The sequence below is a fragment of the Pezoporus occidentalis genome, unplaced genomic scaffold (genome assembly GCF_034315485.1).
Source record: "Pezoporus occidentalis ecotype Australia unplaced genomic scaffold, CSIRO_AGI_Poc_V1 ctg6, whole genome shotgun sequence".
NCBI classification, from domain to species: Eukaryota; Metazoa; Chordata; class Aves; order Psittaciformes; family Psittacidae; genus Pezoporus; species Pezoporus occidentalis.
In genome coordinates, this window is record NW_026915943.1 from 4,301,926 (window position 1) to 4,374,014 (window position 72,089).

A 72,089-nucleotide genomic window follows, 5' to 3' on the forward strand; every position below is an offset into this window, starting at 1 on the left:
TTGTTCTGTTCTAATCTCCACTGGGAGCAGAGTAACGTGATGTGCAAAGAAGATCAAAGCCTCTGCTGTGTCCATTTTTACATTGAAATCCCATTTCAATGCTGCCAAGAATCTAGGAAAATTGTGGAAAGCTGTATACTGAAAGACTGAAAATTCAAGCGCAAGGGAGGCAGATGGATGATCAGTGACGTGGATGAAGGGATAGAGTTCCTCCTCAGGAAGGCTGGGAGGAACGGCTGGTACCCCAAAGTGCTGTGCTGTCCTTCAGGAGGATCTAGACAACCTGGAGAGATCAGCAAAAAGGAAACATTAGGAATTCATCAAAGGCAAGTGCAGTGTTCTGCACTTTGGGAGGTATAACCCCATGAACTACATCAGGTTGAGGGATGACCTGCTGGAAATCAGCTCTTCAGAGAAGGACTTGGTGGTCGTGGTGGACACAAAACTGTCCATGATCCAGCAATGTGCCCTTGTGGACAAGAAGGTCAATGGTATTGTGGGGCGCATTAGCAAGTCAAGGAAGGAAATTGTCCCTCTCTAGTCAACCCTGGTGATGTCTCACCAGGAAACTGTATCCAGTTCTGGGCTCCAAAACAAGAAAGGCAACAGGTATAAACTGAAACACTGGAAGTTCCACCTGAACACAAGGAAGAGCATCTTCACTGTGAGGGTGACTGAACACTGGAGAAGAGAACTTGTGGCTCTTGAATATCCCTGGAGATATACAAGAGCCATCATGACTCAATCCTGAGTAATGTGCTTTAGGTGACACTGCTTGAGCATGGAGGTTGGACTAGATGATCCCCAGTGTTTCCTTCCAGTCTCAACCATCCTTTGATTATGTGAAGGAGAGAAACTGTTTGTTCCCTTGACTTCATTCTTAGCTCTTTTCCTTAATCATACCTAAATTCTGGTATTTGTCTTGTTTTGATTTTGCATATAGATTAACTGCAGTAAATTCAAGACCAAACCTATCAGGGTAAGAACATGTGGATATGCAGTTTATTTAAGCCTAAACTGTGCAATTTGGAACCAGTAAAACCTTCAGGAATCCCTAAAAAATGTTATCATCAAGTGTTCACTAATCTGAAGTAAAGATGCAAAATCTGCATCTCATTTTCTTTTCGCACTAGATACAGAATCATAAACCCAAGGAGCTTATAGTGAGGAGACACCATGTTGGTTTTCTTGGTCATTTCCTCTGGCATCCCATAAAGTACTTCACTAAAAGTTTCTAAAGCCACCATGTTCCATGCAACTGAAAAGTAAACTTATAATCCCCTCAGATAAACTAATCTGCTGGGAAATGTTTTTCTATGGCTAGTAACCCCATCCTGGGTAAAATCTAAGGTACTCTGAGGAACTTTGCATTTTCCCCACTGAATTCTTCCATTTGCCCAAACCTTCCCTGTTATTACCCACATCTAATTATTATAATGAGACTACTTGAAGTGGAAGGATGAAACAACCTCTTAATGTGTTTTCTTAAAGGTATTTGCTGTATTTTCCCCACAGTTTTGCAGGCTTTTTTCATAATGGCCATTAGCATCTCTTAATCAGGCTGCTAAAAATAATTAAAATACATTAAATACATGAAAATGTATTAAACCCCATGCATTTAGGAAACTTGAATGATAATGTGGTGATAAAATTTTCAAGGAAAGCAAGACAGTCTAGCTTCACTGACATCAGTACAACTGTACTGATTTATATCAGCTAAAGGACTGGACCAATATGTTAAATCCAAACACGACATGAATTTTATGTGTATGTGGTCAAAGCATTACTCTGTTGCACTGTAGTGCTTGTATGCGAGTGTATACATATGTAGTTCCTATTTGATTGCACAACAGTGAACCTGCTCACGACGTTTCAGCAGGCTTTATTATTTGGTGACTAGAATGAATTTGAAACTATATGCAGTGTGTTTGAGCTACAAACTGCTGATGATTCAGCTCAGCTTTTCTGTTTCTATTGCTGTTGCAAGAGGTATGTGAGAAAAATCAACAGTTTATCTCAGAAGGAAAAGGAAATATCTTTTCAACTCACTAAACTGTGCTTATATGAACTGTCTGATATGGTTGTGAAAGCTTATAACTGATCACAATAAGCAACCTTTGTCGTTAGAATTCTACATCAAAGTCAAAGAACGAGATTCATGAAGCTAACAATTTTCAGATCACCCCCTCCACTCCTGGATTAATGTTATAAATGACCTTTCAGGAAGACTCCTGTGACTCCGTGACAGTCACACAAGCCAGAGAACTTCTCTCCTGCATTTGAGTTGAGCAATATCAGGTTACTGACTAATCCTGACCTATCATTAATCACTGCAGAGCCAGCCACAGGAAAAATATTAGCAATGAGATAGAAAAGTCTGGAAGGAAAGAGGCTGTGATGCCTGACAGAAGCAGAAGTAAGTGCTCTGGCAGGCTGTTCAGATTTGGAAAGCCTTCTTTGTCTAGCCATGCTCTCACAGCAGAGAGGATCAATAGGGAAAAATCAAATGCATTATCTTTGTTTACATCCTAGGCACAACAGTGTGAAAATCCTCACCAGGCTAAGGAGCCTGATGGCGTGTGATGGATGCCCTGTTTAAATGATGCCTTTGAAAGCTTTCACAACGCTCTGACAGAGGGCTCACTGGAGAATAAATGACTTTCCTTTAAATTACAAGAGCCTCGGTTGAGAAGACAGACAGTGTGAATATTGCACTGTAAATCCAATATATTCAGCTGTTTCTGGTGCTAAAGAGCAATTCCTAATGGTGAAAACACGTTCGAGATTGTCTTTGACCCAAGGAAGTTTTGGTTATCGGTAATGAGAAAGCTACAACATTTTATTTTGAATTATTTTTTCTACTTACAAAATAGGCTTGCAATAAACAATAGAAATGTGCTTCAGGCTTGAATGTGCTATGCTAGCAATCCATATAAAAATAATGCATAAAAATCCAATGAAGCACTCAAGTGTGCATTGTGTATTATTCTTAAGTGCATACTGACAGTGTACCAATACAGCTATTTGGTATATTAAGTGTGTTATGAAGCTTTGGAATAATAGATGAAATATCTGCAGATGGCAATATCACATAAAAATAGCTTTTCTTTAGATAAAATACCAATATTTCATGCAAAGTATGTGGGGTTATTGGTAAAGAATAGTTTAATCTTTTTGTAAAATGTGCACACTCATGTTCTTCACTATATATTACCAAGTTAAGAGTAAAAAAAATCTCTTTATAATAAAGTAGGTGGACTGGCAGAAACACTCTCTCTTGTGGGTCTCTGGTGGTTATGTCAACCCATGCTAAGCAAGAAGAGCTCTTTCACCTCCAGGCTGGACCTATATACGATTACATTGAGATTAGCAGATACCATACCTGGAAAATCACTTTCAAGCGATTTCAGCCACCACTTGTACATCAAAATAAAGAGCTGATTTGGGAAATGAACCCTAAACATACGGGGTTTGGCAAGGTATTTATGTTCCCTGCTGAGGTGACTGCTTCTTAAAGCTACTACACTGAACAACCATGGTGGAAACAATGCTTCATGGTGTAGTGGCTTTCAAAGACCAGATTCACTAAAGGGCTGTGAAAGATCTCGTTATGGAGAAGACAGCAAATCAAATGGAAGTTTTCTACTTTGAGAACTCTTCTCTAAACTCTTTAGGAGCTCTATTTTTTTTTAACAGTAAAACAATCTATATATTCTCTTTCCTATGGTTTTTTGATAATAATAACTTGCTAGTGGCTACCTTAAAGGTTTGGAAGTTCTTTTAGAGCACCCTAATCTGTGCAACATATATCCATGTGCCACATCTATCATGTATCGCCCTGACTGCCATTTTGTATAAGGGAAACTGAGGAAGAAAGACACGGAGAACTCACAAGAATTACATAAAATCAGAAAATATTAGTCAAAAAAGTGAAAAAAAAAATAATTACACCCATGGATAGATTATTCAGCACTCATGTGACCTTATACTGCTGTAATTTGCTGGAAAAAGGAACAAACCACAATGAACTGAAGTTGCTTTAGTACCCAATTACTATGTGCATACCCAGGATTTTGTGTTCACTTCTTGTTGGATTTTCATTGATTGCCAAATGAGCTGCTCAGAGTCACCACAGAAAGATGTCACAATATGAAACTGGAAAATATGGGGGGAGTTTCTTTTTTTTTTTTTTTTATTTTTCCCCATTATTTCTTTCTTTTTTCTATCAGTCTCATGAAGTTTGAGGAAAAACTTGTCCAAAATTTGGCTAAAGAATGTCAAAGTGCTGTATGGAAAAGGAATGCTACTCATGAAAGATGGAGACTGAGATTTTCCTTTGACTGTTACTTCCCTGCTCTTGCTCTCTGGGAGTTTAAACATTCTCCAACCACCAATCAACTTTGTCTTGAAAAAAAAACCCAAGCCCCTTAGTAAATGAATTTTTTCTTTAATCACTTTGTACGTTGCCTGAAACCACACAATCAAGAATAAAATAGTGGATTTTGCAGATGTTATTAATATACCCCAAAATCTCTGAGTCTTTAAAAAGTCAGTATAAGTGGGTAAACCTCAGTTCAGCATAAAACTCACAAGAAATTGTCAGTCATTGACTTTATATTTGTTAACAATCTTAGGGTTTTTTCAGTTATGCATATCAGAGTGCACATTAATTTGTTAAAAATCCACCCTCAGTCAAACACATGCTCTGAAGACCAGAACATTTTCATAGAATCATAGAATCACAGAATCATAGAATAGTTTGCATTGGGAAAGACCTTCAAAGGTCATCTAATTCAAACCCTTGAAATGAGAAGGGTCATCAGGTTGTTTCCTGCTCTTCAATTTTCACTTAGGTCACAGGATGGACCAGAACCCTAATCCTAATTTTTAAATTCTCTGTTGGACCTCACAATCCACTTTAGAGTTGACATCAGCATTCTCAGCCTAAGTATGAGAAAGCCAAACTATGTAATGTGCTGACTCTGGCAACCTTTATGCGTTGCTATCCTAATGGAGTTATTGAAAATGGAATTGGGTGTCCCCATTTTAATCAAAGGTGAAAGCGAGACAAGTTGGGAAGGAGTGGGAATGATCTGTGCAATGTGTTGACTACTGCAAATCCTGATCCATAATTATATTCCTTTCTATGAGAGTTATTTGAATTCACTTCGTAGTCAGAGCATATCATTTCTAAAAAAAAAGAAAATATAAATTTACAATGGAAGGTAATGGGGTGTTAATAAAATATAAATCTGGTGGCTGTTGTGGCTCATGGATAGTAAATCAGACAATTATTGCTCTGAATGTTCCACTGAAAAATAAAAAGCTGTTGTTTTTGGAAGTATTTGCTTAAACTGTGTTATTTGGTTTGCTTAGAATTTGAAGAGCTATTATATTGGAAAAGGAGTTTTTAAAGCCAAGAATTGAAAAGGTTTGAGTCCTGAATTATGGGAGACAAAAAGCAAGACCCCCGCAAAGCAATGCAGTCTAATGATCTTAGATGATGGTCTGCCTAAATAGTATGCGTTTTCTAGCTCTCTGTGATGCTGTGATCATAGCTGTGTTAGCCAGTAAATGCCTTTGCAAAATCGTGAAAGTTTAAGTGTGGGATTAAAGAAAAAGTAAGGAAATGAAGGTTACAAACACAGTGTTAGGTCTTAGTTTGTTTTTCTCATCAATTGGCCAGAGAATTGACAGCAAGACGTGGTGCTTACAGTTGAGAAACTGAGTGATGCTGGGATCTGAGGGTGTTACCCATAGCTTTGTCTCCTAGCTATCAGAGAGCCCTATTATGTTCATAAGAAATTATTCAGTCCTTCACCCTATTTGTACCAATTTGGCAACTTGAATTTTCCTTCATATTTGTTTGAAAATGTATTAAAGTCACCATAAACTGAAAGAGCAGATGTATTTCTTCATATGCAGTTGCAGTCTAGCTTTTTTTGTTTTAATAATATATGAAAGCAATCTTTTCAAACTCAGCATTTCTGAATGAGGAGCCATGCCAAGGGTATTTCCACCCTGAGAATTCTGGTATACTGTTGTTTCTGTGTATATTAATGAATATAACGGAGGATTTATCATAAGAGTGTGTAAAAGTGCTACACTGTCAAATCTTTTATGGAGTATGAAATTGTAAGTGTCAACACAGTAATAGTAAGATGGGGGTTGTAGTATAGTAAGAATGACCAAAATCAATAAATACACACAACTGTCTGGATGCACCATAAAAACAGAGTTCACAATGTTGCCTCTCCACACCAAAATGAAAATAAACCAGAGAACAGGAGATAAACAGCTATGACATTTTAGGGTCCAGCATCAACAACCAAGCAATGTGTTTTGGTATTGGAGCGTTGCCTATAGCAAAACACAGACTGAAAGCCCTTTGAAGACAACATGATGCCTTCTTTTGGACTATGTGTTTAAAAAGAGAAACAAAATGTGAGACATTCTACACCAGTTTTACTCTTAAATCAGTCTTAAAGTTCAAAGTCTCATTCCACTAATGCATTTGCCTGTCTACAGAAACAGTGGAGCTGAAACAAGCCTTTGCTTACTCTCTATTTCAATACCAAGTAGTTTCTGTGGCACTACAGTGCCCTGTCCCGGCACAGAGCATGAATATTGCACAGTGCAGAGGAACTCTTCAAAACCTTTGTTGATTAGCCTTTATTAATTGCATGATGAGGGTCTCTAAGAAAAGTGAATCAGAATCCCATGAAGCTAAACTTGAAAAATGTAAAGTCTAGATATTGCAGTTGGGAAGTAACTGTTAAAAAGTCCTGACAAGCACATGATAGTGCATGTAATATTCTTTTAATGTGTGGAATATATATTTTTTGTGCTACATGTATTTGTAATATATACAATATGTGATAATTTTTGAAACAAAAAAGTGACACCCCATGCTTCCATTTTTACGTATTCCATTTCAGGTGGACAAAATGCAGATCTTCAAGTCTTATGACTTCTTGTGAAAATGCTGCTTGTCAGAACCCCTACCACCAACCTTTTTTAGCACAAATTTAATTCAAATGCAAGAGCAATGACAGTATTTGCTGTCTCAAAGTTGGATATATGCACAAATATTTTGCTGAATGTGTTTCATTTTGCAGTGCCTCACCAGGGATCTAACACACATTCAAAGGACAGAATATCCTAAGGTGTGCAATGGTACAAACTAATTGCATTTTACCAGGGTATATTCACACAATTTAAACAAAACTCACCCTATGAATGAGTTCTTGTAGAAAAATGACTTCAATGGGTTAAATTTGGAATAATGGGAACTAAAGATATTCTCAATGTTTAGGGGCTCATTTCTTAATGTTGGGTGGTTATAATTAAACTTCCATAGGCAATTGTTTCATTCCATTTCCTCCATCTCACTGCTGCCCTTAGATAAATTGAAAATCTCTTTGCTTATGAGTATAGAATTCAAACATGGTGTAAGCTGAGAAACCTTCTTTCCCTTCTAATGCATAAAAATGGAGGAATGACATTCATCCATTGCCTTCAACGGAATTAATCTGAGAATTCAGAACACAGGAACTCAAATCTATTTTTCCATATACTCCATAATCTTAGCTTGGGTTTCTTAAACCTGTGCAAAAAAATTCTTCATAAGCAGAAATGCTGAAAAAAAAAATCACATTCACAGTTATTCCACTTATAATGCCAAAATAAATAACAAATATTTTCCTCACTAAAGAATTCAAAGCAGAATTACAAATATCCTGTACAAGAGAGACTGCTCAGCTCAGTCTACCACTGGTGATTTCTGTCTTTGCATCTGGGCAGGAGCTGGTAAGGTTTGTTTAATTATTACTTACACTATAATATAGTCCACAGAGAAAAATTAATTGCAAAATGTATCCATCTTACAGGGAAAGTAATATCAGCGAGGATAAAAGCTGAAGCTTTTCCAATTAAAGCTGCTGTCAGTAAAGTGCAGAATGTGATTGCAAATGCAAAAAAGCAGTTTAACTTTAGCTCTCCTGCAAATACACCGTGGATTGGGTATGTGAACACCATCTGTCCAAATACTGGCCAAGCTGATCTTTTTAATAATTATATAGACTCAAACACAGCCACCATGACATGCAGTGTAATCTTGCTTCAAGGTTCTTTGAAGACAAGCAAAACCTCTACATATCCATAGAGGACAAAGTCCTGAGTCACTTTCTGAATGTTTATTCAACCCACTTCTATTGAATTTGTTGGTTGCTCGTCTGAATATGGACTCAAAAGAAGTGATGTTAGAGGAGAAGCAGAGTTATCTGCAGTTCTCTTAAACCATAGAATCATAGAATCATAGAATACTTAGGGTTGGAAAGGACCTTAAGATCATCTAGTTCCAACCCCCCTGCCATGGGCAGGGACACCTTACGCTAAATCATATCACCCAAGGCCTTGTCCAACCTGGTCTTGAACACTGCCAGGGATGGAGCATAATCTCATTTAGTCCCAAGAAAGAACAGGCTCCATATTTTTAATATCCATGTTAGAGGCATTAATTCCCCTAACACCCATATTGCCATTTTGACATTATAAATATGGTGTGATTTATTAGTTAGCTGATTTATTAGTTTTTAATCAAATGTGCTCTGAAGAAAGCAAGCTACTGGACCAAATAGAAAGTTATTGGCTCTTTTAAGTCAAAATTTATTCAGAAATGGTCATGAAAAGTAGTGCCTGGCTTCTTTAGAAAAGTAACAAACTGATTGCTGCTATTACTTTAATGTGTTACTGGAGTTGTTGCTAACGTGCCTGCTGCCTTCATATATCCTTTAATGAGTAAACAATAAAGCTGTCGCAGTAAGAAACCTTCTTCTGCAATGTTGTAAAACCAGGAAATTCGTCTGTTAAAAAAAATATCCTTTTGCATAAAATCAAGGGAATGTAAGCAATCTGACATCATCAGTTACCTGGTGAGGCCATTATCCAGTTGCAAAAAGCAGCAATGATATCTCTCCATCATTATACTGTAGAATAAGGGCAGAAAAGCTTTACAAAGGACTTCACTTATTACTTGCTCTTCACCCACTATCTTGATTAAATTATTAAAATGATCTTGATGTAATTCTGGGATTACTTTTTGTTCACCAACAGTTTAAGGCTTCTAACGCATACACTGCTTTTCTGTATTTTCAAGGTATTTCAGTAGTATTGCACATCTTCCTTCCCAATCCCACTATGCAGTACTGTGGAAATAAATTAACAAAAACAGCTGGGGCATAACCTCCAATCTTATACATAATTTATATGGTTCCATAATTAATAGCTGTGTCTTAGACACAAATTAGTCATCCTAAGTAATGAGACTTTTCTTAAGAAAAATGTGTTTAATCTCACAGCAATGCTTCCAACCCTAACTATTCTATGATTCTATATCATTTGAAGGTATTTATTCCTTTTAAATGACCAGTATGTAAAAATATTTCATAAGCACCACCAGTTTTTAATCCTTTTAAGATTATTTTTATATACTTGTTTTCATGTGTGATGGTTCCATCTTTCTTTTGTTGGTTATTCTCTCTTTTATTGCAAATAAAAATATCTTTGGATAAATTGCACATAAAGTTGCTTATTGCTGCTTAAATCTGCTGGAGGTTTAAAAAGAACATACCCTACAGCAATTCTCATTCAAACTGGGTGAAGATCCCACCTCTTGTTAAAATCTGTGCTTTATATCTTCTACACCAGCATCATGCAGCACAGACAATAAACAGAATGACCCCGAAACTCAGGAGAGGTTTTGCTGTGTTATAGCTGCTGTTCATTGACATAGATCCAGCAAGCATGAAACTGCGTTTGTTTACAGGTCATGAAGGCTGAAGACACTGCTGAATTTTTCATTTTCAGCTCCTTTTTTCATTTACAGATATGAAAACACCCCATGGAATGAACTGTACGTGACTGAGACACTGGGTCAATATATAGACTAGTAAATAAAGCAAGCTGCAGACAGTCCTTCGACCTGAGGCCACTCAGTGTGGTACAGCTTATGTAAATGTATTTAAAACCAGGGAGGCCTCTTTCCTTGTTTATGGGAAAAGTTATTGCCCCTGGGTTGTTCTTGAAGAAGTGATGAGAGATTATTATCCATCATCAGCAAAAAGCCATGCCAGAGGCCAGTGCTCACACCCCACTTGTGTTTTATTAATTAGTATAGAGTTAGTGAAAGGATTTTGGGTTAGGAACCTGACTGACATGCTAGGGTAGCACGATCAGTGATTCCTGCCCCAAAGAGCACAAGACTGAATGCGAATGCAGCTGGTTTCCCAGTGGAAGGGGCTGCAGATCCTTCTTTGGTTGCAGGAGCGAGAAAAAGCAGGAATGTATAAGCTCTCTGCTGAGGAAGTTTAAAACACATGTCTCCAAAGGGACATAATAACACATAGTCTTGAACGGAACAGTTTAGTTAGTGCACATTTTGGTTTATGAAAAGCAAACATGTTCTATATATACACTCATTCTATATTCTTTCATCTCCAAAGGCACATCTGAGTAAACTTTTCTGCTTGGAAACCAGCGTAACTGCGGTTATGGTGCATGGATCTCTGACCTCTGTCACCTTGCACAAAGTACTGCTTTAGCTCATATGAAACAGCAAGATTTTCTGATTTATGATTTGGGTTAGTTTCTGAGTGTGCACCACAAATACATGAGCATTTAAACAGCTACAGAAAAGTGAATCATACTCATGGGAAGTGGTTGAGCTGGGTCACTGAAATCAGCAATCGCTTTGGAAAAATGACAGACAATAAGTAGAGCTAACTAACACTAAATACTGTCCATAATCATTTCCTGACCCACCCCATTTTAAATACCTTGTTTTGCAACTGCTGACTGCTAAAATATCAGCAAAGCCAAACAAATAGAATAACTTATTTCAAGAGGTTTTTCCACCGTGCCTGATTTTTTGCCCATTGAAGTCAATAGCAAAATTATCTTGGATTTAAAGGGCACAGGATTAGGTCATTAGTGTCTCCTAATCCATTTGTCCTAAACCTCCTGGAAAGAGACAAGTGCTGTAAGTGTAGAAGAGAAGACATTTGTTTTAATTTTGCTTATTTGAGGTAACAAAATCTGGCACCAAATGCATTTGTGTGTCTGGGTATAATTATTCTCCTTTCAAAGAACTGCTATTTCTCTCTCGCCTCAGGACCATTAAGGTGTTAAGTACAAAGACGCTGCTTGATGGAAGTAGGCTCCAGACAGTCTGAGATGTGAAGAATCAGCCTGGTGAGAGTTACCACATCAGACTGTTGATTAAACAAAGGTAACTCAGTACCCTATCACCAACAGGGAGTGCGAGGAGGGGTGGGAGAAAAAGAACAGATGATACAAGTGGAAAGAGACAGAAAACCCTACCCCTCCTGTTCTTCACAAAATTGTTTCCCATTCATTTTCTTCTCCCTTAACCTCTCCCAAGTCTGAAGTTTAATATTTCTATTGAATTTAATCACAGCTTTGGTTGTCTGCTACAATTTATAAGGTAGAGATACGCAAAGACAGGAGCTGGCTGGAAGGTTTCCATATCAATAGCTGCTCTGAACGTATGAGCATGGGTTTGCAGCACTGCCACCCACACCCTCCACCTACTCTCCCATTAGGTGACAAGGACAATCAGTCACCTCATCACGAAAACAGACTCAAGAAAGATTCCTCTATCTTCACAATAAATTGACCTGGATATTGAAATGCAAATCTGTCATCATAAACCTCTGGAAAACCACTTGGATAATAGCAACAAATGTACAGGTAGCTTAAGGCTTTAAATAATGAATTTGAAAATAATATTTTGAAAGTTTCCCCCCCCCTTTTTACCAGCTTTCCATTAATTTCCTGTATCCTTCAATAACATCTGTAGGCTAACCTGTGGCAAGTGGGAGGAAAGGAAAGAAAAGGAACAGTCAGATGCTCTGGAGCTGTAAATCAGGACATGACCAGATGGCTGCAATTGGAGCAGTCTAACTTGACCTTGCCTGCTAATACTGGACATTTGTACTGTCACCTCCTGTGGTATCTTACCTGGGGTGTTTTTCTGGATTGAACAAGGCAGTATTCACAGCTGGATATGTATGATGCCTGAGGCACCCCAGCTATCCACTCTGGAATGTCTCAGTCAATCTGTGCAGAAGGTCTAAAAGGAAATTTTTTGAACTGAAAAGAAAAATTTAAATTTCCCCATAGGAAAAAAAACCTTCATAATTTGCAAAACCAGGCTTTTAACTTATATACATGAGGGATGGTACTGTTTTTAAGACATAATTTTAAGTCAAATAAAGCTTTCTCTCAGAAACACACTGGGAAGGGATTTAGCCATCTTTCATGATGAGTTGTTTTGCTGTTTTGTGTGTCTGTGGTCACAAAGAGTGACTTTTTGGCTTAAATATAGCTGTGGTTGTGAGAGGCTGGTGGTAAGCAGCTTCTTCTCTTCTTTTACAAGAACTGATAGAAAAGTAAGCACATATCATACGAGTGGAGGTCAAAAGGCTATTGCCAAGATCATGTTAGATCTTCTGTTAAAAAGTTTATAACCCAGATGAAAATCTATTTTTACCATGATAAAACCCAGCTAGACAGATCTCATACCTACAGCTTGTTTCTGATAACCTTTGGAAACAGCTGTCCATCTGGACTAATTTTAGCTCGCATGGAATGCTGCAAGAATCCATATCCATGGAATGACTTTCAGGATCTGACTCTAAATCAATTAAGTTCTGCTATTCCTTCTCTCTTTCACTTTCTATTCCTTCTCTTTTCACTGCAAACTGTATCAAAGACAGCAATGTAATTAGTTCTGAAATCACATCAAGAGATAAGTAACCCTTTCCTGGTTGTTTTTCATGTTAACATTACAGACCCTCTGATTTCTGATTAATTATGGTACTTAGAAGTCCCATCAGTAATGTACAAGATACCATGCCTCCAAAAATATCTGTCTTCCTTGCAATTACAAAGGTTGTTAAAGGAAATGGAGAAAAATATGGACCTGAAGAAACATGAAATCAAGATAGGGAGGAGAAGGGAAGTGAAGGATAAGGTGGGGAGGGAGCTCTGGCATGTGAAAGGTACTTAGGAAATTTGGACCTCAACTGTGATTAGAAAGAATGGATATTATAATTTCTAGCTAGGAGCTCTATGTGCTTTTTACTGGCAAGTTTAGAAAAAGGAAAACAATAAGAGTTCACTTGCAAAATATTATTCTCTTTGATTCATCAGGAAAGCAACTCTACAAACAGTTTTCATTGTTTCCCAGGAGAAAATAGGTCTCTGTAGGTTTTTATCAAGGAAAAGCCATCTTTTCTCCTTAGCACTTTCCATCGTTAAGTCATCAGCCCATCATAACAAGGACAATGTGAGGTGCTGAAATCATGGAATGCAGGCTGGGATCCCACAAACAAGAAGTGTGTTCTCAACATGCTGTGGAGTGAACCAGTCAAGCAAAGACCAGCAGCATACCTGTGCTGCTGAAAGCTGATTGATAACTGGGGTAGATTATTTATAGCAAGCTTTATGCTAGGACTTTTCATAGAACTTCTTGCAGGAGAGTACAAACACTGCTCATTATTTTTTCTCGTCCTGAACCAAGGCCCCACACCTTGGATGCTATTGTTAGTGTGGATAAAGATCCTATTCTCAAGAAACAGCACCCTCTGGCAAACCTGTTTCTCCCTCTGTGGATGAGATCTTATTTCACTTGGCTTGTGAAAAGCCATCAGTTCCCAACCTTGAAGGAAGAAAGAGTGGGCAACTCAGGAAGGCTACAGGGACGTAGTGAGGTTATGAAGGGAGAAAATTAGAAGGTCTAAAGCCACTCCAGAACTGATTCTGGCCATTGCCATAAAAAAAAAAAAAAAAAAAAAAAAAATCCAAATTAAAAACATTTCCAGAAATCTATTAACCACAAAAGGGGGGTTAAGAAGAATCTCCATCCTTCATTGGATATGAGGGGAAACACAGTGACAAAGGATGAGGAAATGTCTGAGGTACTTAATGCAATCTTTGCCTTAGTCTTTAACAGTAAGACCAGTTGCTGCCAGCATAATCCAAGGTGAAATAGTCAGCTACCTGCTATACCACTCAGATACACACAAATCTATGGGGCTGGATGGGATTCATCTGAGGGTACTGAGTGAGCTGGCAGAATTATTCACTGAGCCACTTTCCATCACTGCCTGTCTCCAGGAAAAAAAGAAAAGATTATATTTCAGTGATTAGTAAAATTGAGATAAATAGAAGGAAGGATCTGAAATCAAATCTTATGCTTTGTATTTCCTTTCAAGCAGTGTGAGTTTTATGAACTTTGCAGTCTATGGAGATGGAGTCACTTGCAGTTAGCTCTTCTGCCGTTCAGCCTCCCTGGGTGCTTTGCCACAGAGAATTCCAAATAGTCTCACTCTCCTCATAAACAAAGCAGAGAAATCTTTCCACAGAGGGAGCTACACTTGCTTCATCTACAGATTTAGGGTAACACTATGCACTTTGTTGTTTCTGTTTTTCCTTTTTCCCCCTAAAACTTTCTAGATAAGAGACACTGCAATTCTATAGATCATGAAAAGAGTAAATCTTGTTTATCTTTCTCTTCCCAAATTGTGTATATCTATGCATATAGAATTTATGCAGAATAAGTGTTTCTATTATTCTTTCTGTATGATTTACAGTGGGCTCATTCTACTCCCAAAAAGTGATTGTGCCAGACAGTGTACAGTGTCACAATAGACTCATGTGAAGATATGTAGATAATAGAAAGCTGTAGAAAGAAGATTTCTTAGCAGCATATTTAGGAGTCAGGAACAACCATGAGGAGGGTAAGTAATTTGGCTAAGTTTATCCAGGTAATCTTAGTGAAAAGCTGAGACCTGTAGCTAGATCCTTAGCTTGAGAAACACTCTCATCCTATATTCAATCTCTATTTCTCTCATGTCTGTACCATTGGTTAGTCTCTGTGAAAACAGCTAAGCCTTGAAATGTGTCTTGGCCTACTGTGCTGGCACCATTCCAGTAATTAGGCTGGTGCTAGAGGCCTGCAGTTTGACTTTAGAATGCTGTTATGCTAGGGATGTAAGTATTGTTACATAAAGCACAATTAGTCATCATTTAAAAAAAAAAAGAAAACCAAAAACAAAACAAAACAAAAAGTAAGAAAAAAAAACTTAAAAAAAATAATCTAAAATCACCCCAAACCCAAACACATAACTGGTGGAAATCGAAATAAAATAGTAAAAGAATATTTGCTCAGCAACTCATTTCACAAATCAATGAACAATACCTGAAGGCCATCCACCAACCAGTAAAAATCAATTTTGAAGATGGTCTCCAACTCATATACCTGATCCACCGTTGCCCAAGGCAGTGGTAGCATAACCCTACCTTTGTGGGTACCTGACCATGGAGAACCTCCAGGGACACTTGAGATTAAGCTTGCATGGCCAGAGCTGACAAGGTCAGCATCCTGCTCTTCCTGACCTCCAACAACCACCACTCCAGCAAACAGGGAAACTGGAAATAGAGGTAACCATATTTCTTCAACTGTTCCACACATTAATAATCACTGTCACAGAGACAATGATCAAAACCTCCTTCACATAGGTACTGCTATTGCACAGTATATAATGCATGTGATCAGTCTGTCCTGACTGAACCTGTGACAAATGGATGCAAGTGATCAAAGTTTTGACTGGCGTACTCAGCATTCTTCACCAAAAATATGAACAAATGTCTAATTAAATATTGAAATTAAATTAATGAATTAGAACATGTCACTTGAGGAACACAGCACCACTCATAAATGGATATTTCATTCTGAAATGATGTATCTTATTATTGAAAACCACAGGAAAGTTAAGAAAAGACATTATTTCATGGAGAAAAAACAAACTATTGCCCCATAAAAAGTGTGAGGCATTAATACTGGTTCTGGACAAACAGTTGCTATGCTTTGCCAGATGTTTTAGGTTACATTTTTCTCCAGCTGATGTAGACTTACCTAAGGTATCTATACAATCGCAATTAAAGTTTTAATGGCTCTCTTTTATAGAACCTCCTCTAAATTCAAAGTATTTTTACTAATATTTTTCCAGCATTGCCCAAGATTTTATGTAACAGCCTTTGGCAATGTAGAGTAAACTTGGTGGGTTTTTTATGAGTAGATCTGTCCTAACATTCATAGATGAAACGTTGCATAAGAGAGAACAGCAAGAGGCTATGTCTGCAGTGAAGCCTCGCTTCAAATAAACCTGGATAATGAATCAAGCTTTTTCCTTCAGGAGATTCTTCTCTTCAAACTTCCTGTCCAAACAGTACCTTCTGATTCAACAGAGAGATGTTCTTTATATTCATACGAAGGTCTCAGAGCACATAAATCATCCAAGACTGACATTTCACACAACTTTAACCACTTCGGTTTGGCTCTAAGTCTAAGACAATGACTAAGATCATCCAAAAGTCAGTAGCATGGACAAGGAATTTCTAAAGGATGCTTAACTGCTTGCTAAAATAGGTATGCAGCTCTGTAAATACTTTTATCGACTAAAGACTAGTCTATGGACCTATCTAGGTAGTCAATCTATAGCTGAGGTCAGGTGTAACAATCCCACCTTAAAATGATTTTAAAATCCTACATTCAGACCTCTACTGCTGTGGATGATTAGTGGCATAAAAATGTAATTCTTAGGGTCTCTGGTGGTGTCTGCAAAGCTGCCATTTGGAAAACTAACAAACATCTTTTTACTTGAAAACAGAATGTGTTTGATATGGAAATTATTGACAACAGACTCTCATTGCTATTTTTACAGAGTAACATTTCCAAAGCAGACTATGCTTTAGCAAGTAAATAGATTACAGGCTGAAATTAAAGATGTTGCAGATATATTTGTACATGAAAAAGCTGATAAACCCAAAGATACAGGGTTTGGGTCCTGCAAATATTTTGATAAGCACTCTCTACCCTTCACAAAATAACATCAACTTGCTTTTCTAGGTAATTCCTTGAAATATTGCCTCTCCTATTTAGAAATAGTATTATGTCAGCACCATGGTAGGCTTATTAAAAGGGCTGCAAATAAAAGTATTCTTATTATGCAGAAATCAGCCTAAATTATGCTGAATTCTGATTCATCAGTCAACTGCGTCAGCATCTACAAAGACTAAAGGCACTTCCTAGTGTTTAAAATGTCACCGATCTCATGAATACAACTGCTTCAATATGAACATCTGCCATTCGCAGAACCTCTTCCGAAGGCCACTCTTAGCTCAAGGGTTCCTGGAGAGTCAGGTAAGGGCACTTTTGCTTCCCTAAGAATGAGGGGGTGAGGTAAAGCTGCCTTTGTCAGCAGAAGTGGGGAAGAGCAAACTTGTGTAAGAAAACAGGAAAAAACAGTCCAGGAAAGTCTTGCTTGGAACACCACTTCACTGCCAGGGTGGTCAGTGGAGGGGAAGATGCGGAGATTTAGTCAGATTTCCTTGTTTGTAGCATTTAGACACCTTCTAACTAGCCTTTAAATCTGAATTTTCTCAAAAGCAAAAGAAAGTGGGTAACCTCCTGGAAGTCTTCTCTATGGGCATGGAAGTCTTCTCTATGGGCATGGAGAAACTTTCAGATTCTCTGGAATACTGTTTCTTCTGGTTCCTCCACAATTTTAAACACTGAAGTAACTGTAGATAGAAAAGAGAATACCGTTCGAAAGGCAATTCCATGGAAATACCTATATTTGGGTGGATCAGTCTGGTAGGCTTGTTTTCTAAGTATAGCAAGATCGCTTTTAAATATAAGTCCCTTTGAATACACAGCTATTAAAGACAGCTGATGTTCAGTAATCTTTGCATAAAAATGTCTTTGGATGTATAACAAAATTTAGCTCAGTTGTGTATAGTTATAGACATGATTAAAACTTTGAGTACAAACATCCTTAAAAATTCAAGAGTTTACTCCCAGGCTTAATGTAATTGCAAGTCTTAACCCCAGAACACTTACTGAAATCCCTGCCATAGGTTAGTGCAAAATCAAAGTAACTAAATGTAACTAAGTAGAATTTTAGCATTAAGACTGCACAGGTGCTAAATCTGATGCTAGACCTTCAATTTTAATTAATAGAAATAAAATTCTATAAGACACAAGTGATGAAAATAACTGAAGGAGTTTACATCATTTCACTGGCTGTGTGCATACTTTTTAAGTGCTCTGCCTATAAAGCTGGGTAACACATGGCACTGAATCTAACAGCATCATCTCATTTTTCATAATTTGGATTTAATGTGATAAGTAATATGTATATATGCAAATCAGAGTTCTTATAAATGAAAAAATGCATAATAATCTTTACTTAAATAAGTTAAGAAAAACACACCTGATGCTGTTTTCCTACACATAGCATTTTGCTGCAAGTTAAATTAGACAAACAAGATGTTTCCAGTAGCACTGCATTTTACAGGTAATTTATTTTCCAAGCATTAATGCCAAGCCCCAGCAAGCTCTCTTATCTGATATGTATTATCCATTACCATTTCTACTCAGGCTTTTTTCCTCTCACTGCAAGTATCTTAATCATGAAGATTGTCTTCTTCCCATAAACCCTCCAAGTTGTCATTGAATTTGAATATAAATGTTTTAAAGTATTTAGTTTGAGCTGCCATTTCAATAAGTTTGAACAGTTATATGTCCTTATTGATCTCTCATAATACTGATATTTAAATCCTTTATTTCTTCAGCATTCACAGTAGATAATCATTATCAAGATGCATGACAAACACTGACAAAAAACCTGAAGAAATAAAAATACTAGAAAGTGGCACTGAGATGGAGTAGAACTTTCCAGACATTTTTTAATCAAACAACCTAAAAAATAAAAAAAAAAAAACAAAATCCATTTGCTGATCCTGAATGATTTTGTTTCATTTCACATCTCTAGGTTTTTACAGACTTTCATTAAGTTTAAAACAGAGTGTGGAGGGAGTTCTTCCTGCCTTCCTGGTGTCTCTGTTCCAGCAATTGAAGACTTTGAAGCTCTTTAACATTGATATTCTCGGTAATTGCTCAAGTGGTAAAAATTGTGATGAAACCATAAATATACATGAAGTGTTCCATGATTCAGGGAATTTCTAATTCACCAGAAATTTAAAAGATATTCCAATCCAGAATGAAACTGAACCAAATCCAAGTGTATATTTTTTAACAAACAGGAAAACTAAATCATCCTCTCATTCTCATTTGAGAAGAAAAAGAATTGTACAATAGTGTTCAGCTGAAGAAACTTTGGAAATCTTATTGTAGCTTTTGGAACCATAGTATTTGACATAGTTTGCAGAGAAATAAATAGGAAGAAAGGATTAGCTGAAAGACGAAGAGATGGTTTTACTCATTTTAACTGGAAGTTCTTCTACATACACTTTTAAAAAGAAAAAAAGCAGACATACTACCAAGACATACAGTCTACTGCATTATACAAGAAAGAAAGGCCAAATATGGGTCTGTTATAAGAAAGTAATAGGTGGGGCTGATGCAAAGTCTTCAGAGGTAAAGGGAGAAGTCACAGTAGAGTTTGGAGATGATGACAAGAACATACCCTGTCCTGATGACTTGAGGGAGTGAATGTTGAAAGGAACAAACTGAGGGATATTCGTACAAAAGTAGATCATCCTGCAATAGCAGTTAGATGAGAAAGGTTTATATGAAGAAGGTGAAAAGCAGACATAAAGCGAAGGTTTTGCAATAAATGTATTTGAATTTTGAATTTTGCAATTGAGGTAACCCAATGAAGAACGCTAACACAAAGTTTCAGAAACATGGCCCTGAAGTGCACTTCAGGGTGTGAAAGAATAGACTCAAACCCGTAATACTTTTACATACGATCAAAGTTGAGCATGTGTGAACTAACAGCATCCTTGCAATTAAGTAATAGAGTATCGGAGCTCAGTCAGTCATAATCTTGGCCCAGATTCTGCATTCACATAGACTGGCCCAGCCAAGGAGGGTGCAATCACTCACGCTCTCCAGATCCCTTTTCTTTTCTGCTAAACTATTCCAGAAGTGAATATATGCGAAATGCCGTAAAAGATTCAAGGTACTCCTTCACATCTTTCACATGTGTTCCAGTTATATTATCCACTTTAAATATTAATACTGTCAGTATCTATGAGATATAAAATGCAGGAAAATCATCTTCATTATAAGACTTCGGAAATATTTTATGAGATAATCCCATGAACCAATGCTGAAATATTGGCTTCTCTGTATTTAATAAGGTAAGGTTATTCTTCTGGTGTGAGATAGGAAGTGTTGTCTAAGGAAAGAAGGAAAAATCTCTTGCATATTTTAACTTAAAGACATAAAGATATGGAGAATATGATTGAGAAGTGGTGGTTTATTAAGTTTGCACTTGACTTCTGAGTTTCTGTTACTCACTGCATGTGGTCTCATGGTCTGCTCCACTGTTGAAGTAAACAGATCTAATCTCGTGTATTTTACCTTGCAACTGAATTTCATTAGATGTAAAGATAATTACAATGATTTCTCCAATGGGGGATAATCCTGCACATCACCCTAGTCATATCAGTTTAGACTTCTATATGATTTAACAAACACTCCTGTCATAAAAGCTAAAATAAACAGGTAAAAGACATGATACTCCATTCAGCATAGATGCACGTTGTCCTAGCTCTAGGGAAGGAATTATATTTCGATGCCTTGCATAATAACCCCTTAGCATCTCAACTGATGAACCCCCGAAGTGGCAGATTCATTTACTTTAATGTTCAGTTATCCATTCTTCAGCTTCTGATGGCTCCATGCATAGGCTGCATGTCCCTTTTTGCAAAGTCAGTTTCTCTAATTTAAAATTCTTCTAGTTATTTCCTCCTTCTCTCTTAGTGTTCCCTCTGCATGTTGACATTAATAAAGAAATAAAAGTAGGGTAGCAGAGTAGAGAATTAAAACCTACTGAAGATGAGTTGGAGAACAGTTATATACATGTTTTACTGGGCTGAAAAGTGTGTGAGCCAAAAATGCAAACCCAGTCCATTTCCTTGGAAGACATTTTATTATTCACAGTAGATAAGCAGGTTCTGATTATTATGTTTGGGTAGGATTTTCACGTACACTTTCCATATATTATTACTCAAAGTTTTATCTAACTGTGGCACATAATTGTATTCAACAGGCATCTGGAAAATGTCTGTAGGAGTTAAAGTTTGTCTAAGTGAAAAATTGATTATTCTTCTAGATGAAGGTGTTAACTTTTCTTTTTTTTCCCTGAGTCTTCACAGTAAAATCTCTTGGGACAGCTGATAAAAAGAATTTGAAGTGTCTAATCTATAGACTTACAAAGAACTTCAAATAACCTGAACAAGAAGTCATAACTCACAGAGGATGAAGAAAATTGTCTACATTTAAAATAATGAATCAGACTTTTTTTTAACTTTTATATAAGTTTGACAGGTTTACAGAGATTTTTAAAATTGCACAACTGATTTGGTCTTTTTATTAAATTTTCTTCTCTTTTCTTAGAAACTGTGATTTAGTCTAATATATTGTCATGATCCCCAGCAGAATGATAAATGCCCATAGCTCCTTATCCATAATGTTCAATAGTGGGGGTCATTTATTTTCAAAAGATGACAAGCCATGTTGCAGAAAGGAAGAGTCTCTTCCCTGCCAAGCTGATTTTATTCAACATTTCTTTAGGTTTCTTCTCTTCTGTTCAAGGCACTAGCTTAGAAAACAATCATGCCTTCAGTCATCAGCAAAATTTATTTTCATGCAATCATATTCATTTTCATAGCTCACAGTGTCAGCTTAGGTCCAGATTTTCCAAGAGACTCACTCAGGTACCATTACACTCAGCATTATCTTACTAGCTAGGTTTTAGACACAGCTCTGCAAATGGAATTCATAACCTCAAATGGGCAATTCCTTATATACTGGGGTTGAGTAGAGTTCAGTGCTTATTTTCACAACCCCTTACACACTGAACTGACAACGCTCAACAGTAAACACTAAAAGGAAAACTTTGTCTGGCAGTCAACACCATGTACAAACAGGCAAAGACCATCATTGCATGACTCCACAAAAACACAGGACATTTCCCTTTGCACAGATGACTGACTCAGGTTATCATCATCACCTCACTCCCCCTGAGTTCTAAGCATGGAGCTGGTAGCATAGATTGAGGTTCTATCTTCAGCCTGGCATGGCTTGAACCGTACTTCCCCTCTTCCTACAAGTTCTTTAATCACACCCAGTTAGAGTTCACTGCAGTATCAAAATTTCTATCTTTCTTGACATCCTAAAGCCATAATAATCATCTGGAGCAAGGAAGAATTTTGACAGAATTGACCCAAATTATAAACAGTTAGCAAAACTTTGACCATTTTAACTTCCAGTTAAATGTCCGATACTGAGAAGTAGCTCCATCATTCCTTAATTAATTTGACTTATGCTGGGAAAAAAAGCAACATAACTTAATAAGAATCTTTATGTTCCTATATCTCGTATACATACATTTTAAGTTTGAATACATATATCCTGAATTTGGTCCGGTGTCATATAATTTGATTTTATATTGACAATATTTCAAGATCCCAGCTGTTAACTTTAATAAATTCTGGGGCCATAAAAACCAGATTCAGAATAAGAGACATTTGTTACTTATTCTGACATTTGTCTCCCAACCCAAAGCATTCTTTTTTTAATTGTACATTTTGGGAAGATATGCTGGCTAGAATATCTTTTTGCTTACGTTTGAAATATGACTTTGCCAGCATTCTTCAGGCTCACCTCAAATAGTTAACTCCTAGTCAAATAATACCCTGCTCTGAAAGCCTTTGATATGGTAATAAAGCAATGTTATTTCAGACTTGAGTTCAGATTAACGTACAGTAATTACTCACAAACGCAGGCGAGGTTCTTTCAGTTTTGCTGCCCCTATTTACAGATCAAAGGCACGGCTTAGCCCTGACATCAAAGGTGCAATTTAACCTCTTGAATTTTACCACAAAGAATAAACCTGAGTTACAATTAAAATAATTTTTAATTGTCAGTTAAGAAAAACAAACCAAAACTTCATGGTCAAGTAGTCAAAGGCAGCAACTCTGCAGGTTCAAAGTAGCAACAAGAGTAAATCCTGGCCTACAAGTAGGAAAACACAGGCTAGATTCTTAGTAGGGCTAGCCTACTAGCTAAGCTCCACTATGTGTGGTGGACTAAAATCTGTGTGCATCCATGTGTTCTCTCCTGCCCTAGAGTGTGAGCCAGTTGTGATGAAGAATTGTTGCTCGACCTTTTTTAGCTGGACTTAATGCAGTGAGTTCCTGATCAATGACTAAGACTCTGGCGCACTACCACAGTAATTGTAATGCATTCTAGTAACCAATGATAACTTTTTGAGCTATTAGAGAGCTGTGCTTTAATTTTCAAAGCCAAAGAACCAAATTCGGATTGTACTATATATTCCACTCATACAAAAAAGCTATTTGTTTTATCTGAGTCAGATTCTTTTCCTGCTTTGAAACTATTTCACATGTAATAAGAGCATTTTTTCACAGTCTCATTGTCTTGCAAAAGCTCTTATTTGTTGGCAAGGAAATAGTTTGGAAATCTTTCTTTTCTGAGACAAATGTGGTTTTTTTTTTATTTTGCCCTAGAGACATATAGTAAAAAACATGCCCAAGGAACTAGAAAGCCAGTACATATTTCCATTCAGCTTGTGTTAAAGATATTGGATTGCTATAGAAGATGTCAGACACTATTTGTTGCTTTGCATTCAGAGTAGCAACATTGGTTGTGATGAACTCAGTTTGTATGGCCGTATTATTCTCTGTATACACTCAGAAGCTTTGTACAGTAATATTATGTGTCATATACCTCATTTCTGGCTGGAGCTAATACTGATGAGCAAGAACACTACAACTTAGTAAGTCAGAAAAGATACCAAGATACCAAGGTTTATATTTCCAAGTAAAAGAATACCTCTCACTAATGCAAAACCTGCTAGATGAAATTCCATCTTCTATTTGAAAGAAATCTCTCAGTCCTTCAATGGGATTCAGTCTTCAGGTTTTTAGACACGCATCTTATGTACAGGACCTTTGAAGTGGCACTCTTCTGTCACCTGTGGGAATCTTTGTACACAGTCTTTGTATAGGAAAACTAGTAAGGTCTAGCTTGAAGCTTATCTCTGCATTCTGGGTCAATTTTTAAATAGCAACTGGTAGAAGTCCTCTTCTAACATGAGGGTGTAAACCCTGCACTGCCAACATATGTACCAAAACAATGAAGACTGGTGCAGAACTGAAAACAAAGACATAATTTCAGGTAGTACTGCCCAGAAAATCTCTATTAGGGCAAAAATCTTTACCAGAATGCCAATGGGAATTCACTACTGACAAAATTAGGAGCTGGATCAACCTTTTCTGTATAAGCACCAATTGAACTGGTGGTCACCCAAATCTGTACATGTAAGAAACCCTCTGAAGCAGCCCCATATTGCTTAGTGTGTTTTCCAGAAGGGGATGATCAATACCAGTAATTTCAGCACTCCCCCATGTTAGAATATGCTGACATGACTTAGAAAGCATCAGTCCCTCATTTCATTTTGAATTCCCAGAGCAGAGCAACAATTTGGTAAAAGATGAGCTGAAAGATATTCAGACCTGAAGACATTTTCACCAGATCTATGGGTTCATCAGCTCCCATGCAAGCGCTGCCAGATGCCATCAAGAAAAATGATACACATGTATATTATCTACTATCTATCTACTATCTACCATATACTACATAATGTACACTATCTATGGTATCATATATAATATATAACATAATATATATAATTTATATTATATAATATCTATTATATAAGTAACTTTACATTATATATCATATAATATATAATATAATCAAAGTTGCATTTCATTCATCTCTTCTCTAACCCGCTTCCGTCTAAAGAGAAACACAGTCATATAGGCTAGAAATAACTCTTCAGTTTTACTGCCTTTGTAGGCAAGGGAAGAAAAAAATCATAATTACATGTCAATTGGCATAAAATAGAGGCGAAACCTTTTTCCATAAAGTTGAGAATTTCTGCAAAAGAAATGCCAAATACTCCTTGGGGACAGGCTGTAGGATGATTTCTTACAGGAAGGGGATGAGGCACATGACACATGGATTAATCTGAATAAGAAATTATTCACTGTGCTAAAGGAAACAATGCAGATAAGTATAAAATCAGAGTGACTGGTTTTGCCATATTGCTTTTGTGGTCCAGTTTTCTTTAATGCAAAAACATGTATGTTTCTAATGCTGATTTTCTTCTCAAGTTGGGCTGAAAGAGTTTTTTAACTAGTGCACACTTATGAAATGTGATACAATTTGACAGATTTAGCAATTTAGCAGAAGGTCATAAAAATACCAGAGTTTCTTCATATGCCTCTTAAGCTCTTAAGCACCAATATTTCATACCTTCATGAGACTGAAGAATAATGTTTGTGGTCTGGTCATTTGAGAACAGCATTTATAATAAAATTTAGGTCCAAAATATTTATTTATTTAGTGAAATCTTTTACAATAAAAGATAATAATATCTAGTTAAAAAGAATGAATAAATTAAAGCCTCTAATGGGCTGTCAGGTAAAATATCTTCAGAGACACAAGAACAGAGGAATTATTAAGTCTGTTTTCTAGTTTTAGGTTACAGTGCCTGTGATTTGTATTTGGCACATGGAGTTTGTATAAAATGTAAACCACATCCATATAACAACCACTCCCAGTGGAAATAATAGCATCATCCCAGCAAATATGAAAACTGTCTTCATCATAACATATGATAGCCCCAATGAGCCATCAAGGAGACTGAAATTTTATTCTACAGCACCAGTTGCTCACAAGTGAGTTTGATAGCACAAACTGGACCTTTAGAGCACATTCTTTTTAGACCACATGCCAAATCAAACAGCTCAAATACAGTGGAGACATAGGACTGGGAAGGATCCAAACCTAAATCAATTGCCCAGTGATTAATATCACTTAACCTATGTATATCTTTTCTCCCAAATGAATGTGAACCAGCTTATCTTCCTATTTCTGATTTTAGGTCAGCTTTACCCAGAGCTATAGCACATAGGATAGCAACAATCCTATTCATTCTCTATCTATGTCCAGCAACTTTGCACAGGCTTGAGAAAATTAGCCCAGCCTTTCCCAACCATAGCTACACTATGCCATATATGTCCCATATAAACAGTTTGACCACAGCAAATGAGAGGTCATTTGACTTAACCCAGGAGACTTATGTAAACTAAATGGGTATGATACAAGATGCATCATGCTAATCAGATTTCTATATAGCTTTCAGATATGGATTTAGTACTTATTCCATGTAATGCCAAAGACTGGATTATGTCCAGTGCCTCTTGGTAGAGAAGTGAGAAGGGAGAAGAGAGATTATTTTGCTTATTTCTACATATGATTTCAGGTATAATGTAGTACGTTTAAAAAAAAAAAGAATTATCTTGTAATATAAAGAAAAGGAAAAAGGAAAAGGAAAAAAAAAACAAAATCTTCACTACATTCCCTAGTATGTTTCCAATTTCTTGTGTGATCTTCAGCAGTTTCAGCCTCCCTCAGTTTCTACTCAGTTTCACCTCAGTTTTAATCTGTAAAAATAGCATTAGATATTTTTCTTCACTGGAACACGATAAGACTTTTAAAGCAGATAGAAAGCATTAGATAAAAAGAGACAGAAACATGCAGATTACTGTTAGCGAAGCTGTTTTCATTTCTAGGTACCTTCCCCTTCACTGCTTCTGCCGCTGTTTTCTCTTTTCCTCATCAGAATGAAACTACAGGGCATAAGAAGAAATCTTCCCCCAGCAGTTCTGTCTCATGACTTTGCAGTGTTTCATTTGTTTGTTTATTCACTTTCACAGAGTCTTTCTGATGGAAATCAAGTCCAGGCTTTTTCCTCTTAGACAAGGTAGCTCTGCAGTGCATTTTTTAGTGTCTTTGTTATGCCAGATATGTGGGCTTGAAAAGAGCTGCCATTGGGCTGATTGAATCGTCTGGAAGAGAGTTAAAATGTGCCCTGTGCTGATTAGGCCAGTCAGTGTCAATGACAGAGTAAGAGCAAAAGATTTAGCGTCAGAGAAATTGCAAGGTTTACCTGGGAGAAGTGGAGCGCTCAGCACTATTTGCTTTTAAGCAACAAATATTTTGCTCTAACATTGCTGAGCACATCATACATTTACAGTTGTACTATGCTGGGGCATGCACATGTATATTTCATGCTGCACGCTCTAACTGACTTGCAATGTTTGTAATAACCTGATTTTTCTGGCTAGATTGAAACAAAGCCACAAGATTGAAAACTAGACAGCCCGGCGAGAATAACTCATGGAGCAGTTCTGGAATAGGTTCTGTCCTCACAGAGGTCACCATTCTCAAAGGACACAACCTCAGAGCATCCCTTGGGCAAGTCATAGTAAGAAACGCTATAGCAGTGAGAAAACCATATTTATGCCATAATACAATGGTAGCTCAGACAAATGCCCCTGGGTCTGCTGAGTTCACTCAAAATGTTAATGCTAAGCAGAAAGCAGACACAACAGGGAGTATTCTCACTGTCTAACTTTAGGTTCCTAGAGTCGTCAGGGAAGGTTACACTCCCTATTTACATGTTCTGAATATTTCTCTGGAGGACAGTCCTGTTGTCTTTAGAGGGATCATGGAGTGTCTTCTTGGGCATTTTGCTAGGATGGCAATTTTGATTAGAATCAATATTCATGGCATGGATATCAAAAACGTAACTCAGAAATGTTTGGGGTTTTTGTACACCCAGTTGTTAAGACAAATACAGACATTTTGCCTCCACATCATAGCAGAGGCACTGCAGAAGGCTGCCTGTGAAGGTTCACCACCCAGCATGAGGAACCAGGAGGCCTGTGGCACAATACACTCAATCACATAACGTTCAGCAGTGTGACAATGACACATTGCTGGTCTCTCTTCTGCCAGTCACCTTTTTCCTCAGAGACAATTTGCAGCTTTTTACACATGGAGGCAAAAGCAAGTTTTGGGATCTTGGGATTTCTCAAGAAGGCAGCTGGGTACAACGCTCATCAGCCGAGGGGCAAGACTCCTGAGATTGCTAGATGTGCAGTCCGCTTCCCCGGTCTAATGCCATTAAACAGCAGAGGGATGATTACTTACAGTCTTTATGAGCATTCACTAGAAGTCTGTGTGCAGTCAGTGACCAGAATCTCTTATGAAACTGTGGGCACACAAGAGGGCAGTCATAAGGACATGGTGGATATGTCGGGGAAAACAGCGTTTCCAGATGCAGGAACAGTATTAACTCAGATTCCTTCCTCCCATCGCCTCTTTCAGCTTTTCCATGGCACATGTGGTGAAATTATTCCACTAGCATTGATGGCAGAAGATGGTTTGGTCAAGAAACATGTACTTCTTTTCAGTTTCTTCCCTATGATGGACTGTACTCTTTGTTGTTATTACAAAAATCAGCTGAAAGGCACCACACTTCTCTTCCTTTAATGATATACCACTTCTGGTTCCTTGTTTCAGGACTCAAATTTCATAATAGCAGAGGCAGAAAACTGATATTTTCAGGGCAATGTTGGCAGAGACCCCAAGTCCCTTAGCAACATTTGCTACTGCAGGGATTGAAAACAGTGGCATTGTTCTCAATCCCTGTTCTTATCTTGTGTTCTTATCTTGGTTCAGGTTTTTGGTGCTGTATTATCAGCTTTAAGTTTGCTATAGGGTAATGGAAAGTATTTTGCATTCTATGGTGCCAGACACCCTAGACTACTGTCCATTTCCACCTAACCTGCTATTTACTTCTTGTTTTCATACAGTTTTGTGGATTGCTACCTCCTACTCCCATGAGACAGTGTCTCCTTCTGCTTTGATGCAACATTGTGAGATAGGCTTAAATATCATCAAAATTCACCTCACAAGTATGTATAGATTTGATGGAAACCTAAAAAAATGACATATGTGTGTTCAAAACCGTTTGCATTAAGATAACTTATCCTATCACAGCATTCCTGAGTTTTACTATAGACAGACCATAGAATTTCTAATTACAGCTTTCACAGCTACTGTAATGTGCACCTGTGACTGCTGTTTTCAATGTTATTGCATTAATACATGGCAAGGAGACTGTATAGTTCACTTCTCCAAGCTTTAAATGAAAAGACTACAGCTGAGAGTCAGGCTGAAGATGGAATTTCATTGGTTATGGTATGAATTCATAATATCCTGGACAGTTAACAATCTAAAGGGACAGGGCAGACCAAGGATAGGAGAACAACTACCACAGAGAGGTGAAATGTGTCGTTCAAAGTGATGTATAAGGTTATTGGTTGAGCCAGAAATAGAACTCGGGTGCTGACCTATTTGGAGAAGGTCATGGGATGACAAAGCCTATAACCCCTTCTTCTCCCTGCCACATCAGAACTCTTCAGTTTAACATACCATAGCAGCTTTCCAGCTTCTCTTCATCCCAAATTCAGATTGAAACCAAGTTCTTAAACACCCCAGATCAGCCTTCCATTATACATTATCCCCAATGTCTCAGCCCACATCAGTATCTTCATGTGGTAAGGACAAGGAGAAAGGAGAGCTGCAAGCCTGTGAAATCAGCTAGATTTACAGTCTAATTGCTGATTATTCCATTTCCAGAATGTTTAGCCTGCATGGGAGCATCATGAATATATTAGAGATGATACTTTGGTCAGGGTGTTGTGTTAAGACATTTTGACTGCTCCCCAGTACCTGAGCTACCTTGGGAAAACCACACAGCACTTCCACTGCGCCGCTCACATATCCTAAATAACAACACTGAGCTGTGCTTGAAATTAAGAGTGACAGAATAATTTAGTAGCAATGTGGGATGCGATTAACTGTAATGAGATGACACCGACCAAAATGAAATTCTGAATTGAATGATTTCCTAATAACAGCAAGGCTATTGGAATGCAGGACTAACCCTCCATATGAAATGCTTCACTTTTTCAGTCATTTATCTCATTGCAATCACCTGAATGAAAGTTAGGGAGGGACAAGAGATTGAAAAAGGATTGCGTGCATGGCTGGTATGCACAGTGGAGAGTCTGAGTGTCTTAAATAATTGTTTTAATAAATAACCAGGATGTGTTTTAAAACATGGTGCCTTCTTCTTACCCAGCCATACAATTCATAACACGCAGTGGCACCAGTCCAGGGAGACACACAGGAGGTAAATGGGAACAAACGAAGAGCAACCAAAACCAGTAACTGCTCACAGAGACAGAACCGAAACATCGCAACCAATGGATCTTTAACAGTAATGGACGCAAAGCAAAGGGAGCAAGTGGGGTGGTACTGCCTGCCAAAATGGCAAGATTCCTACATCAGTGATGAGGTGTGTCCAATGTCTCTTATGGATGACAATATGAGATTTCAGGCATCCTGTGGGTCCTTTTTATTCCAGAACTAAAGGCAAATGAAGGAAATTGTAACTCCAGCATCTACATGCAAATTTGGAAACACTGGAGATGCTCCATTAATTGACAGGGTGGGCTGTGGGATGTCTGACCCTACATGACTGGAGAGACTGCTGAGAGAAAGATTTCACCCTGGAACAAAAAAAGAACCCAACCAACTGTCTGGGAGAAAGCTCTAAACAATGCTAATCATTGGTTCAGAACAAATATGGTCAAACAAAAGGTCAGAGACACAGTTAGTAAGTAGAATCAGACTGACCAGAAAGAATCCAGTTTATAGGTAATGATGTGCTGGTTTTGACTGGAACAAAGTTAATTTTCTTCATAGAAACTGGTATGTGTCTGTGTTTGGATTTGTGCTGAAAATGGTGTTGACCACACAGGGATGTTTTTGTTATTGCTGAGCAGCTCTTACACAGACTCAAGGCCTTTTCTGCTCCTCACACCACCCCATCACCGGGTGGGCTGGGGGTGCACAAGGGAATGGGTGTGGACACAGGCAGGACAGCTGACCCCAACTGACACAAAGGATATCCCACAACACAAGATGTCACAGTATCACAGTATCACAGTATGCTAGAGATTGGAAGGGACCTCGAAAGATCACCTAGTCCAATCCCCCTGCCGGAGCAGGAACACCTAGATAATGTTACACAGGAATGCGTCCAGGTGGGTTTTGAATGTCTCCAGGGAAGGAGACTCCACAACCTCCCTGGGCAGCCTGTTCCAGTGTTCCGTCACCCTCACTGAGAAGAAGTTTCTTCTCAAGTTTAAGTGGAACCTCTTGTGTTCCAGTTTGCACCCATTACCCCTTGTCCTATCATTGTTTGCCGCTGAGTAGAGCCTGGCTCCATCCTTGTGACACTCCCCCTTTATATATTTATAGACACTTATAAGGTCACCCCTCAGTCTCCTCTTCTCCAAACTATAGAGACCCAGCTCCCTCAGTCTTTCCTCATAAGGGAGATGCTCCACTCCCTTAATCATCTTGGTTGCCCTGCGCTGGACTCTCTCCAGCAGCTCCCTGTCCTTCTTGAACTGAGGGGCCCAGAACTGGACACAATATTCCAGATGGGGTCTCACCAGGGCAGAGTTGAGGGGAAGGAGGACCTCTCTCGACCTACTAACCACCGCCCTTCTAATACACCCCAGGATGCCATTGGCCTTCTTGGCCACAAGGGCACAGTGTTGGCTCATGGTCATCCTGTTCCACTAGGACCCCCAGGTCCCTCTCCCCTACACTGCTCTCTAACAGTTCCCCAACCTATACTGGAACCTGGGGTTGTTCCTGCCCAGATGCAGGACTCTACACTTTCTCTTGTTATATTTCATCAAGTTATTCCCTGCCCAACTCTCCAGCCTGTCCAGGTCTCGCTGGATGGCAGCACAGCCTTCTGGCGTGTCAGCCACTCCTCCCAGCTCAGTGTCATCAGCAAACTTGCTGATAGTACACTCAATTCCCTCATCTAAATCGTTGATGAATATATTAAATAATACCGGTCCCAGTACTGATCCCTGAGGCATTCCACTAGTTACAGGCCTCCAACTAGACTCAGCCCGATAGACTACAACTCTCTGGGTTCTCTCCTTCAGCCAGTTCGCAGTCCAGCTCAGCATGTAAAACTGGGGAAGAAGACGGAAGGGGGGAACTTTGTAGTCACGGCATCTGTCTTCCCAAGTCACCATTGAGCATGATGGAGCCCTGCTGTCCTGGAGATGGCTGAACACCTGTGTGCCAATGGGAAGCAGCAAATGAATTCCTTGCTTTGCTTGCATGCAAGAGTTCAAACTTAAACAGGGGAAGTTTAGATCGGATATAAGGAAGAAGTCCTTTACTGTGAGGGTGGTGAGGCACTGGAGTGGGTTGCCCAGAGAAGTGGTAGGTGCTCCAACCCTGGCAGTATTCAAGGCCAGATCAGAGAGAGCCTCGGACGACATGGTCTAGTGTGAGGTTTCCCTGTCCATGGCAGGGATGTTGGAACTGGATAATCTTAAAGTCCTTTCCAACCCAAACCATTCAATGATTCTATGGCTTTTGCTTTACTTGCTAAACTGTCTTTGTCTCAACCCACAAATTTTCTCAAATTTACTCTTCCAGTTCTCTCCCCCATCCCATCAGAGGAGGAGTGAATAAGTAGGTGTGTGTGGCTTGACTCCCAGCTGGGATTAAGCCAGAACAAATGGAAAGCAATATGAAGGAAGAAAGAAAGTGCCCAGACAGAGAACAGCCATGGGAGGTAATGGACTGCAGGAGTGTGGACAAAGCAAGTAGGATATGTCACAGCTCAGGATTAAAACCTTCCTGGAGAAGAGAAGGATGGTGTCAGTGTATGATGGAGTTCTTGCTACTGTGTGATGAGATGGATGGTAAATGACTCACAGAAGGTACTGGAAACGAGAGCAGCATCACAGATGGAAATACAGCAACATTTGTTAGGAGAAATCTGACTAGTTGCTAATGAACTCCTGAAAATCCTTGTGAGAAAAAAAGGTAAATTTGAAAACAAGAAAATTTGAAGCTATGAAAACTAGGATTTTTTTTTTTCCTTTTTCTTTTAAAGAGTAATGGAACAATGAAAGCTGTTTCACAATGTCTGCAGGGCAACAACTGAAATATGCCTATTCAGCTTCTTTTGGCACAAAGAGGCTGATCTGATCTACTTTGAAATCTTAATGACCATTAAGGGTTGCTAAATATTGGAGTAACAATGCTAGACTAAAAGCTTTTTTCTGGAAAACTAGGAAAGAAATGAAAGAGTAAGTTTGAAAAAGTAGGAGAATAAATAGAAAGAGGTACTTCTGTTTTAACATAGTTAAAAGTAAATAAAATAGCTGTTCCCCTTTCCTTACATAAAAAATACTTTCCTTACATAAAAAATAAAGGGGCATCTGAAGCATCACCTGCTGCATTTTCTATTTGCTAAACTGAAAAAGCAAACCATCTCTACTGTGAAGTAGAAAGTGCATTAAGAGGGAAAGAACAAAGAATGATGAAAGTATTTACTGATGAAACAGGTTCAGCTTAAACCTAAAAATGTCATTTCTCTCTGTTAATTAAATCCTTAAAAGTTATTGGTTTTTAAAGAATATTAATTAGAGAATCCTTGAGAGAGAAGACACTGAGTGTTGCACCTCAGATGAGAGAGATTTCCAATGTACAGCTGATTCTCACATCTCAGTGACAAAATGAACCCAAAGCAAAACATTCCCAAAAATATTCTTGCTCCACAGATCTTATTCTAAACAGGGGCACAATTTTCCAAATCACATATATGCAAAATTGGAGAACAGCAAAGGTAAAGAAAACAGGTGCCACATAGTTTCACCATGCCCATTAACCTGGCTTTCCAGGACTCTGCCATTGCAGACATACATCAAGTATTGCCCAGCTGCTGCAGGCAACCTGCTTCTGTAGGCTTCTGCTGTTTATGTGACCTGCAGCTACAACTGTTTATCCTGTTTTCTTTTTTCCCTTCTTCTGTTACATCTAACCTCATGTAAGCAGTTGTAAACTGAAGCTTTTGCAAACATAAGGTCATTCCCACTAAAGGGCAGCGATACCTGCTGCTACCTAATTTTTCCTACACAGGCATTTTTGGTAGGTACATACTGGGATACATAGGTATCCCAGTGGTGATACCTTCAGCTTCTTGCATTAGTAGACACAGCTATGTGATTGGGAGTTTTATGTATTTGCTTCTCCATGGCCTTTATATCTGACATCTTATGCTGGCTAGGTGATGTAGGTGAGAGTTTATGCCTTATCCTTCATGAGTAATATACAAACCTCCTGGGTATTTTGGTTTGTCTACTACTGAGAGGATACATTTACTACAAAACATTCTGGACGTTTCTTTTTGATCAAGCGATCTTATTTGTCCAGAAAATTCCATGTAAGCACAACGATTCCTATCTACTTATGCTGTTCTCTTCCATAGCATTTTCTTGTGGTTTTAAATTTTCACTCCCTCCAATGAAAATTGGTTAAAATGATGTCAGTCAGATTTAATTTTGAAGTAGCTCTTCTGGTGCCCAGGAACACTTCTGTTCATTTAGATTTAGAAGGTCATATTTTTCCCATCAATGATTCAACACGTTTGTAATTCAACATATCTAGCTAGGATGAAATCATTCTTGATTGTCCTTTACATCTGTGGAAAGGCGTTCATTTAAGTAATGTTTGAATTAGCAGTAGAAGACACATTAATGTGAAGAAAATTGTCTGCTCCTACTCCTCCTTGAAAACACATAGCTAGATCTTTAGATCTAGATCTTCCAAGATATTTAGTCTTGTTCCTACCAAGGATAATTTGAATTTCTGTGTTAACCAACTTTTACAACCTTCAGTGTTTCTTTCAGAGGAATGAAAGCACCTAAATGGCTTACGAATACCTAAGAGTCTTCTGAGAATTTGAAGTTTAAACTTTGTTTCTCATTTATCCATCCAAAAATTGGGCAAAGAACAGACCTGAGCTGGAGATAGATCAGACCTCAGATTTTATGTTTAATTATTTTTTTTTTTCACATATATTAGAAATTACGCAATGCTTATTTCAATGTGAAATTAATTTTAATCAAGACATTATAGAACCTTAAAGAAGGGTCTATAATGATTTGACTGTCAGAACTTTAACATGGAAAAGCAGATGGGTGTCACTGAAATACACTGTTTCTTAGGTGGAAAGTAACCTGGTAACATTTGGTTTTGAGCAGCCCCTTTAATTTACATATTTATGTACTGCATTTTAATTTTGCTGGTGTTTCATAGGTCTAATTTCACACTTCCCTCCATCAGCTTTGTTCTCTGTTTGTAATTACAAATTCCAGTAATCTGTTCTCCTACTTCCTTTCTGGGGTACCAATAAAACCTCCATCTGTGTTAAAAAATTAATATTGATGTGCAGATTGAGTATAAAAATGTACCTAGACCAGCTTCAAACAAGTCCTGGTGATTTCATTAAATCTTTTTAACAGCCACTGTCAGTGGGAAATCTGTGTTCTCAGAGAAAATGACTTGCTGTGTTTCTTCAAAATCATTATTTGACTTCTAAAGCAAAACAGCCCCAAGCTAAAATAGTAGACAATTAGTTTTCCCACAATCATATTAAGACTTGTCAGCTACGATCCTTTATGGGACATGCAGTAGATGTAGCCTGTTTTATTTTCAAACAAAAAATTACACTTAGTAGGTTAGTTTTACTGATTGTTCTATTACAAAAAGCTTGTATACACACTGTTTCAGAGATTGCTTTAAGGCTTCTATCTTTGAGTGGGAAAAGGATTATACTGGTCAAAGGACTTTTATGTCCCTTTTTTTTAGATTATTAGGAATACTAACTGAACTGTGATTAAAGCAATCAAACATTACAAACACAGTAGCTGGCACAGGTTGAAATGGAATCTGGAAAACTCCTGTGATTTATTCAGGGTGCTTGGCACAATCTGTGCATTTGATCAGGAGAGAAATTCAGATTGCCTCCTCTCCATTTCAAGTTGGGAAATGTATGTAATAGATCCCTATAGAGGAGTAAGTAATATGTCAGACTACAGGTCAGGTAGCAAATGCATGAAGTCTCTCCAAAAGTTTTCTGGATAACACAAATGCATTGTTTTCCTCAGTAATAATAGGGAAGCTAATACAATACTAATAGAGCTAGGACTGTATATATAAGTTATCATGAAGTAGCAGAGTGTGGATTTAATAGTACATCAGTTCCCAGGAAGCACACTTTTATCCTGAGAGGTAAGAGAGAGAGAGAAAGTGAGAGGTTGCTCAGGGTTATTGCCATGGTGTAAATGCCCTGGCTTTCTTTATGACAGCTTGTTTGGGTTGCTACATGACAGTTTATCAATTAGAAACAATAAGCATCTTGCTTAAACTGGTCACCAAGTATCCTTCTACCATTAGCAGGCAGGTGAGATCCCATAACAAGTCATGAGAAAAGTCTATTTACCTTCCTATCTTAGTTTTACCATTGTTTGCAACAGAGTAGTATGAATAGGGGGAACCTGTAGCAACATTTCCCCAAAATATTCTCCCACTTTCCAGCCCTTTCTGTCCCAGTGGCCTGTACCTTTGTTTGTATCCTGCATGGGGTTTTCTTCCGGGAATATGTCCAGTATGTTCTTGAACTCATGTAAGCTTTTAGTATATTAAATGTCATATGAGGTAGAGTTCCTGTGTGTAACCACCTCTCATGAAGGATCAAACTCTCCATGTCATAGTCAAAGACTCTTTAAGGCATTTCTTTTCCTGGCCTGATATGTTCAATTCTTCCATCAGTGGAAGCCACTCCATACCTTGATTCAGCATCTGCATTGTCCTTCTCGGAATTTTCCTCAGTTGTCTTGTATCTGTTTTGAGACAGGGAAGCATAACTGAAAACAAGATAGAGATAAACAGTGGATTCATACAGTGAATAACGGAACCATCTGTCTGTCAAGACATTATCTCAGTTATTGTGTTTGTAAAACATATGATACAACCAGGCTCTGATCTACCTTCTGACAACACACACTATTGTAATATAAGTAATAATAATTAAATGTAACAGGGGTCTGATGATACATAACCCATAAAGGGTGCTCTAGTACTGAAATTAGATTTGTGAACATCTAGAAAAATATGAGATAGATACATTTTGAAAAGCACAACCATTTATTTAACACATCTTGCAAGTATTTGGGCTGTGTTTAGAAACACTTATCAGTTTTGAAGTATCCATTTAAAGGGATTTCTGCTACTGAAGGGATTATTTTTGTTTTCCAATCTAGGTGCAAAAATGGCAGGTGACTATCTTAGGACTGCAAGATGATACTTTTGTAGTCATCTCACTGGCAAGGACTTGGTTATTCCTGAGGGCCCTCTACGGCATTGTGATACAAACTGCATTTGTCAATACATCATTGATATTACATAGAATCGAAGAGTAAGCCTGAAGGTTTCATGGCTTGGAAAGCACAATAAATCTGCTTTGTGTATATGCATGAGTACACCTGGATTCTCTTAGACTTGTCTCTGCAAGATACGCCTGTAAATTGAGGTGATAATAAGAAGCATAGAACTGACACACAAACCTCACTAGTTCATTCATGAGTGTTCAACAGTCCTCTGAAGTTAAAAGGAAATGCTTAATCTGTTCAGAAATACTGGCATTGTCAAGATGTGAAAATCTGAAATATAAGTATACTAAGAAATATGACAGCTATAATAAAACTGGAAGTGACATATATCAGAAAAGAGAAAGAAGCATTAAAATCTGAATATGTTTCTGGCCAAGAATGTTTGCAACTGTCCTGGGTTCAGCAGTAGCAGTCATGTTTCTCCTTCGTGGTAGCTGGTGCAGTGCTGTGTTTTGACTTCCAGCCTGAGAACAGTGTTGGTGAAGCCGATGTTTTCGGTTGTTGCTAAGTGATGTTTACCCTGACCAAGGACTTTGTGAGGCTCATGCTCTGCCAGGGAGGAGGGGAAGCTGTGAGGAAGCAGAGATGGGGCGCCTGACCCAGGCTAGCCAAAGAGGTATTCCATACCACAGCACGTCATGGCCAGGAGGTAACTGGGAGTTACCCGGAAGGACACAGGCTTCCAGGTGGGACTTGTTTCTTGGCCAGTGGTATCGTGTTCTCTTCCCTTGTTATTTTCTCTTATCATTGTTGTAGTTGGTAGTAGCGGTGGTGATTTGCGTTGTACATTGGTTGCTGGACTGTTCTTGTCTCAACCCGTAGGAGTTGCACCCTTTCGATCCTCCTCCCCGTTCCTCCGGGAGCGGGGAAGGGGAGAGCCCCGGGGCGGGGGGGGCCCTCGATTGCTCTCAGCCTGGCACCACTCACTGGGAGTGAGTGAACAAGCTGTCTGGCTAGGGTTTAAACCATGACAGCAACCTTTTTGAGGGCTGCTCAAGGAGAAGTTTTAAACTGTATTTGCCGCATTTTAGCCAGGAGAAATATATCATGTTTAAAACAGTGAAGAAAATATATTACTGAAACAGCAAAAAATCTCATTTAGGTGTAATTTACAACCACAGAAAAGTTGAAAAGTGTTCTTCTTTCAGTTCTGACAAACAGTCACAACTGTGGGTACACTCCAAGAATATAGTAGACACATTCATACACATATATTGCTCCATAGTAGGCAGATTTTCTTTTACTAAGGTTGATTGCTGAAGTAGCTTGCAAAACACTGTTTGTAGTTTGTGTGCTATTCCTCAGCAGCAATGGGGTTGTTGAAAGTTGCAGGGGTTAATTCCAGTAGAACAAATGCTTGGAGAGGATATTTATAGTGCAGTTGCTGGTGTTTTATTGTCTAGCGATGTCGGAAAAAACTTAGCACTTAGGCAGCCAAGGGAGCTCCTTCAATGCCTCAGGAAGAAAAAAAAAGCTCATATTTTATAAAAAGTATCATAGTAAGTGTTCCACATATTATCACAGCATTATACACCAGAGAGCATCCTGCTTCAAGCTATCACATCTGTCTACCATGTTAGCTGTCCTTACTCAGTTTGTTGAATTCATCTGCAAGAGCATTCTACTCCCACACTGAGCTTTCCAAGTCTTTCTTCAGGAACTCAGTGCAACCTGTTGGGATGTTTTTCTATGTGATAATGTGAGGTGCCTGAGAAAGGAGGCAGAGGGAGCTAAAATGTTCCTCTGGATGGAAGTACACACTGAAGGGTTTGCGTCCAAACAACATCAATTCACAATAAAATCATTTAGTGGATTTCAAAGGCCTAATGTGAAACACCAATTTTTAAAGATGCTTTTGGTCAACTGATTCATGGTAATTCTACAGTCACAGAAGATCATACCCAAGTTTTGTGAGGTTCATGAGTTCTTGTGAAGTTCAGCTTTTCTCCGTAATCAGAAGAAAATGACATATTTTTCCCCAAAGTGGCTCCTCTCTCCTTCCAAGAAAATAATTTCAATCTTGTACAATTCCGTTAAGAATCGAAATTCAAATGTGTAGAATTATTTTATCTATTTAATTGATTTAAGTTAGCTGCAGAAGTTGGTAATATTCATTTTACAGTTAAAGTTGTAAGCTAGTATTGATATCATAGAATCACAGAATAGTTAGGGTTGGAAAGGACCTTAAGATCATTCAGTTCCAACCCCCTGCCATGGGCAGGGTCACCTCACACTAAACCATGTCCCCCAAGGCTCTGCCCAACCTGGCCTTGAAACACCACCAGGGATGGAGCATTCACAGCTCCACTGGGCAACCCATTCCAGTGCCTCACCACCCTCACAGTAAAGAAATTCTTCCTTATATCCAATCTAAACTTCCCCTTTTTAAGTTTTAACCCCTTACCCCTTGTCCTGTCACTACAGTCCCTAATGAAGAGTCCCTCTGCAGCATCCCTATAGCCCCCCATCAGATACTGGAAGCTGCTCTGAGGTCTCCGCGCAGCCTTCTTCTCTCCAGGCTGAACAGACCCAACTTTCTCAGCCTGTCTCCATACAGGAGGTGCTCCAGTCCCCTGATCATCCTCGTGGCCTCCTCTGGACTTGTTTCACAGTTCCATGTCCTTTTTATGTTGAGGACACCAGAACTGCACACAATGCTCCAGGTGAGGTCTCACAGGAGCGGAGCAGAGCGGGGCAGGATCACCTCCTTCGACCTGTTGGTCACGCTCCTTTTGATGCAGCCTAGGATATGGTTGGTTTTCTAGGCTGGAGCTCACACTGCTGGCTCATGTTCATGTTCATCAACCAGCACCCCCAAGTCCTTCTCCACAGTGCTGCTCTGAATCTGTTCTCTGCCTAACCTGTAGCTGTGCCAAATATCCACCGTTAATAATGGATGACTGAAACAAAGCATCTCAGAAATTAGGAATAACCAATTTGCTTGTCTTTTTTAAGAGTGAGCTGAATAAAAATGAAACTGGACAAATACTTCTTTGCCAATATCCATACACTGGGAAATGCAGTATGTGTTTAGGTCTTTATTTCAGAATTGCTGAATAACTTCAAGAACTCATTAACCAATGCACTTTCACTAGCTCCCTGTTAATCAAAAGTATCATTTTTTCATAGGAAATCTCTGAACTTGGGAAACAAGCACAGTATAATCACTTAAAGCTATGTTTACAATGCAATAAACTATTAAAATAAAAAATAATTCTAAGTTGGAGAAAAAGAAGTTGATCTAAGAGTGTAAAAATACTGCGTTTAATGAAAACCAAGTTAAAAAATGGTATTCTTTTGGTCACTTTACAACTAGTAATGTCTCCTACTCTAGACACCTAATTTAGCATACAATGAATCTCAGCAGCTCACAGTGTTCAAGTGGGGCCCAAATGTCACTGAACTGGAATCTGGGAAAATTCACTGCAATAATGAATGTAAAGGAAACATGTCCATGCATTCATGATTCGGCAGTTCATACTTTTAATGGATTTATCACATTATAGCCTTATTTCTTTATCAGCTGTAGGAAAGGAAGAAATTCGAAACTTTGTTGAAGCATTCTGTATTCTGACTGCTCCATAGAGAATGGGCATTGTTACATGTCATATGAACTTGGTATTTCTAAAAGCACATTGAAATTAACAGCAAATTTTATTCCTTTATTGGAGGTAATTTTCTTTTCACAATAGCTTCCATATCAACTACAAATTCAGTGCTGCATCTTCTTTCAGATATGTAGCTTTGTATGATCTAGTGAACGAAGTCAATCAGGAAATAAATGTTTTTGCCTATAAAGGAGGTGCAAATTTATTACTGCTTTCTAGTTCAGCAACACAGACAGTTAAATCCATGTGTCACAGCCACAATACAAATTGTGTGCTGCAAATCCCCAATATTAGTCCAAGGAGACATCTGGTAAACAGTTCTTCCTTAGTATAGAGACATTTTCTTATTTATCTTTTAATCTACCTACACCACCCCTCCTACCTCACCACCCCCCCCACCACCCCCAATCTTCTTTAAGCATCTTTGAGGAAAAAGTATTGTGATATTTTCTGCACTTTTTCCTTAGAACATATTGGGCATTTTTGCTCACAACAAATTCTGGGAGGTATTCATAGATGCTCTTATGAAGTGAGCTATATAGTCAAGGAAATAACTTCCTTACCTAGACTTCCAGCATGGCATGCACACAGCGCGGCAGTCAACAATAGGCTTTAAATCTTATGCATGTGACTGGGAAGAAATCAATATACAATGAAAGCTGATGGAGATTACTCACCTCTCCTAATCCTAAAGAAGGGATGAACAGGAAGGCTGTCTAGCCAAGGTAAAATTGTAATTTTAACAGGTTACATTAAATGGTAAGAAGGTAACTATAACTGGCATCCTTTGTACTTTGCCAGGTCTAATAAAATGGATTTACCATCTCCATCCACATATATACAAAATGTGTTAATTGTAGATATAATAAAATTTGATAATATAATAATTATATTATTATAATATATTCATCTATTATATAAAATATAATAAAAATATTTTATTTAGGATACGTATTGGTAAGTAAATTTAAAGGCTCAAATTCACAGATAATTTTCTCAGAGACATCCCATTCTACAGGATATTGCACAAACTTCTAACAAGAGACTGGCTATGCCACAGGGAGATTAGATTTTAAACAAAAAAAAAAAAAAACAGACTGTGTTAAAGTCACAGTGACATCCCTCTTATCTTTCAGCATAGCAGGAGCAGGCCTAAGAATAGCGCCCAGGACATATGGAAGGATAGATTTCAATAACTCTGAATACATCTATCCCAGGTTTTTCTAAACACAGCTACTCAAGGTTTTTCTTTCCTCATTTGCATCTACTATGGCATTCATTGTTTAATACATTGGAGAAGATTAAGAGCTTTCCTAGAGTTACCAGGGTGGCTTTATGTCTGGATTGATTTAGTTTATTTAAATGATGCTTACAATACAATAAAGAAACCATTTAGCCTGAAAGCAAGAATCTTAGATAATATTTGTACAGGAGATTTAAGGTGACAGACTGAGACAACAAGCTTTGCTACCTAATATCCTTCTATTTATCTAGTCTTTAATATAACATACAAAGGCACTATTGCAACCCAAATGAAAAACTTTTGGAGTCACCATGAACCCCCAAAGTATTATTGCTTTGTTGAAGCTTCCAAACAGGGTCAAAATTTAATATGAAATCTGAAAGTGAAAATCAGTCTTTTTTTTTTTTCTCTCGTATTATTGCTTTGTTGAAGCTTCCAAACAGGGTCAAAATTTAATATGAAATCTGAAAGTGAAAATCAGTCTTTTTTTTTTTTCTCTCTATAAGCAACAGAGGGAAACCATGACAGACAGAGCATTTTTTGTTCTCCGTTCAGTCAAGTCTTCAGCCACACTGAGACCTATGTCCAAATTTGAAATCCAATGCAGCATTCGGGTGAGAATTTTCCATATTTAAGGAGGGTATTAGATAAGTTTGTCAGCATGCAGGAGTAAAACACATTTAGAAGCTGTTCCATAACTACAAAATTACCTAAGTTTTCCTTACACCTTTTTCTTTTACTAGGAAGCACAAAAGCTATTAGAAGCAATCTTCATCTGAGCATCAAGATCTCTTCAATTTCTTATTTTCATACATATCTTTCATGGAACTTAGTCTGATGTTTTATTTTCATTTGAAAAAGCAAGTAATTTTGCCTGCCTTTCATAATTGGATTATTTTAGCTATGCCATCGGAGAGATTTTATTTTCCAGAGAGTAAGTGTTTAATTTACCCGTGGCACGATTTAATTTCTTATAAATCCTAGAGGATCTAGAGCTTTTATGACTCTTTTCCAAAGAAGATACATCAATCAGTGTGGCATCACTAACTAGACTATGATATTTTCAAAAAGATTATTAGTGGTCAGGGAAATCAAATGCTCTCTATCTTGTTGAGGGCATCCCACCTTCTATTAGGAGTATCATTAGGTTTATTAAATGGCTTCTCCAAACTTTTGACGTGAAGAATGTCCTTCATTAAGAAAGGGTTACAGTGTCCTTTATCAGAGGAAGTGTAGTCTTGCAGATTATATGATAAAAATTGCATGTGATTTGACCATGTTGAATGATCAGAATTTTCCTTGGTGTAAAGACGTGACTTTTTTTATAACTAAGAAATATTCCGTTCACAGGCAAAGATTAGGGGTTTGATTCAGTGGTGTTGCAATAGTGTTATGTTGACATACACCAGCAAATTGAAATGATATCTCTACTCCCAGGAAGCGTAGCACATAGCAATGAAAAATATTCTTTTTAAGGAAATTTGTATGAAATTTCAGTAAAGCTGAGATTTGACTGGCAGCATTTCCTATTGAAGAGGCAACTACTGCTTCTAATAAGGGTTATACAAAAGTGGTTTTTCAAACTCTGGAGGGAAACCTAGTAATTTCAAAGTTTTCTTAACATAAAATGTATAAGAGTTTTGGAGACTTACTGGTCAGCATGTGAAAATGCTTTATAGTTTCTCTTCCTAAATTTGCTCTGCATCATACTGGAAGGTCTCACTCAGGCAGCAGGGAATTAAACCGTGTTTCCAAACTCAAGATGAGCATTTGTGTTTTCAAACTAGCAACCTCACCCTCAAAATCAGCTTTCTTCAGGGACATTCATCTCAGTAACTTTAGCAACTGGTAATACAGATGACTTCATTTGATACAGTTACTCTGGGCTTCTTGAGGAGAGGAGGAGACTCAAAATGCTTTTAAAAACGTCATTTGTTTGAGCCATTTTACACATTTCTGTTTGGGTAAGTGAGAATGCATTCTGCAAGCACTCATTTTTCATCCATTGACTGTAAAGTAGTTCTACTGATTGCAGTTCTTCCAAGTTGAATAAACATCTAACAACAGATGCCTACATTTTCCCTTAGGATTTACAGGAGGAGCATCAACCTTTTCTCATTCTCATTCAGTATTTGTTTGGTAGCAGGGCAGGTTTGCAATGCCATTTGCATAAATTCGTATCTCACTTTCTCACTTGCAGGTTTGTAATTTACAGAGTGCGTTAGAAAATTCTCAGCAGACAAATCCAGGCAAAGACTTGAGGATCATCCCTGCTCAAATTGGAAAAGCCAGTCTTGCAACATCAGTCACGCATAGCTCAATCTTTACATTTCCAATAATGTCGCAGGAAGAAGTAAGGGAAAAGCTGGAAGCTGAATCCAAATTCCTTGCATATCTTAATGTAGTTAGGTAATCTGGATATTTAAGTCATTTTCCATGTAAATACAGGTAATAATTGGGTAGGTATAACCCAACGAATGCAGGAAGCAGGTGTAGATATAAGTCTCAATTGTTCGGTTCTGTCAAAAATATGGAATCTTTTTCAAGATGGCATGAAATTAGGAGGTTAATAGTATGTAAGCCCTGGATTTTCTCACAGAGACCAGGTAGTCATAAAGAAAGATGCTTTTCCCCTGAATTGAGCATCTTTTCACTTCACTCAGAATATCCCCCATCAAAGCATATCTTCTAAATGAATTAATTGTTGCCAGCTTTGATTTCTGCATGCTGAAGTGTTTGTTTTAATTTCGCTTCTCTCTAGAGCACAAAATCTCTTATTCTTCACCCAGTTAAGAATAATTGGCTTTGAAACAATTGCACAAAAAAAAAAGCCAGGCTATTGAAAAAGAGCATCTTAAATGCAAAAGTTCTGCAAAGAAGGATCTCTGATAATGGAAACAGGCACTGCAGGCGATTAAAAGCTGAAAGCACCAGGGAAAAAGCAAATTAACCGAGCTTCTGGAGTGAACAGACGTGATCTTTAGAGTTTAGAAATATGATTTCCCCTTTTTTACTCCCTAATGAAACACACAGGCAGGACCCTAACAGCCTACTTTATTTTTCACATATTTTGTTTGGAGGTACAAGTGCTTCTTTCTGTGGTTTATATTGAAGACATCCAAAGACTTGTCCAGAAAATACAGGCTGTTCTGAATACCCTTGACATGGTTAGGACTAACACTCAACAGCTGGCTGATGCCCTGGTAAAGAAGATCTCTGCTGGTGCTGCTAGGAAAAAGCGGCGGATCGTAGTAGTAGGGGACTCTACACTGAAAGGGACAGAAGCACTCGTATGCCAGCCAGACCCCATCTCAAGGGAGGTGTGTTGCCTACAGGGGGCATGCATCAGGGATGTGGCAGAGAGTCTGCCTGCTCTAGTAAGTCCCACGGACTATTACCCACTCCTGGTGATACATGTGGGTGCTAGGGATATAGATAGTAGAAGCCTGGGGAACACAAAGAAGGACCACAGAGCCCTGGGGGAGGTGGTTAGGGGCTCTGGAGCTCAGAAAATATTTTCATCAATTCTCCAGGATACAGGGGAGGACCTAGAAAAAGCTAGGAGGATTAGCCAAGTTAATAACTGGTTAAAAGGGTGGTGTCATAGTCAGCGGTTTGGGTGTCTTGAACACGGGACCCAAGCTTGTAGGCCAGGTCTAGTGGGGGCTGGTGGAGCTGGTCCGATAAAGAAGGGAAAGAGCAGTTTTGGTAGGAGGCTTGCCAGACTGGTCAAGGAGGCTTTAAACTAGATGTGTTGGGGGCGGGGGGCATCATTCCATCCCAACACACCCAGTCAGTTGCCAGCACCTATAATAAATGCTCGGAGCAATGTAGAGATATCCCAGCTGCTCCAGCCAATGAGCCGGCTTCAGTTGGAGCTTGGCTCAGATGCCTCTATACAAATGCCCGTAGCATGGGGAACAAACAAGAGGAATTACAGATGTGTGCACATCTATGGGGGTATGATATAACAGGCATCACAGAAACATGGTGGGATGGCTCCTATGACTGGAGTGTTGGAATGGAAGATTACAGGCTCTTTAGAAAAGACAGGCCTGGCAGGCGGGGAGGAGGAGCTGCCCTTTATGTTAGGGATAGGCTGGAGAGTATGGAACTGTGTCTGGGGACAGGTGAGCAGTCCACAGAGAGTTTGTGGGTCAGGGTTAAAGGCAATATAGCTATGGGAGACGTTGCTGTGGGCATCTGTTACAGACCTCCTGATCAAGGAGAACCTGCAGATGAAGCACTCCATAGACAGATAGGAAAAGCCTCACGCTCACAGGCCCTTGTTCTCAGGGGTGACTTCAACCAGCCTGACACCTGTTGGAAGGATGGTACAGCCCGGCACAAGCAATCCAGGAGGTTCCTCGATTGTGTGGAAGACAAATTCCTTCTGCAAGTAATAGAGGAGCCGACAAGGAGAGGTGCCGTGCTTGACCTCGTGCTCACCAACAGGGAAGGGCTCGTTGGAAATGTGACGCTCCAGGGCAGCCTTGGCTGCAGCGATCATGAGATTTGAGATCCTCAGGAGAGTGAGAAGAGCGTGCAGCAAGCTCACTGCAATGGACTTCAAAAGAGCAGGCTTTGGCCTCTTCGGGAACCTGCTTAGGAAGGTTCCATGGGATACAGCCGTAGGGGGCAGGGGGGCCCAAGACTCTTGGTTGATATTCAAGGATCACCTGCTACAAGCTCAGGAGTGTTGCATCCCAACCAGAAGGAAGTGCAGCAGGAGGGCCAGGAGACCTCCTTGGATGGATAAGGAGCTCCTGAGGAAAGTTCAAATGAAAAAAGAGGCAAGCAAGCACAGCGTGGAAGCAAGCACAGGCGACATGGAAAGAGTACAGGGATGTTGTCCGGGAAGCTAGGGACCAGGTTAGGAAAACTAAGGCCCAGTTAGAATTAAACTTAGCTAGAAGTATTAAAGATAACAGGAAGGGATTCTACAGGTACATAACAAATAAAAAGCAGACTAGGGAGAATGTAGGCCCCCTCAGGAAGCTCTCAGGAGAACTGGCTACACAGGATTTGAAGAAGGCTGAGGTTCTGAATGACTTCTTTGCCTCGGTCTTGACTGACAAAGGCTCTGACCAAACCACCCAAGTCTTGGAAGGCAGATGCAGGGACTGTGAGAATGAAGACCTTGCGCCCACTGTAGGAGAGGAACTGGTTCGAGACCATCTTAAAAATCTGAACGTGCACAAGTCCATGGGTCCTGATGAGATCCATCCGCGGGTCCTGAAGGAGCTGGTGAATGAAGTTGCTAAGACACTGGCCATCATATTTGAGAAATCATGGCAGTCAGGTGAAGTTCCTGATGACTGGAGAAAGGGAAATATAACCCCCATTTTCAAGAAGGGGAAAATGGATGACCCGGGGAATTACAGACCAGTCAGTCTCACCTCTGTGCCTGGCAAAATCTTGGAGCAGATTCTCCTGGAAGGCATGCTAAGGCACATGAAAAACAACAGGGTGCTTGGTGACAGCCAGCATGGCTTCACTAAGGGGAAATCCTGCCCGACCAGTTTGGTGGCCTTCATTGATAGGGCTACAGAAGTGATGGACAGGGGTAGAGCAGTTGATGTCATCTACCTGGACTTGTGCAAAGTGTTCGACACTGTCCCACATGACATCCTTGTCTCTAAATTGGAGAGACATCAATTTGATGGATGGACCACTCGGTGGATAAAGAACTGGCTGGATGGCCGCACACAAAGAGTTGTGGTCAATGGCTCAGTGTCTGGCTGGAGACTAGTAACGAGTGGTGTCCCTCAGGGATCGGTGTTGGGACCGGTCTTGTCCAACATCTTTGTCGCTGACATGGACAGTGGGATTGAGTGCGCCCTCAGCAAGTTTGCAGATGACACCAAGCTGTGTGGTTCAGTTGATATCCTGGAGGGAAGGAATGCCATCCAGAGGGACCTTGACACACCTGTGAGGTGGGCTGATGCCAACCTCATGAGGTTTAACCATGCCAAGTGCAAGGTCCTACACCTGGGTTGGAGCAATCCCAGGCACAGCTACAGGTTGGGCAGAGAAGAGATTCAGAGCAGCCCTGCAGAGAAGGACTTGGGGGTGTTGGTTGATGAGAAAATGAACATGAGCTGGTTTCAGTGTGTGCTCACAGCCCAGAGAGCCAACTGTATCCTGGGCTGCATCAAAAGGAGTGTGACCAGCAGGTCGAACGAGGTGATCCTGCCCCTCTACTCTGCTCTTGTGAGATCTCACCTGGAGTATTGTGTGCAGTTCTGGTGTCCTCAACATAAAAAGGACATGGAACTGTTGGAACAAGTCCAGAGAAGGGCCACGAGGATGATCAGGGGACTGGAGCACTTCCTGTATGAAGACAGGCTGAGAAAGTTGGGGCTGTTCAGCCTGGAGAAGAGAAGGCTGTGTGGAGACCTCATAGCAGCCTTCCAGTATCTGAAGGGGGCCTGTAGGGATGCTGGAGAGGGACTCTTCATTAGAGACTGTAGTGACAGGACAAAGGGTAAGAGGTTAAAACTTAAACAGGGGAAGTTTAGATTGGATATAAGAAGGAAATTCTTTCCTGTAAGGGTGGTGAGGCACTGGAATGGGTTGCCCATGGAGGTTGTGAATGCTCCATCCCTGGCAGTGCTCAAGGCCAAGTTGGACGAGGCCTTGGGTGATATGATTTAGTGTAAGGTGTCCCTGCCCATGGCAGGGGGGTTGGAATTAGATGATCTTAAGGTCCTTTCCAAGCCTAAGTATTCTATGATTCTGATTCTATGATTTTGTACAATCACTTTTATTGATTATAAATAAAATATGATTATTAGAGAGAGAGCAAACAGAAGTGGAGAATTACATTAACTCAGTGAAAATATTTTCACTGTCTCCTCAGTGACTATTATCAAACAGTTTCATCAACAGAAGGGTTTTAGCCAGCTCATCTTCTATAAGCCTTATAGCAAATGCTGATCTGACACCAAGGAAAAAAAAGATGGAACTTTTTAGCCCTGGAGGTAGAGATTGCTTATAATACCGCCTTTATTATTGCCTTCAGTTAAGCTTGAGCAATTCACTATGTAGTACAAGCTTAGACCAAAAGGTCATGTTAACTTCCAGATCTTACTAGCCTATATTTGCAAAGACAGAAGAGTGAACATTCAAGAAGTTAAAAGTTTTTAAAACTAAGCTAAGTCAAGGTTATATCTCCAGTAAAGAATGCTTTGAAATAAACTTATACTTTCCTATTCTAAGCCTACCAATATAAATCACAGCAGTTGTGCTGAAAAGGACCTGGAAGTCCTGGAAGACCGAAGGTTAATTATGAGACAGCCCTGTGCCCTGACAGTGGAGACAGCCAGCATGATCCTGGACTGTAGCAGCAAGAACATGGAGATTGACTCATCGTCTCTTTCTAGCACTTGTTCGACCACAGCGAGATTGCATCCAACTTTGGTACTGCAGTACTAAAAGGAGGGTGATAAACAGAAACAGGACTGTAGGGGACTGGAGCATTTGCAACTCTGAGGATAGAGACCTGGTCTTATAGAGCCAAGGGGCACCTAACAGCAGCCCCTCAATATCTATGGGGAAGACATCAAGCAGACAGATCCAGGTTCTTCACCATGGTGTATAACGACTTCAGAGTATAATGATTTCAGCATAACATTATCTGTGTGTGCCTTTTTTTCAGCTTTTCCACACTAGGAATCTTTTGTTTTATATTCCATTTTTCAGGCATTACACACGGCTACATGGCAATATTGTCAATATGCATAAAACTATATGAAAATTGTTTCTTTTCAATTCCCTTGTTCAAAACTTTCTCGAATATTGTGTGACAGAACAGTTACATCAATATCAGGTTAGATATGCTATGTTGGCATGTGGCATCCATAAAGTCAGCACAAGTTTTCAACTATTTTCTACCAATATTTCATAATAAAGAGTATTCTTTTGGTTCACAGTCTCATGAGGTCCTAAAAAAAAGTAAATAAACAGACTCATGGTCTTTATGAAAAGACAATAAAATGTGACTGGGAAGCTTTAAAATTCACTGTATTTTTGGCAGCTTTTCTTCCATTTACAACCAGTTCAATACATCACTTCTGAAGATGACATTTGTTTTTTCCCCAGCAAACAAAACCAGAAAGCTCCAAGCACCTCGATCATAAATTTGTTTTTCTCTTTATCTCGAGCTCCACTTGAAACTTTATTGTCTGACAGTTGCATCTCCCTCATTACCAATGATTTTGTGGTATCGCTTTACAGCTGACTTTGTTCTGACACATAAGATCAGAAAAGCCTGAGCCTAAATGCCTAAGTCATAAATTCTAACTGTCCTTCAGTTTAAATGCTTCCTGAAGACTGTTCTCCATTCAGTGATTTGCTGATGCCTTCCCCCTCCTTTTCCCCACTGTTATTACATTGCCCTCTAGAAATGCTGACAAAGGTTGGCTGCATGAGTTCACCCTGTGTCAGCCTTTCGTACTGTTCCAAGTTGAAACGTTTCTATTGTCATTACCAAGAAAGATTCAACATATGTAGATGCATATTCTACACATTATTATGCTTCCAGCAACCAAATCATTCCCTTTTGTCATGCTGTCAGGTTTTTCAAGGCCAGTAGAAAGCATCAGTCTGTGTGTAAGACCCAATTCACCACGTGTGACGTAGAGGCTGTAGGAAATGAAATGCACTTACTAGGGTGTCAGTAGGCAGCTATTGACCTCCAGACACTGCATGGAGCAGGAAGAAGGGATCCCCAAACCCAAGAATGTTCTAAGGATCTATTGGCCAAACAAACTGTATGAACAGGGTTATTATGGTGAACCTATGCAGAAGATGGATCTAGGGCAAAAGGCAACTGCTTCTGACTGGGTAGTCTCATGGCAAGAACCTAGTGTATTAAGGATCAATACTTGCTATCATTACCACCCCAGGGAAGTGGTAGAAACCCCAGTGTCAGACACTTTAAAGGTTTGGATGAGCAGGGTGTTACATCCAGTCTAGGTCATGCTTTGCCAGGAAAGGATGGACCAGGTGATCCTTGAAGTACCTTCCAACCTGGTGTTCTATGATTCAGAGATTCTATGATTTTATGATTCTATGCTTCTATCATTCTTGGAGGAGGGCTAATCCAGTGTTAGACCTCTGTGGAGGTTCTTTAACTCACTGATATATGTCACTTGTGGTGTGAAGTGCAGTCTAGTGCATTCTTGATCTTGTCTGCTGAGAGTTTAATTTATACCAGCAAAATAATAACTTAAACACAGGACAAAATAAATGCAACAATCACAAGTTACTTTGTAAAGTAATAAGGTACAGACAGCTAGAGACATGTACAGGAATGATGGGGTAATGGGAATATTTGAGAGAGGGGTTTTTAGACAATGAAAATATTCAGGAAAAAAGATAGGAGCAAGAATAGTAAAGGTCAAGAGTATGGAGAGCAGGGATTAAGTGATGTGTGAGAGAATCAGAGATGGGGTGCAAGGAGATTTGTCCCCATGGCAGCTGGTTGATACTGGATGATCTTAAGGTCATTTCCAACCCAAACAATTCTACAATTCTATGATTCTGTGAGATCAACAAAAAATGAACAGAAAGGGAGGACAAGGAGAGGCAAGTAAAGAGAAATGGTGAGTGAAGCCATAGCTCAGACACAGTAACACTTATTGGCCTTTGTGAAACTTCTTTTTGCAAGATAGAGAAATAGAGTTTGAAATGCAGAAATGGTATCCCACCTGACTGGTAGGAGTAGTGTTAATACGAATATTATGACTATTTGTGATGCAGTAGCAGGCAAGAGCATCACTGAGAATCTGATACTGTGAATAGTGCAGATAAAATAACAAAACAGGCACTACTGACATAGATAGCTCCTGGTTGGCCCAGATACAGCAGACACCAAGATAACATAAATAAAACTGGCAGAATTGAGGAGGAAAGCAGCAATCACAGCTACTGACTGGTCCAGTGACTCAAACAAATTCTGTTCACTGTAGAAAACTTTCACAAGGTGATGTATAACTGGACACGGTGTTTCTTTATCCCTATTACTTTGCAGAGAGTATCATCCTACTGGGCTAACTCCCCATCTCCTACTCCTCATAGACCTACAGGCTCTCTGCAAATTATTTCTATTTGTCCTGTTAATAATTTCTGACCCATAGCTGAAAAAGGCAAAAACTTTTGACAGCTCTGGAACAACACAGACCCAAGCAGGTCCTGCCCTGCAATCTCTGACATGGTTTTCTCCACTCTATGAAGTTCTCATGGTGCTACAAGCTACAGGAAAGTACTTTCTTACAACAGGAAATATAGGAGAAAAAGGGCTCTTATACTCCTGCAGGAATAGAAATGAATGACATTAATGACACTTTCAGCCTCATGCAAAAAATCTTAGATTTACATATATATATATGAAGTTGGAAAATATTTGCATAAGCCCAGTTCATGTAGAAATAGTATAAAATATTAACAAGTTTTACAGCATTTCACTTTTAATTTAAGGAAAAAAACATTTTTTCCCCTAAAATATAACAATTCAAATCATAGAGGAAAAGAAATATCCCCTTTGGACACCTCAAACAAGACTCCTCTACTCACTCACATGTTATTAGCCATTAAAAACAATAAACTAAAATCAAGCGGTACTTTACAAGAGGGAGATACTGCTTCTGTAGTCACCTAATGTACCATTTAAGACAACTGATTCTTACCACTGCTTATCGTATTGCAGCTGAAAAAATGATTTGCGTGCCTGAATTTACTACAGGCACATTATCCATAGACCTCATCTTACCTCAGAGAACCTTCTTCATTTCCTCTAAAAAGCAGAGAAACCTTTCAAGGACAGAGGCTTATAATGTCACTTTCCATTGTAAAGATAGTTGCATGAAAACTGTTTTTTCTAGGGAGAATTAGATGCTTTTTTGACTCTTTGCAATGATTTGGTATCGTGCAAAACTCATGGAGATCAATGGTTTTTCTTTCGAAAAGTGCATTAATACACAATCTCAACTCAAGTAAAGTGAAAGCTTGAATGTCAAAGTTTGCCACTTGCAGAGATGGTCAAGGCTTCATTTTTGTCAAATACACTATTAAATGTCTAAATACAGTACTTCCTACCTAATATTTTCAGGGTGTTTATCACCACGAATCTGCAACAACTAGCTATCTGATTTATGCATTCAGAAGCAAAAGTCTGAAATTTGACCGGAAGCACTGCTTTCAGTGAATTTCTTTGGTATCATACAGTGTGCTACCCTTATTCAAAACTTACAGAGGTCTAACTTCTTTATTTGACAACTAAAGCAATTTAGGAGGTTTTCAGGATATAGAATCATAAACTCATAGAATAGTTAGGGTTGGAAAGGACCTTAAGATCATCCAGCTCCAATCCCTTGCCATAGGCAGGGACACCTCACACTAAACCATGCCACCCAAGGTTCGGTCCAACCTGGCCTTGGGCACCACCAGGGATGGAGCATTGACAACTTCCCCAGGCAACCCACCCCAGTGCCTCACCACCTTAACAGTAAAGAACTTCTTCCTTATATCCACTCTAAACTTCCCCTGTTTAAATTTGAACCCATTACCCCTTGTCTTATCACTACAGTCCCTAACGAAGAGTCCCTCCCCAGCATCCGTACAGGCCCCCTTCAGATACTGGAAGGCTGCTATGAGGTCTCCACGCAGCCTTCTCTTCTCCAGGCTCAACAGCCCCAACTTTCTCAGCCTGTCTTCATACAGGAGGTGCTCCAGTCCCCTGATCATCCTCGTGGCCCTTCTCTGGACTTGTTCCAACAGTTCCATGTCCTTTTTATGTTGAGAACACCAGAACTGCACACAATACTCCAGGTGAGGTCTCACAAGAGCAGAGCAGAGGGGCAGGATCACCTCCTTCGACCTGCTGGTCACGCTCCTTTTGATGCAGCCCAGGATACGCTCTGCTTTCTGGGCTGTGAGCACACACTGAAGCTGGCTCATATTCATTTTCTCATCAACCAACACCCCCAAGTCCTTCTCTGCAGGGCTGCTCTGAATCTCTTCTCTGCCCAACCTGTAGCTGTACCTGGGGTTGCTCCAACCCAGCTGTAGGACCTTGCACTTGGCATGGCTAAACTTTATGAGGTTGGCATCAGCCCACCTCACAAGCGTCACAAGGTCCCTCTGGATGGCATTCCTTCCCTCCAGGGTATCAACCAAACCACACAGCTTGGTGTCATCAGCAAACTTGCTGGGGGTGCACTCAATCCCACTGTCCATGTCAGCGACAAAGATGTTGAACAAGACCGGTCCCAACACCGATCCCTGAGGGACACCACTCGTTACTGGTCTCCAGCCGGACATTGAGCCATTGACCACAACTCTTTGTGTGCGGCCATCCAGCCAGTTCTTTATCCACCGAGTGGTCCATCCATCAAATTGATGTCTCTCCAATTTAGAGACAAGGATGTCGTGTGGGACAGTGTCGAACGCTTTACACAAGTCCAGGTAGATGACATCAACTGCTCTACCCCTATCCATCAGTTCTGTAGCCCCATCATAGAAGGCCACCAAATTGGTCAGGCAGGATTTCCCCTTAGTGAAGCCATGCTGGCTGTCACCAAGCACCTTGTTGATTTTCATGTGCCTTAGCATGCCTTCCAGGAGATTCTGCTCCAAGACTTTGCCAGGCACGGAGGTGAGACTGACTGGTGACTGGTCTGTAAGAAGCACAGAATATCATAGGAGCACAGAACGGTTTGGGCTGGAAATGACCTTAAGATCATCCAGTTCCAATACTTCTTCCATGGGCAGGGACACCTCCTATTAGACCATGTTGCTCAAAGTTCATCCAGGCCTTCAACACTGCCAGGGGTGGAGCATTCACCACTTCCTTAGGCAACCAGTTCCAGTGCCTCACCACCCTCACAGCAAAGAATTTTCTCCTTATATCTGGCCTAAATCTCCCCTTTTAAGTTTGAAGCCATTACCTCTTGTCCTAAATGTGGTGATATAAATAGACATCCCAGTTAGGCATAAAGCCATGTGACAGAAAGGATTCTGTGATGAATGAAACGGTATATATTTCATGTGGACTATCGTGCCACACTTTAAAAGTGACAGAATAGGAACTTGTCTAGAGAGTGATGCAGAAGGTTAACTTTTGCTGGTGAAAAGTTATGCAAGAAAAGCTGATGCAAGACAAAATGTGGGTAACTCTTTGAAAGAAGAGGCCAGATATTAGCAGGTTTGTACTAAAACGAAGAATGAAAATATAAGCTTCCATCCATTCCTTAATATTAAGAGCTGAGACTAGGTCTCAAGCTTCTTCTAGAGACAAGGAGAAGAAACAAGCACCTCCAGGACTGATTCAATCCATTGCTCTTCACAGATATGGGTAAGAGCGATCTCAGGTCTCACCTGGGTCACAGGAGCAATGTATTCATGTTTGGAGAAAGTTCTATTGTTTAAGAAGGATGAAATGCAGACGGTTGTAAAAGGTCAAATTCCCTCACCTGACCATGCGGTATACTCTTGGCAGTTTGGATTATTACTCCAGAAATCTGGCATTTCACCCCATCTGATGTAATTTCTAAATAGATGTCTGGGACTAGAAAAATCCCCATTTCACTAATCCTATGTCACGTTATCCCAAGTTAGATGGCTCAATTAAATGTCTAGTACAGTAAATGTTATCTAAGAGGCAGAAAATGTGAGATGTGTTCTTTGTAAAACCACATAAAAACCTAAGTTTGTTTCCAAGGACAGAAATTCAGTGATATCAAAACACCATTGTGTTTTAGCTTTTCAAACACATGGGTACTTATTAGTCACCTTTGTGAATTTACATAATATAGGGTTTCCTAATTGCTTTCCTAATCTCAACAGATGGGTGCAAGGGTATAACCTGAGGCACACCGTTAACGCCATAGAGGCCAAACAGAGCATCACAGTAAAATGTAGGCAGTGATATTTGTATCTATGCATTCACTCCTCCTAATTTAACCTCAATAACAGAGTATGTTGATACCTTTCAAACATTCAAGCAACCAGGGCTTGTCCTACATTTCTGTGTACACTTTGGAAATCAGCATTGAAATATGAAGATGCTGTCCCCCATACAAAAGAAATAATCACCTGATTTACCCAGTGGCACAGTTCCCTGTTTAGAAGAAAGCTCTAAGGTAAAGTACTGATGTCTTTCATCAAAGCAAATTCCCATGGAAGTCAAGGGAAATTCTGCCAGATGAAAGACTAAATAAAAAACTCAGGTTCCGCCCCCTACTGCGTGTAACTTGTGATTTATGTACTGTTTCTACCAAAAAGATGCACTTCATGGATCCTTTGATTCAATACCGCATGCCATCTTATTCCAGTTATTTTAAGAAGTGATCTGTGTAATGTTAACATGATGAACTTAAATGGGGAAAAACACTGGATGTCCGCCAAGAATTTGAAGAGAGAGGCACTCATTTTCATAAGTGCTTGACAGCAGCTAGAATCTTTTTAAGTTGTCCTCAAGGGCCATGTGTACCGTGGCTTAAAGACTGGGAAGGAGTGGAGTGGGGCTAAAATGTAAAAGTTTCACTCTCACCAGAATAGGCTCTACATGAGGAAAATGTCCAAAGGTCTCAAGGTGACTTAGGACATGTCTGACAATTGTTTTCTTACATCTTGGACATCTGCTTGGACATCTTTGGGCTTCTCAGAGGTTCAGTTCAGTAGAAATGAAATGAATTTACAAAGTTACTTGGAAGTAGTTTCTAACTACTCCTTTGTTTCCATCAGATCACATATATAAAGTCATCGAAAATCACGTGTGTATTCATTTTTGTACAATACTCCTAAATCTGGTTGGCAGGGCCTGAGTACCAAGAGACCCCCTGGAAATCCTATTCTGGAAAGAAGGGTATCTCTGTAGTTTTCCTTTCATCGCTTTGGAAGATTTTTTTCTTACCACGAACTTTGTTCTGTTGCTTCTACTTCTAAGTATCTTTTTCTTTCCTCTGAAGGATCTAGTACTACACGTAGTATTGGCTGGTGCTGAAGAAAGGTTGCTAGAGTTGGCCATAAGTCTGATCCAGTCTGGCAGTTTCTGTGATTCTACCAAAGAAATAAGGATATATTTGAAAATCTGGCAGTTGGGTTCATCTCATATCATACTATGCATTTTTAGCAAAATATGAGTATTACAAGAGCACTTTTCTCACTACTGGTCATCATGGAGGTTTTAGACCATGACATGCAACTTCACTTTTTTGTTAGTTTGCTGGGCAGGGTGTGTGTGTGTGGGGAAGCTTTGGTTGTTTGAGGAGGGTTTTTATGTTGAAATTTAGATAATTTAGGAAATTCTATCATTCATAAGATCTGATTTTTACAAAACTGAGAAAAAAAAACAAAATGTTGTATTAGGACAACATGTTCCCTTTTGAAAAAGTTAAGAATGCTGAAAAAAGTGCTCTTTTGAAAATCTTGAGATGTACTGTCTGTATAAAAAAAATACATTATATAATATATGTAAGCCTATATTTCCTTTGATTCTTTTTAGACCTAAAAAGGGAACATCTTATATAACATATATATCTGCAGAAGTAGATTATCTTTTTTTGTTTCATAGGCTGTTTGGAGGAGAGCTCCCTTTTCACCATAATTACATAGTGAAAAACTGGAACACTGCATGATTAAAAACATTTCTTTTATTTTTTTAACAAAATTATTTCTCCCCAGATGCTAAACAGAATTTGATCTGTATATACAAATTTTACTTTAGATCATCTTTACATATCTATGTATGGATTCCATATGAGTGCTCTAGCCAGGAAGAACATTCTGATCAGAGGTATGCGGTAAACGACAACTTCAGAATTAAATGTGTCAAGACTGAATCTTCTTACTCATTTTCTAAATGACATTAGTGAAGATTGTCTTGCTATTCTATAGGTTAGAATATTTTAAATTTAAATCTCACCACCTCTTTTGGATAAATAAAGCTGATTACAATCTAGAGGTTGCACTTCTTAATAAAAATTCAAGTCCACGAAGCGACAGCTTGTTTTTCTTTTTAAAATAGGACAACAAACAGTTGATGTTATTTCCTGTTTTAAAACTATATAAGGTATAAAATTCTTCAACATAACACATTCTTGTAAGGATTATTAGACAGCTAATGACACTGATTTTTTAGTCTTATTTTGATAAAGGAAATCTCTTACCTCATAGCAGTAAGTAACTTAAGGGTTTTTATAATTTTCTACTGCATTATTAATGGTTTGTACTGATTTAGCACTTAGAAGACTCAGTCAGAGACTTAGATTTGTTTAGCTAGATAGATGTGTTACAAAAAAGAGAATGAAACATAGACTGTATTCACAACAGCTTGTGGTACAAGATCAAGCATTGTTCTCATACGTTTTCATGTTCTTACTGTACTGTATCCACAACAGCTTGTGGTACAAACATTGTTCTCATGTTTTCATCCTTTTACTGTTCATTGTGCTAATTATTCTTATATAATTAGGATTTTTTTCATCAATTTATTGAAGAGAAATAGATTAGCAATTGGAAGAACTGTGAAAACAAATATATTGAATTTGTTTCCAGTGAGTGTTATTTTAGACAAAGATTTTCTATGTTAACTTCAAATTCAGATAAAATATTATGCTACCAAAAAGTAATGAACATGCAACAAACAGCATGTTCTTAATATTTGCTGTTCTCAAAAGCTAAAATGAGTTACATTTATTAAAAAAATGCTAACAGTTATTGAGGTAATATTTTGATAACATTTTTATTTCTTTCAAGATATTGTAAAATTCGAACACCCAAAATGTATCTTAAAACAAATTTAAAAAGCCCCACATAAAAACCTTTCTAAGCTATTATAGTAAGATTTTTGCCAACAATAATATGAAAAGGTATCTTCCGGTTCAAATAGGCAAGATTATTATGGCATAGAAAATGAATTGGAAGAGACAGTGACCTAAAAATAAGACAGCAAAAGGAACCAAATTCACATCTGGCTCTTCTATTTAACTGAACATCCTTGAGTAAGACACTTCTCCCATACTTCTCCATCTGCAAAGAAAGGATAGTGATGATGACCTCAATTTCAAAGTGCTTTCAAATTACAGACAAAACATGGTATACAAAGTCGGAAGTGTGAGGGTGTCCCCTTTTGAGTCAAAGTCCAGTGACAGTGGAAACACAGGACCCCCCTAAGGTCATTAATGTTAATTTGCAGAATATGCATGCAGGATATCAGGATCTGCTTCGCAGCAACAGTAAGCAATAACATAAACATAACACTGATTTCCCATGGTTGGCCTAAGTGTTATTTTAAGATACATACAATGTTCCTTTAGAACTTTGAAAGAAGAGCCCATTGAAATTCTTCTCTAGTTACCACTGAGAGTTTTAGCTGGTCTTATCTGTTACATCTTCATGAGAAGATTTAAATAAAATGGCTGACTGGAATAATGAATTTCTCTGAATACATTGACATTTCATAAATGTGACCTATGCTAAAATCAAGACAGTGGTCAGAGAACTGAGATGACATTAACAATTGTAGTCTTTGTTCTATAAATAGACAGAAAACATGTTAAAAAACAGCCTTTAATTAACACCAGCTAAATATCAACTTTATTAAAGCTTTGTGACATTAAATAAAAAATTAGGTTTGGTCTTCTTCTGGAACAAATGAAAAAATAAACTTATTTGCCACTGCTATCCAGAAAGGGAGATGAAGCGTAGGGAAAACCTACCAGATCTGCAGGATGTCTTTGAATGAGCAATTACAAAAAGTGCACTAAACTCCCAGTAGTTCTGGAAGAAGAACATGTATTTAGAATAGCAGATGACTAACCAGCTACACTTCCCTTGGAAAACCGCTCCAATCACTGCAAAATCATGGCCAACAAATGAGAAAACAGAAGGATGATACTGAGCAAACCCTAGGAGCTTAATTAATATAAGTCATGAAGAATGGGGGAATGCTGCTCTTTTCAGGAAAAAAACCTGTGCCAGGTTTTGAGAGTGGACAATTTGAGAGTCTGATATGCTATTAATACTATTACAAGCAGCTAATCATTTACTGCCACCTACAGAGGTGATCTCACTGATCCACACTGATGGGGAAGTTTTATGTGTATAGTGTCACAGGGGTACTTTACTGGTCAGATCTTGTTCCCTCCAATACCAGAGGGAATCCTACCAGTCACTTCAACAAATGCAGAATCATTCTGCTAAATTTATGAGCCATTAGTTTGGCCCTGCACAGGAGAGTTAGCCTGCTATATTATTATCCCAGTGCCAAAGACCACTGAAGAAAACTAAAAAGTACCTTGCACATTTATATGAATATTTGTTTTAATTTGATAAAGGACTAGAACATTTCCCCCCTCCCCCCCCCAAGTTTTTCTTCAGTTTTTCTTTTTTTGAATAGAAAATACTCTAGGAATCACACTTGCAAATAACATCTTCCAAAAAAATCCTCACACCAATAGTAAAGTCTGCTAGAATTTTCAGAGATCCTGAAACCTTAGGTGTTTGTGGTAGTAGTAATGACAATATCAACATCCTTGCTACAGCCTATTGCAGCTTGCAAGAAAGGACTAAGAAGATCTAAATTTGCATTCATAATCTTTTAGGCAAAATTGTTTGTGGAGGAGATGGTGTAGAAATAAACCCCCTGAAGACTGAGGGATGGAGACAGAGAGACACCAGAACCACAGAATCATAGAATGGTTTGGGTTGGAAGGGACCATAATGCTCTTCTCACTCCAACCCCATGCCACAGGCAGGGACACCTTCTACAAAACAAAGGCAGAAGCAGTTGCCAGTTCAATCAGAGAATACTGAGCTTCATGATGGCATTTGCCAACAGTATGGAGTGCTCCATACAGAAAAGATATGGACCTGTTAAAGTGGGTCCAGAGAAGGGCCACAAAAGTGATCAGAGGCATGGAGCAACTCTCCTATGAGGAAAGTCTGAGAGAGTTGGGGTTGTTTAGCCTGGAGAAGAGGCTGTCTCTGTGGACACTTTATTGTGGCCTTCTAGCTCTTATAAGGGGCCTATAAGAAAGATGGTAAGAGAGTTTTTAGCAAGACCTGTTGCAATAGGATGAGGGGTGGTGATTGTTTTAAACTAAAAGAGGGGAAATTCAGGCTGGATGTGAGGAAAAAAATCTTAATAATGAGGGTAGTAAAACACCAGTGTAAGTTGCCGGGAGAGGTGGTGGATGCACCATCCCTAGAGGCATTCAAGGCCAGGCTGGATGTGGTTCTGGGCACCCTGATCTAGTTGAAGATGTCCTGCTCATTGCAAGGGGTTGGACTGGATGACATTTGAAGGTACCTTCCAACTGTTCAGCCTGGAGAAGAGAAGGCTGCGTGGAGACCTCAGAGCAGCCTTCCAGTATCTGAAGGGGCCCTATAGAGATGCTGGGGAGGGACTCTTCATTAGGGACTGTAGTGATAGGACAAGGGGTGACGGGTTCAAACTTCAACAGGGGAAGTTTAGGTTGGATATAAGGAGGAAATTCTTTTCTGTTAGGGTGGTGAGGCACTGGAATGGGTTGCCCAGGGAGGTTGTGAATGCTTCATCCCTGGCAGTGTTCAAGGCCAGGTTGGACAGAGCCTTGGGAGAGATGGTTTAGTGTGGCCTGTCCCTGCCCATGGCAGGGGGGTGGAACTGGATGATCTTAAGATCCTTTCCAACCCTAACTATTCTATGATTCCATGATTCTATGAACTTAAACTATTCCATGATTCTTTAACCCTATTAATACAACGAAGCCACACACCCTTCTTAACTGAGCTGTGGAAAAGCGCCGAAGTCCCCTTAATGTCCAGTTGTAAATCTGTTTGCATTACCAAACCCAACAGCAACAGCATTTCTTCCCAAGAATGAGCAGTTATGTGCACACTAAGGAAAAATTGCATGAAAGATATGTATACCAGCACCATCTAGTGATGTTTGCCAAATCATTGGTTCTGTGCTATTCATAACTCAGAAGAAAGCTCCCTAGCTGTATGCATGCCTGCACCAGCATGCCCATGAACACCACGATCTTTGAGGTGCTTTTGAATCTTGTCTCATAATCTCATTTTTGTACACCACAGGCTTGCATGTTGTCAGTGATCTTTCATCAAAATACAGGAAAAAATATCTGCCTCTACTGAAACATACGTGGTTGAGAAAAGTACAGCTTGAAGTGGTGTAGCATTGTACTATCATGACAACTAAAGTGTTGTCTGTGTACCTCAGAGTTTTTTGACTGGCAGCAAGCTAGTGAAACATTTATTCATGCGCTATTAATTAGGAAAGGCCTGATGATGGCTCTGAAAGCTGTTTCAGGTTTATGAAGACCTTGAGCATTCACACTGATCAGTAATGAGATTTTGGACTTTCATTTTGATTTACCTGAATTTTTCTGTTACAAAAGCAGCTGCCTCATTATCTGGAGCACCATTCATTTCTTTTCATCCAATGGTGACATTACATGACAAAAAGGGGGGGGGGGGGGGGGGGCGGGACATAAATCTATGAAGTCTTTAAAAGCATTATCTCATAATAAACAAAAGCACTGCGTTCCACATTTCAGAAGGCTCAGCAGGCATGATGCTACAAGAAGAGAAAACATATGTAGATCAGAGCTGACACATCAAAGCTAATACTGCAAACAAAATTCTTCCGAGTACTTAGGGATAATGGTCTGGTAAAAACAAACATTCAAATATAAGTTTTCACAGAATCCTAGAATGGTTTGGGTTGGAAGGGAACTCAAAGCTCATCCAGTTCCAACCCCTGCCATGGGCAGGGGCACCTTATACTAGAGCAGCTTGCTCCAAGCCCCTTAAAACCTGGCTTTGAACACTGCCATGGATGGGGCAGCCACAGCTTCTCTGGGCACCCTGTGCCAGCGCCTCAGCACCTTCATAGGGAAGAACTTCTGCCTCATCTAAATCTCCCCTTTTCTTCACGCATGAAAGAGTGTTGAAAGTGGATGAACACTAACACAGGAGATAAAGTATGAAGCATTTTATGATAGAAGAAATTAGCTCAAATGGAAGGCTTAACAAGACTAAAGCAGCACAGAAAAGAAAATATAATAATATAGTGTTTTATAATAATAAAATGGCAAATCTAATAATAATTTGATAATTATTATCACTATAATAATTCATTGCTATGTATTATTATGCTAATATAATAACATTGGATAATAAAATATTCACATTTAATAATATAATAATAATTATTTATTATTCCAGTCTGAAACCATCATTACAGCTTCAACAACTGTGCTGTCCACTAACATTCTTTTCACTAGAAGTTAGTTACCATCATAGCCTATTTGCACTGTACTGGTTTAGAGCAATCCACGTGGTGAGTTAAGGAGATAAAAATCTGTGTTTGCCACCTAAGTATTCAAGTTATCACAACTTAAATGACAAAATTATCCTGCTGAGGTTTGCAGCTCCCTGTACAATCAACAGAGAGAGATATGTTCCTCTGGAAAATGATTCAGAGCATGTAAATTACCTATGTATGATGTTATGAACGTACAGCTGCTACTGGTAAATATTGGATCCACCTGAAGAGTGTTACTCTCTAAATAAAATGGTGATAAGGAAAAAACTTGGGACCAGTCTTTGAAGGATAAGGCCAGTGCTCTAGAAAGTTGAAGGTTCCACCTTTTCTTTACATGCATGTTCATACAAAAAGCTAAGAAATCATTACAAGCAAGGCGCCTTGTTCTTAATGTCCTCTTGTTCACCCTGCCAAGGTTTGTGTCTGCCATGCAGCACAGCATCTGTTCTTCCAAAGAAGTGAGCAGGAAAGGGATACAAATGATTATCCTAACCTTTCTCTTCTATGCAATGAGCATTATTATTTTATTGTTGTTGTTTTTTGTATGGAAAGAATTGAATTTCACCTTTCCACCTGTATCAACATGCGTTTCTCCCTAGACACCTGATTAACTTGGGAAGGAAAGGGATTTTGTAAGGGGAAGTATCACCACATGTCTAATTGCCATGCACCTAGCCACATTTGAAGACATGATACTGTGCTAGCTAGACATATGGTCTCATCCTGTAGACTTGTACTCATCATCACACAATCCCAAGCCTTTCTCCCTGAGTCTCTTGCCCTTTTCTCCTGCATAAGGGTGAAGGAGGTCACCAAAGAACGGCACTTCTACCTATATAACCAAGTACAGGTTTTTTTCACTGGCAAAGAGAAGAAGAAAGCCTTTAGATTTTAGCTTTTTTTTCTTTTTTCATTTTTTCTGTAAAAGTAGCTTGAAACCAGATGGGATCATAAAGATAAAAGAAGTTCCATTAAGTACCAGCAGAGATGCTATTAGTATGCAAATGGACAGATGTTTTCTTAGAAAAGAGATAAAAGAGATAAAAGGTGTCAGGAGAATAAATAGATCCCTTTTTTTCCGGTGTAGAATCCAACACAGAAATGACCAATAGGATAAAACAAATTAGCAAAGGAAGAGGTTTATAAAGTCATTTTAGAAGTCTTGGCAACATTGACTTGGGTATTTCAGAAAGCTTCTATTAAAAGTTTCTTTAATAGCCATGTATATACCGGTCTTCCTGAGTGAAGAAGAGATGTTTGCTAGATAATGGCTTTTCACACTCAGTAAAACAGTTTCAAGGAAAAATAAAGTGCCACAATACTTCATGCATGCTCATTCAGTAGAAAACAAATCTGGTCACTATTATCTTCAACCAGCTACTTAAGTCATGAACAACAGTCAAACAGACTTTTCTAAAGAGAATACCTTTAAGCCACATGTGCATTTATTTATGTTAATCTAGATATGTCAGAAAGCCATTATCATGTCTGTATCTCAAGTCCTGCAATACTACCTGATGTTTTTGTTTGTTCTTAATTAAATCTATTCAGGTCTGAACTTGAGAAAAGTCTCTATTACTACACAAAGGAGCCTCCTATCTATAAGGCGATAACTGTTCCAAGATGAAAATACTCAGAGGATTTATAGGTTATAAAGCATAGCATTATTACACTGTATGAAAAACAAAAGTGGTGGTTTTTTTCTCCTTCAGAAAGCAAGAAGCACCTTGTAACCAATTGTGTTGTGCCATTAGCTGCCTGCCTTTTGTTCTGACTGCAGATGCAAAATGAACTACTTTATTCAGGGAAATGGCTCTACTGACACTTACCCACATGCTATGCTGTTTGCAAGATCACTGCAAGAAGTGATAGTCTGTTGATATGTACCCAAATCCTGTAAGTAGATCAGCAACTGTAAGAACTGCACAGAAACCTGTGGTTGGGGATTTATATAGTGATGACCAGGGTTTCCAAAGAAAAGCAGTACAGTGGGGCTGGCCCCTGGACAGCCATAGAGATGTACTACAATTTTGTTTGAAAACACATTGCACAATTTACATTATATATATGTCTGATCTTCAGACACTGTCTTTACAACACCTGTAAACCATTAACAAAGATGTAAATTTCAGTTTCTCAGCACAATGTGTGTACTTACATTGCTTCACAGAATATAACTCCTGGGGACATTGTATTTGGATGCATTCAAAAATATGAGACTAGTTCAGCAAATTTTATTGGATAAGCTTTGGATACAACTAGCACTGCCAAAACCACTTAGTCAATGGATTAAACTTGCCTCATTTAGGAAACTCTTGTAAAACAAGAGGAAAATTCAGGGGAAAAGTCTGCTAAAAAAACTGTGGAAAGTTCTTGTTTCTACTGAGCTTGCTACCTGTGCTTATGATCCTGCCTTAATCCATGGAACAGTCCCAGGCAGTTACTTTGTGCTACTCACTATAAACATAATGGGCTGGAATATTCCCCTGGTACAGAGCTCTCAGGGACTCCAGACTTGATCTTTCTGCCATCTAAATCATAAGACAAAGGAAGGGTCAAGTGGGGGACACTGTAGAAAGAAAAAAAGTAGATTTGAGACTTTTTAAAACTACATTTCCACCATTGGCTGAATTACCAATTCCAGAGATAAAATATTATTGATATTTGAAACATTTTTAATTTCATATTTATTTAATTTCTCTTTTCATTCTATGATTCTATGAAAGAGACATCTACTGTTACAGAATTGTTGAATCATAGACTAGTTTAGGTTGGAAAGGGCCTTAATTAGATGAAATTCTTGTCTTGATTACATCCCATTTGGTGTTATGCTCACAGCACTCACTAATGATAAATCAGCTTGTAGCACTCTGAACTGCTGACATTAAGCCCCAAAGGGTTTAGAATTTGCTTCCTCAAACTGGACTCATTTTAAAAGTAGCATCACAGAGATAACGTGTCTTTCAGTCATACTCTTGTTAGCGTCTTTGCAGTGAACTGGTACGTGTTGGTTCACATTGATGGATATCAGGTCAGACCCTTTTTTCTCAGGACTGGTAAAGCTCCCACAGTCTTTGTCTCAGAGAACCTGTGAGGGTCAGTCCAAAAAAACTAGGTCCTGGTGGTCACAAGTGGCTTGAGTTAGCAGTATTACCAAGAGTATGGGTGTGCAGGCAAATAGGATAGTGGTGGTGTCAGTAGATTGCTGATATCCACAGCTCAAAATAATCTATCTTCTAATAAAAGCTTAGCAACTACTTATAATGCATAGTTAGCAAGTCTGCTTGCAATAGTTATTAATAATTTATGAATCCTTTGTAATACTCATATAAAGGAAATCTTAAATAAAAATGTACCTGTTTTTTTATTAAAGAACATTAAGAGGTCCTGCAGCGAGATGAGTTTCTTAGTGTGGTATTAAATAAGCACATGGAGACAAATTCTGTATCAGAAGTCTGTCACATATTTACTAAAAAGCATGTATATTTTTAATCTCTGTTTCCCAGAGAACTGAGGTGCAGAGACATGCAAACTGCCTCTGCTGTGTACCTGATCATATGTTCCAGTTCCTAAACCCAGACCTTGCTGTGTTAGACCATTAGGTCTTTCCAAAGAGCCATCTAAATCTCCTGGACATTTGTCAGGAGTAATTAGTTTGATTTCTTTTCTTAATATTTGGCATCATACCCAACCTTAATTAAATGCAAAGTGCAAAAACAAATCAGTGTAGAGCAAAATCCAGTATTTCCCTCATTTTTTATCCCAGCTTGCCGGATCTTTGGCTTATGACCTTTACATTCCTCTCTCAACAGCCTCCTAGCTTCTATTGAAAGCCTCAAGAGCTCCCTTCCACCTTGCTTTTCCATCACAGCCTGCTAGACTAGTGACTAGGGTATTCCCTGAGGAAGCACGGCTTTAATCCCACTCTGTCTCAAAAGGCAGTCTTTGGTAGGAACTGCTACCAGAGCAGTAATGATCTGGGCAGCCGGCTACCAGATATACTAACAAATGGCTGCTGAACTCAGAACAGGGGGAACCTGCTGCTTCTGGACCTGACCATATTGAGAGGTCCTCTCTAACAAGTAGATATCATGTAAATCAGGGTCACTGGTGACACCATGTTCCCTCACTGTGCAGTTTTTAATGAAAATAACAGTGACTGATGTGTTTTCTGTAAAACTCAGAGCTTCCCCAGTGGATTAGACATCGTCTGAGTATACACTTGGGGAAATTGGACTGTTTGGAGACATTCTCTGTCTGAATCATGACAAAATTTGGCATTCATGGCTATGAGCATGCCAGGATTCCTACCATTAGGCACTGAACTACCACCAAATGATGTGGTCCTGTGTGAAAACACTGGTGTTAGGAGCTGGACCTGTTACACTGAATTGGTATTCTCCTTAAGTGTTCTTCATTTTCTAATAAACTAACCAAAGGTACATTTAAATTAGATGAAATCCAGGCAGTCTTCGTGGAAGATGCTATTGTCAGACCCACATCTCTACATCCCCCACTTCCTCCTCTTTGCTATTTTCAAGGTAGGGAGCAGTGTATTAGCTATGCTTTGAAGCCATCAGCATAACCTAAGGTTTTCAGAATATATTTGGTTACTTTTTTAGAGATTAGTATGTTCTGGTTAATATCAAATGAAACTTGATTAAAATGATGTTTATGCTGAAGTTGTCGGATGACACCTTTTCCTCTGCATTGTACAAGAGGTCAGACTTATCTTAAGCTATCAGAATCTTCTGGAACTATGTAAGTTCTGTGTCACCCCAGCTTCAACACTCACCTGTTGATGAGTCTTGGTGGCCATGCTGTCTACCACTGAAATACTTGCAGTCTTAACTGCAATAGACAACACTGAAAGCAATAAAATGTAAGGAAATTGTAAATAGTGCAGTGTAATTTCTGTGTTCAGTAGCAGAAAAAGAGAAAATATGAACATTTTTTTCCTAATACACTGTGGATGGTGAAATTGGAAATTTATTTGCTCTTTTATAAAAAATACCCAAACAGGTAAATATCATCAAATTCTCTTTGTTTAAAAGAAATCCCACTGGTGTACCGAGTTATTAAATCTAATTTATGTATATGTATGATTCAGTTGAAAATATTCACATTTCAGAACCAAGGATAACAAGCATTGGCATCACAATCAATGGTTCAGGTTACCATGTACAGGGCAGTCTGTGTGCAAGAAAAAGCATGGTAATATAGAACACAGAGCAGTAGGTTAAGACAAAGAGCCTGGACTAGGCAAGAGTGTGAGAATCAGTGGGAATCAGCAGATCCTCTATCCAAGAGACCTCTAAACTAGTATAAATAGGAAGATAGAGCACATTAAGAAATCCTTCTGAATTTAGATCTGGTTTACATCACAGTTTAGCTGCTCATAGCATCAGGGACCTAATTTCCCACACAGAAGTTGTGTTCATGTTAATTTATATGTTTTTACCTTCATTAAAGTTCCAATTTGACAGGACTTTTCAACATCTCTGTATTGGAAATACTTAAGGTTCTGCTTAACTTTAAGCATAAACCTAAGTCATCTTAAAAACTAGGAAGATTTAGGTGTGAGCATAACTCATTGTTACACTGATAAAGCCTTAATGGACCACAGGATTTATCTAAAGTGGATTAAGTCAATAGAGAGACCTCTGTTGATTGAAATGGTTTGTAGGTCAGGGTCTAGGCACATTGTGATTTTTCTTCCCACACTTTATATAGACGCTGCAGTACTTTCAGTTTTGCCAAATGTACTTTGCATGCTACCTTCATGAATAGAAATTTTAATTCAAAAAAACCTAACCAGGTGCTATTTCTTTTTTGCCAGGAAACTGCCACAAGTCTCCAAGTACCACAGCACGGGGCTGAAAATGTTAAATTCTTGTAAGAACAAAAAAGAAATATATCAGCAGTTTGGGCTGAAGTCCCTTTCTCGCAGTCTCCAGAAATTACCACTTCACGTACTCACTAAATGCTTTCAAACTGAGCATTTTATTCCATATCTCCATTTAAACCAATTTGACTAACATTGTTAAAGAGGTACAAAAGTTACTTAGCATTACAAGAAAGTTGCTTAGTGAGAGCTTACTTATATACTGACCTACATACCTATATACCTACGATGTGTCTTCTATAAAGGCTGCAAACATTAAAAAGTAGCTTATATTTTAATAATAAATTAAAACACAAAACAAACCTCTATTTATTCATTACATTGTATTTTCATTTTATAATATTTTATCCCCCATTTCCATAAGAAAAGTTGAAGTCAATAGTAATTCCACAGAAAAAAATATCTTAACTAAAAAGTCTTAAAATTGACAGACCATTTTCCCTGCTGATTGCATCTTGTGTGAAGTTCTGTGTGCTGAATGTGCAATTGAATTCTTCACTGCAGACGATATATTTGCATCCATAGACAGGTTGAAAAAGAATGTTTTGGCATGAGTTTGTAATTAGTTCTCCTTGGGCCAAATTTGTTCTCACTTGTGCTGGTCATCAATTTTGCTATTCTCAAATTATAGTGAGGAAAATGAAGGAAGAAATCTGTTCTCCTAATTCTGTCCTCATTTTCATACTTTATTGACAAACTACCTGCAACAATCAAGACTTTATTGAGTTTCCCTTGCCTGTGATTTCCTGAGTTTTATTAGTAGCAATTTTGTAGAGGACTAGATTTGATTTCTTTTGCCATTCTCAAATTCTAAGAGGGAAGGAAATCCACACTGAAACACTTGTTAGCTGGCACTCGGATGCAGAGTTCCCACAGTGATTTGAACATATCTTCATTTTAGCCTTGCAGCTTTTCATCTCCTTGGGGTTCAAGAAATATATCAGGTTTCCACCAGACCTCTTCAACACTGGAACTTGCAGTGTGATCTAAGAAGAATTTTCGTTTCAGGCCTCAGACTTAAGACTCTCAGAAACTGGAAAATGCATCAAGATTAGTTGTAGGACTGCAGCTCCAATTCCCAGGGTTATTTCTGGATGGTTTGCTTTTTAAAAAAAGCTTTTCATGTCTACATTTTTATTCTTCTTGCAGTTAACATTTTAAAAAGCACAAGTCAAACACACAAACATCCAGTAAATGCTTGCATACTGATAGAATCATAGAATCATAGAATAGTTAGGGTTGGAAAGGACCTCAAGAACATCTAGCTCCATGGGCAGCGACACCTCACACTAAACTGTGTCACCCAAGGCTCTGTCCAAAATTGTCATAATTCCCCCAATGACAGAATCAGAGATTTGTTTCACATTCCAGGGTCTGGAGCTTTGTGGGGCATCAGAACAGAAAAGCAAAATGTGTTTTGGGAGAAATAATGTGCTAGGTGGATCGTGTAACCCACAGGCAAACAAAGGAAATACAAGAAAACATCACAAGTGACAAACTTCATGTTTGGCTGCAAGTGGAAAGGAAAATGGAAGCCCATGTGAAACAGTTGGAAGAGTTAAAGAATCAGATAAGGTCAGCGGTGTGGTTTTTGGGATTTTATACAGTTAGGATCTGATGTACTTTTCCTCAGTAAACAGCATTATACTTCTGATGGCAGTGAGCAAAAGATGTGGAGCTTGAGTTCAGTTCAGACAGTAACTCAAGAATATGGTTGGCCCTATCTACAACTAAAGCACTGAGGTTTACTTGCACACAACTGAGGAGGAATGCCAAGACTAGAAAGGAAAATGACCCTTAAGCCTTCTCCTCTCTGAACTGAATCAGTCTGATTCCTTCAGCTTCCCCTCACATGGCTTATGCTCTTGTCCCCTAACTATTTTGTTGATGCTCCTCTTGATTCCCTCCAGTATGTCAGTGTCTTTCTTGTACTACTGAGTCCAAGCCCAGACATAATGTCTCCCATGTGTTCATACAAGGGCCAAATAGAGGAAATAACCGCTTCCCTCAACCTACTGGCTGTGATGCTCCTAATGCAGTATGGTATGTCGTTAGCTCTCATCACTGCAGAGGCATCACTTTGTAGTCAACACATGTAGTATATTTGTATATTGAATAAGTTATACCTTCTGAATGCAATAAAAGATTGGAAAATCAGGCTGACAGCCTTGTTAAAATCAAAGTAAATGAAATCCACTGACCCACCATTACCTGCATAGTCAGTTGTCTCCCTGTAGAAGGTGCAACCTGTCTTTGGTCAGCTCATGCTGACTGTTCACTGCTGCTTCAGTGAACATCCTTCACATGTTTGGATGCAGCTTTTAGGATGATTTGCTACATAAACTTCACAGGGACTAAAGTGAAAGTTAGAGTTCCCCAGATCCTCCTTTTTGATAAATGACACTTTATTTACCTGTTTCCATTTGTCACAAATTTGCCCTGACTCTTTTGACCATTCAAAGATGATGCTAGAGAGTGGCCTTGCCATGACATTGGTCAGCTGCCTCAACATTCTTGGATGCACCTCATTTGGTTCAATTATCTGCTTAATTTGAACTCCTGAACTGGGATGCAGAGGCTAATATTAGACAT